The sequence below is a fragment of the Papaver somniferum genome, chromosome 9 (genome assembly GCF_003573695.1).
Source record: "Papaver somniferum cultivar HN1 chromosome 9, ASM357369v1, whole genome shotgun sequence".
In the NCBI taxonomy this organism is placed as follows: domain Eukaryota; kingdom Viridiplantae; phylum Streptophyta; class Magnoliopsida; order Ranunculales; family Papaveraceae; genus Papaver; species Papaver somniferum.
In genome coordinates this window covers 183,307,212-183,372,670 of record NC_039366.1, presented here as the reverse complement: position 1 = coordinate 183,372,670, position 65,459 = coordinate 183,307,212, and the positions used below count along the sequence as shown (strand labels likewise).

The following is a 65,459-nucleotide window of genomic DNA, read 5'->3' as shown; positions in this document are numbered from 1 at the left end:
GCTTCTTCCAAAGACTGCAGCTATGTTGTTATGTTTTTTTTTTTCTTTTCTGAATCATTTGTTATGTTGTTGGATACGAAAACATTTGCATAAACAACACTATTTTTTTTCAAAAAAAAAAGATATATATATATATATATTTTTTAGGGACGGGCATTCAGAAAGGGATTGGAGTGCAGCTTGTTACTCGGCTCCCATCTAATTTCTTGTGATTTTCTTCTTGTATCTTTTTTGTTTATGAATTAAAAAATAATAATTATTGTTATTATTTTAAACATTTATTACTGGATAAAGAATATAACATTAACTAGTTGGAAGATTAACAAGCTAAGCTCCAACAACATACTACTACATCAATTGAACAGGTTGCTGATCTACCAGCGAGCCTCATGGGTAACCTAGCCAAAGAAGCCGAAGCGGATGGGGGGTGAGATTGTGTCACAAGGGGGGAAACTAACTCTACCTTCCATGTTAAAATCTGCAATATTACGCCATTAGGGGCTCGAACCTGGGACCTCCTGGAACGCATGAAACTTTGGGGAACGGGGATGACCAGCTGAGCTAGATACCCGTTTTTGTTATTATTATTATTATTTTATTAATTATTTTTTATTTACACATATTATTATTATTATTATTATTATTATGTCACAAATTACATTGTAATTATCAAAAGAATCAAGGTACAAAATCGATGGAGGGAAACCTAGCAACAAGTTGGGCCCCATACACCTTTTTGAATAGCCATTCCCAACCTATGAAATAAAAAGTAACCGGTATCACAATTGGCGTTGTTGTTAGCAATACAATTCTTTAATCTATTCACGAAAGCCACCAAATCATCACCTAGTTCTCCTAAGGTATTATTATTTTTATTTTTATTTTTATTTTTAGTTATTATTATTATTATTATTATTATTATTATTATTATTTGAATGAGCCACTCAGGGCATTTTATTAGCAAGACGACAATGTGTATATTACAAGTCAGTAGAAGGCAACCGAGCAACAAGCTGGGCGCCAACACCTTTTTGAATAATAATACCTATCCTATGGAACAAAGAACTGCCTATTTTGTAATTAGCATCGTGACTGACTAGGCAGTAAATCAATATCGAAATCAACATTACAAGGGATGGTGGGCAACCTAGCAACAAGCTGGGCACCGACATCTTTTTGAATAACGATCCCTAACCTATGAAAAAGAGAATTGTCCATCTTGAAATTGGCATCATGTCGTGCCATGCAATTCCTTATTCTCTTCAAAAAAAAATTACAAAATCCGTACCAAGCTCACCAAAAGTGGAAAAGGCCAATACACCAAAGCCATAACCGAGTGAAGTGCAAACATCCAAGTATTTATTATTCTTGCGGGTGACAGCTGCAGAAATGGCATGACCTGGTATGAAGCTGCGAGTTCTAGCACTAGTGAATGGAGAGACTCCTGTGACATCAATACAAAATCCCTGCCATCTTCCCAATTATAAGCCATGATATCCGCAGGTCGAAGATCCTTGCCGTTGTTGACACCCAAAGAGACCTCTTTTCTAGCTACAACACCGGCCCTATAACACATATCTGCCAAGATATCTTTCACTAGATCATGTCTGAATTTAAGCCCGACCTCACTAGTGAAATGGATGGCATGATCACCAAAGATATCCATAAGCTTGCCACAACAGGAACACTTGCTGCCTTCATCAAAAAGGGGTATGGCCAAGCGGTACCGCAACACCGAGCTAAACTGCCTAGGCCCAACAGCCTGATTAAGGCCGGTTATCGGGATTGCCTTAAGGAAGTCCATGGCACGGTCAGACCTATTGCATTGACAAATATCAACCTCTCATGAAGATAAAGTGTAACTAGAGGGTACCTTTTTCCCGAACTGCACCAAAATAGATAGCCGCCAAAGACTTCATGTATTGGGGGCGGTATCGTTAATGTTGAAATCCGGGGAGGAAATACCACAAGCTTGCTTAAAACACTGTAAGGTGCTGTGAAACCCAGGACATAGGTCCGTTGTTGTAGGCGTCTTCAAAATAGAATGCTGCAAATGTCGGGTTTGTACCTGAGATGCAAGGTAGCAGTACTTCATAGTATCTGACATAGTGAGTACACCAAGGCCCTCATCCTTAATGGGAAGTGTAGCTAGTCGCTTCTGGACTAAGCCAAAACCAGCGCCATCTCCGACCACAAGACGACGGAGATATTGCATGAGATAAACCATCAAAGCGTTCAGCAACAGGTGATAACTCCTTGGGGAAGGTGGTGCGCAGAGAAAAATACAACCTCGATACCCCAGTACAACTACGTAAAAGTAAGAGTTCACATTGAGGATCATGCAGCTCTTGAATCTTGTCCATAATTTATTATTTCATTTATTTATTTATATACTTTTTTTTATATAAAGAAACTTATTATTGAGATGAAAGATCAAGGTTACAAGAAATGGTGGGCAGCCTAGCAACAAGCTGAGCGCCAACACCTTTTTGGATTGCCACTCCTACTCTATGAAATAAAAATCTTTTGATGCCACAATTTGCATCATTGTTCATAAGACAATTCTTGAGTCGCTTCAAAAACACTATTGTATCTTCACTTAACTCACTCAAAGTGGTGAAGGCTAAAACACCAAAGTTGTATTGTGATAAAGTAGGAGTTGAACAGCGTACTATTATGATAAAAATAATTACAAGAAACTAGTTGGAAAGCTGAACTCCAACAGTGTACTACTACATCAGTTAAACAGGTTGTCGTGCTACATCAGTTGGGGAACGAGGATGACCAGCTGAGCTAGGTACCCTTTTTATTATTATTATTATTATTGGCAGCCTAGCGACAATCTGGGATCCAACTCCTCTCTGGATAATAATACCTTGTCTATGGAAGAGTAAACTTCCAACTTTGTAGTTCACAACGTGACTAGCAAGGCGGTTGCCCAACCTCTTTAGAAAAACAATAAAGTCACCACTCAACTCTCCTAAAGTAGTGAAAGCCAAGACACCGAAACCACAACCATTACTAATGCACTTGTCAAGATATTTATTATTTTTGAGTGTGACATCAGCGGTAATGGCTTGTCCAGGGGTGAACAGTCGAGTACGTGCACTAGTGAAAGGTGAGACTCCTGTTACGTCAAAGCACACATCCTTCCCATCCTCCCAGCTGTGTACTAAGATATTTTCCGGCTTAAGATTATTGTCATTGTCAGAAAGAAATCCCAATGAAACCTCTTCCTGGGCAGGAATAGCAGTCTTGTAGCATATCTCCGAGGTCAAATCTCTTACCATATCATGTTTGTATTTAGGTCCTTATTATTATTATTATTATTTTTATTTTATTTTTTAAACTTATAATTTTGACAAAGAGTATTACATTAACTAGTTGGAAGCCTAACAAGTTAGGCTCCAACAACATACTACTACATGAATTGAACAGGTTGCCGTGCTAACCTACCAGCGAGCCTCATGGGTAACCTAGCCAAGGGAGCCGAAGCGGGAGGGGGGGATGAGATTGTGTCATAAGGGGAGCAAGCTAACTCTACCGTCCATGTTAATTCCTGCAATATTACGTCATTGGGGGCTCGAACCTGGGACCTCCTGGAGCGCATGAAACTTTGGAGAACGGGGATGACCAGCTGAGCTAGGGGCCATGTTATTATTATTATTATTATTATTATTATTATTATTTTATTTTATTATTATTATTATTCAATATCAAAATCAACATTACAAGGAATGGTGGGCAACCTAGCAACAAGCTGGGAGCCAACACCTTTTTGAATAACGATCCCTAACCGATGAAAAAGAGAATTGCACATTTTGAAATTGGCATCATGTCGTACCATACAATTCCTAATTCGCTTCAGAAAAACAAAAAAATCCGTACCAAGCTCACCAAAGGTGGAAAAGGCCAGCACCCCAAAGCCATACCCGAGTGAAGAGCAGACGTCCAAATATTTATTATTCTTGCGAGTGACAGCCGCTGAAATGGCATGACCCGGAGCGGAGCCGCGGGTTCTAGCACTAGTGAAAGGGGAAACACCGGTGACATCAAGACACACATCTCTACCATCTTCCCAATTATAAGCCATAATATCTGCAGGTCGAAGATCCTTGCCATTGATGACACCCACGGAAACCTCTTTCCTGACTACCACACCAGCTCTAAAGCACATATCAGCCAAGATGTCTTTCACCAGATCATGTCTGAATTTAAGCCCAACTTCACTAGCACAGTGGATGGCATGATCGCCGAAGATATCCATGGGCTTGCCACAACAAGAGCATTTGCTGCCTTCATCAAAAAGGGGTATGCCTAGACGATACTGCAATACCGAGCTAAACTGTCTAGGCCCAACAGCCTGATCAAGGTCGGGTATAGGTATAGCTTTAAGGAAGTCCATGGCATGGTCTCGCCTATTTCACTTCCAAACAGCAAACTCACGAGGAGATGGAGCAAAGCTGGAAGGAACATGGTCCCGAACTGCGCCAAAATAGATAGCCGCCAGAGACTTCATGTATTGGGGGGCGGTATCGTTGATGTTGAAGTTCGGGGATGAAATCCTACAGGCTTGCTCGAAATGCAGCAAAGCATTGAGAAAACCAGGGCAAAGGTCTGATGTTGCAGGGGTCTTCAGAATAGAGAGCTGTAGATGTCGCGTCTGTAGTTGAGAAGCTAGGAAGCAATAATGCATGGTATCGTCCATTGTGAGCACCCCAAGCCCCCCCCCCCCCCCCCCCCTCTCTTTGATCGGCAGTGTGTCCAGACGCTGTTGGACCTTACCAAAACCAGCATTATCCCCCACAACGAGACGCCGGAGATACTGCATGAGGTAACTGTCAAAACGCTCTGCAGCAGGCAACAAGGCCATCGGACAGGTAGTGCAAAGAGCAAAAAACAGTCTCGATAACCCAGTGCAACTACGAAGGAGTAGGAGTTCGCATTGAGGGTCACACAGCATTTGAATCTTGTCCATAAGTTGAATAGTTTTGTCAACTCTATGAGCCACAGTGCGGCAGCAAAAGCTTGGGTCTAAACTAACAGGGCCACCAAGCAGCTTCACCCCATCTGTATCCTTGCCAGTATTAACCGGAAAAGCAGACTCCCTCCTCGGATCAAAAGAGGGCCAGAACAATTCTGTCTTGGCAATGTTTAAATGCAACCCGTAGCTTGGACCAACATCCTGCAGAATCTTGAAGGCCTGGTAAACCTCCAACGTATCACCAGCTATGGTGCCATCATCCAGGTACCAGGCGTTAAAATCAAGAGTGCAATTGGACGCAATCTTCTCAATGAGTGGATGCAAAGCTAGTGCGAATAATAGGGGACCAAGAGGGTCTCCCTGCTGCACCCCCTGTGTTGAGGAGAGGATATGGTCCCGGTAATATAACCTGGCAGGCTTCATGTAGCAGAATTCAACCCAATATGCAATACTAGGACAGCGAGCACGTACCTCCCTTATGATGGTAGACCGATCAACGAGATTAAAGGCGTTGGTGAATTCGATCAGCAGCATTGTTTTGGAGGTATCAGAACCACAAAGCTCGATCAGTCTGTTGGCTGAATGCAGAATCCCTTCGCCTCCACACAGAATACCAACCCCGTATTGAAAATTTCCCAGGTAGGGGTTCATACTTTTACAAACGGAATTGGCAGCCAATTTAGAGCAGAGCCTGCGCCATATTGTACCCACAGCAATGGGTCTCAAACCACCTCCTGGTTTGAGCAGGGGCGTCAAAGGCGCGCTGTAAACAAACTCACCGAGAATTGAAGGACATTTACCTGCAAGCCAAAGATTCAAAACTCCAGTAATCGACTGCAGCAGGTCATCCTCAATAGCTGCGCTAGCACCACTCATAGCATCCAATAAATGATGTGCTCTGAGGCCATCTCTACCACAAGATGTCCCTTTTGGGAAACTCTTAAGAGCCAAAAGGACATCACTAGCCCCCATGGAGATAGCAGGTGCAGAAATGGCTTCTGTTGGAATGACAGGCTAAAGGGTGTTTCTGCTGGAGTTCGTAAAGAGTGTCTGGGGTTGGAGGAGCAACACCACTGGATGAGAGAATACGAATAGCAGCGGTATAGTGACCGTAACTCAACTTCTTTCTGCAGGCTACCAAATTTTTGCTGGACTTCTTTTTGCTGGCCACACGCTGCTTAGGAGGCTGTTTAGTCAGGTCTAGCAACTTTTGAACAAGGCTGTAACACCCAGAAGGCTCCTTCCAAGTCAACAGAGCGGAGTTGATCGCAGCTGCCTGTAATTTCCTCCTGTTACCAGATCGTTCCTCACTCGAGCTTTTAGGTTCATACAGATTAAGGGTGCAAATCAGCAAAAGGAGCAGACGTAACCAGACCACAAGGTTTGTGGGATTTGCGATAACAAAATCTAAAGCAGATTTCAATGTACGAGAGAAGTGAAGCCTGCAGTGCGGTGGAATACTTACCGTAGTAGTAATCTGGCGCTGCAACATTTGATTGAGTAACTCAACTGTTATCCCGGCTTCTTCCTCACAACCTGAGACATTGGGTGCGTCAACTACGGCCGTAGGCACAACCAGAGGTTTCTCTACACCATGTATTAGGAAATCTACACCAACTCCATTAAACGGCCCTGGTATAACATCTATAGCATGAGATTTGGATTTGCAAGGCATCTTCCAAGTATGGGTAGTCATGCATTTGGTGCAAAGCCAGCATTGCATATCTTGCAGAACACTTTCCCATGCAGTACAGCATAACCCTATATTCTAAATTCTCACCTTGCAGAGCGACCTGGAAGGTTCAGTAGGGAAATGCTGATCCTTAAGGTGCCGAATCAATCCACTCTTGGAATACCCTAATCCACCAGTACCCCCTTGACATCCATCAAAGTTAGCAAAGGGACAAGGGATCTTGTCCGACTGCGAAGAAGAAGAGGCATGTGAGTCAAGGTTTCCATGAATGATTTCTGAAGTGGTAGCAGATCGTAAACGCGGTCTGGGCATTGCGTTTTCCAACTGAAACTGGAGTTTCAAAAGAAAATCCTAAAAAGCAATGGCAGACAGGTGCATCAATATGCAGTTTAACAATAATCAGAGTGGAGAAAGGGAGATATAGCATTGAATCACGAACGAGAGATGGATTGATCCTGGTTTTCAATCACCAGAAGAACCCATTGCCGATCGCTGGAGCTTCTCTCTCCACCTATATTATTATTATTATTATTATTATTATTATTATTATTATCATCATTATTATTATTATTTTACTTTTCTTTTGGATAAATATTACTACATGAAACTAGTTGGAAGCCTAACAAGCTAAGCTCCAACGACATACTACTACATTAATTGAACATGTTATTATTATTATTATTATTCAATATCAAAATCAACATTACAAGGAATGGTGGGCAACCTAGCAACAAGCTGGGCGCCAACACCTTTTTGAATAACGATCCCTAACCGATGAAAAAGAGAATTGCACATTTTGAAATTGGCATCATGTCGTGCCATACAATTCCTAATTTGCTTCAGAAAAACAATAAAATCCGTACCAAGATGAGCACCAACACGAAGAATTTGTTAATATTATTACAATTAATATTTTTTACAAAGAATTTGTTGGTAGCCTAGCAACAAGATGAGCACCAACACCTTTCTGAATAGTAATACCAATACGATGAAAAAGAGAACCTCCTACTTTTGAATTAGCATCTTGACTAGCAAGACGATTCTTCAACCTACTCAAAAATATACAAGTATCTTCTCCCAATTCACCTAATGTTGAAAAAGCCAAAACACCAAACTCATATCCGTGTGTCAAGCATTCCTTATTATTATTATTATTATTATTTTTATTTATTTTTTAAAAAAATTTATTATATTATTGGATGAATATTATTACATGAAACTAGTTGGAAGCCTAACAAGCTAAGCTCCAACGACATACTAATACATTAATTGAACAGGTTGCTGTGCTAATCTACCCGCGAGCCTCATGGGTAACCTAGCCAAGGGAGACGAAACGGCGGGAGGGGGGCTGAGATTGTGTCACAAGGGGGGCAAACTAACACTACCTTCCATGTTAATTCCTGCAATATTACGCCATTGGGGACTCGAACCTGTGACCTCCTGGAGCGCATTAAACTTTTGGGGAACGGGGATGACCAGCTGAGCTAGGGGCCCGTTATTATTATTATTATTATTATTATTATAAGAGCCACACAGGGCGTTTTATTAGCAAGACGACAAAGTGTATATTACAAGTCGATAGAAGGCAACCGAGCGACAAGCTGGGCGTTTTATTATTATTATTATTATTATTTTATTATTATTATAATTTTTTTTTATTGAAACGTACCTCTGAGGGCTTTTATTGAAAATAGGGAAAAGAGTAATAGTTATTATTATTATTATTATTATTAATCAAAATCAATATTACAAGAGATGGTGGGTAGCCTAACAACAAGTTGGGCACCAACACCTTTTTGAATAACGATCCCTAACCTATGAAAAAGAGAATTGCCTATCTTGAAGTTGGCATCATGTCCTGCCATGCAATTCCTTAATCTCTTCAGGAAAGTTAAGAAATCCGTACTAAGCTCACCAAAAGTGGAGAAAGCCAAAACACCGAACCCATACCCGAGAGAAGTGCAAACATCTAAGTATTTAGTGTTCTTGCGAGTAATTGCTGCAGAAATGGCATGACCTGGTATGAAGTTGCGTGTTTTAGCACTGGTAAACGGAGAGACCCCAGTGACGTCGAGACAAACATCCTTCCCATCTACCCAATTATAAACCATGATGTCCGCTGGCCGAAAATCCTGATTATTGATGACGCCCAAAGAAACCTCTTTTCTAGCCACAACACCAGCTCTGTAACACATGTCTGCCAGAATATCTTTTACTAAATCATGTCTGAATTTAAGCCCGACCTCACTAGCACAGTGGATACCGTGATCGCCAAATATATCCATGAGTTTGCCGCAACAGGTACATTTATTACCTTCCTCAAAAAGGGGTATAGCTACACGATATTGTAAGACCGAGCTAAACTGCCTGGAACCAACTGCCTGGTTAATCCCAGGAATAGGTATTGCCTTAAGGAAATCCATAGCATGATCAGATCTATTACATTGCCAAACAGTAGCTTCACGTGCAGAAAAAGAAAAGGAGAAGGTACCTTTTCCCTGATAGCTCCAAAGTAGATAGCAGCCAATGACTTCGTGTAATGGGGGGCGGCATCATTAATGTTGAAATCAGGAAGGGGGATCCCACAAGCTTGTGTGAAGCTCTGCAAAGTATTATGGAAACCAGGGCATAAGTCGGTTGTTGCAGGCAGCCTCAAAATAGAATTCTGCAAATGCTGGGTCTGTGCCTGAGATGCAAGGTAACAGTAGTGCATAGTATCTGTCATAGTAAGAATACCCATACCACCATCTTTGATGGGAGAGTGGCTAGTCGTTGTTGGACTAAGCCAAAACCATCCCCATCTCCGACTATAAAACGACGAAGATACTGCATAAGATAATCATCAGAGCGCGTGGTAACATTTTGAATCGCCTGGGGGCAAGTAGTGCGTAGGGAAAAATATAACCTCGATACTCCAGTACAGTTGCGCAAAAGCAAAAGTTCACACTGAGGATCATGCAGCTCTTGAATCTTGTCTATGAGCTGAGAGGTTTTGTCAACCCTGTTCAACACCACATTACTACAGAAGTTCATATCTAGGCTGACTGGTCCACCAAGCAATTTAACACCATCTTTTGGATTACCAATATTCGCAGGAAAGGCAGTATCAGAATCCCTTCTCGGATCATAAGAAGGCCAAAATAATTCCGTCTTCGAAATATTCAGATGTAACCCGTAGCCTGATCCATCCTCTTGGAGAATCTTCAATGCCTTAGACACTTCCACAGTGTCACCTGCGATGGTGTCATCGTCTAAATACCAGGCATGGAAATCCAACGTACAAGTGGCTGCAATCTTCTCGATAAGAGGGTGCAAAGCTAAAGCAAAAAGAAGGGGACCAAGAGGGTCACCCTGCTGAACCCCTTGTGTCGAGGAGAGAATGTGCTCTTGATAATATAGCCTGGAAGGTTGCATATAGCATAATTCAACCCAACGAGAGATGCTAGGGCAGTGTGTTCTTACCTCACGGATAATAGTGGATCGATCAACCATGTTGAATGCATTCGAAAAATCTATTAATAACATAGATTTGGTGTTATCAGATTCATGCAGTTCGAGCAATCTATTCGCCGCGTGTAGAATACCCTCCCCGCCGCAAGGAATGCCAACTCCATATTGGTGATTGCCAAGATAGTTTTTCAAGTTTTTGCAAACCGAAGTAGCTGCTAACTTAGAACACAGCCTATGCCAGATGGTACCTACCGCAATTGGTCTTAAACCACCACCAGGTTTAAGTAGTGGGGTTAAGGGAGCACTGGCCACAAATTCACCAAGGGAAAGAGGACATTTACCTGCAAGCCACAGGTTCACGACACCAATAATCGACAGCAGCAACTCATCATAAATCGCAGCACCAGCTCCACTCATGGCGTCCAACAAGTGCTGAGCGCGGAGACCGTCTCTGCCACAAGATGTCCCCTTGGGGAAGCTCTTCAGGGCTGCAAGTACAGCCTTGGAATCAATAGTCAGGGAAGGTGTTGAAACAGCTTCTGTGGGTATAGTTGGAGGTGGAGCATGTGGATGTTTCTGCTGGACTTCGAACAAGGTGTCTGGGGTAGGTGGAGCAACGCCACTGGAAGAAAGAATGTGAATTGCTGCTGTGTAGTGGCCATAACTCAGCTTTTTTCGACAGGCTACTAGATGTTTCTTCGTCTTCTTTTTGCTGGGAGCACGCTGTTTAGAAGCTCTTTTGGTCAGGCCAAGCAATTGTTGTACCAAACTGATGCAGCCGGCAGGTTCCCTCCAAACCAACAAAGCTTTGTTTATAGCAGCAGTCTGCAACTTCTTTATCGTACCGGAGCGTTCCTCACTGGAACTCAGAGGTTCATACAAGTTTAGTGTACAAATTGGCAGCAGTAACAATCGTATCCAGGCCGCAATGTTCATGGGATTATCTAGAACAGAATCTAAAGCAGACTTGAGAGCACGCGAAAAATGTAGCCTGCAGTGTGGAGGAATACTAACAGTCGTAGGTATTTGTTGTTGCAGCATCAGGTTTAGTATCTCCACAGTAAGGCCTGCAAACTCTTCACCACCTGCAAGCTCTTCACCCACTGAAACACCTGCACCAGCGTTATCCACTGCACCAGGCGACGCATTGCTTGATTTCGCAACACCATAAATCAGGAAATCTGCACCAATTCCATTGAACGGCCCTGGAATGACATCTGCAGAATGCAACTTGTTTTTGCAGGCCATTTTCCATGTATGAGTAGTCATGCATTTGGAGCATAACCAGGATTCCAACTCCAACAGATTGCCTTCTCATGCTGTGAAGCAGCTCTCGATTGTCTGAATTCTTTCTCGCAAACCAGTCTGGCATTCTCTGTTGGAAAGTGATGGTCTTTCAGATGTCTTGTTAAACCACTCCTGGAGTACTCCAAACCACCAGGACCTCCTTGACAGCCATCAAAAGTTGCGAAAGGACAAGGAAGCTTATCACTCTGCGAAGATGAGGCCATGGAGGATTGGGATTCGGGGCTGCCATTCCTACGGATTCCTGAAGAAGCTGAAGAACGTGTTATGGGCATAGAATAATCTAAGGGAAAGCTGAGTCTGAGAATCAGAAAAACCCTAGAAGAACTATGTCTTGCATCCCTATATGCGATCAAACAATAAACAAAGAGGAAAAAGGGTGATGTATGCTTTGAATCACGGACAAAGGCAGGGATGATTTCTGGTTTTCAGTCGCCTGAAAATTTGCCCCACGATCGCCGGAGTTTCTCTTTCCTCTAGGCAGGGTTATTATTATTATTATTATTAGATAAAGAAATATTACATTAACTAGTTGAAAGCCTAACAAGCTAAGCGCCAACAACGTACTACTACATTAATTGAACAGGTTGCAGTGCTAGTCTACCAACGAGCCTCATGGGTAACCTAGCCAAGGGAGCCGAAGCGGACGGGGGGCTGAGATTGTGTCACAAGGGGGGCAAACTAACTCTACCTTCCATGTTAATTTCTGCAATATTATGCCATTGGGGGCTCGAACTTGGGACCTCCTGGACCGCATGAAACTTTGGGGAACGGGGATGACCAGCTGAGCTAGGTACCCGTTTTTGTTATTATTATTATTTTATTTTTTTTATTTTATTTTTTTTTATTTATTTTTATTATTATTATGATAAAAATAATTACAAGAAACTAGTTGGAAAGCTGAACTCCAACAGCGTACTACTACATCAGTCGAATAGGTTATCGTGCTAGTCTACCAGCGTGTCTCGTGAGGACCCATCTAAGGAAGACGAAGCGTATAGGGAATGATTATGTCGTAAGGGGGCAAACTAATTCTATCTTCTATCTCAAATTTCAGCAATATTGCGTAATCGGAGACTCGAACTAAGACCTCCTAAAACACTTCAAATCTTTGAAGATGCGATGACCAGCTGAGCTAGCCTCCCGTTTACCAATAGATTTTCATTTATTGGTTATTGTACAGCTGGGTAATATTCCTTAAACACTCTTTTTTCCAATAGATTTTCATTTTAGTGCCTAATTGTGCCCTAAAATGCTGGGGACTGAAGTTGAAAATAGGAATTCCACCCAATCCGTGTATCAATTTGCTGCTCATCTTTTTACTTTATTTCAAAGTCCTCAATTTATTTTAGTATGTCAGGATCGCTAAAAGCTTAAAATGTATGTTTAGCAACTTTCAGTTGTTCAGAGGATATTTTTGCATCAAAATGTTGACCTAATTAACTAAGTTTATTGTGATAGATACCAACTAAATGGAAATGTAACATCGCACTGAGCTCACCAAAGACCAATTCTTCTCAAAATTTCAATAGGTTCTGTCAGCGGCGGAGCTAGATACTAAGACTAAGGGGAAGCAAAACTCTATTAGGGATGGCAAGAAAACAAGATTAGGCTTGTAGGAAATTTTGGGCTTGGAAATTAAGGCTTGCAAGCCCAATGGGGAGGAGTAGCAACTGCACCCATATTGCATGTTGGATCCGCCACTGGGTTCTGTGCTGAAACCTCCACTCAAATGATTCTTGCGGTTCCGGACAATGCAGCTGCCTATGTGCCATAGTTGATTCTTGCGGTTACCCATATGCCGTAGTTAAGTAATGTTCGGCCACTGAATACAAAGATTTCAGCTCAAACAATTTTCTGGTAAGCTCGCCACATTAAATCCGATCAACTTCCCCCCTAGAGTGTGCCTGGTCATCTTGCCCGGGTAGATCTTGAACTCGACCAACTCCATACTGTATGTCTGTATGAACTCATCATAAAAATGAGAGTAGCATCATGCTGATACAATGAGATCGTCGCACATTGTTTTCAAAGTCGAAGATCAGAATGCCATAGGCTGACATTATGCCACATAAACCCAACAACTGCCCAATGTCTGACTTTTTCTATTAGTATACCGTCAATTAAATTAAGAGAGAGATAGAGATACGGGAATGGGGATGTCGTTTGGGTCAACTACTCTCTCTTTGTTTTTTCGATAAACTGTCAACTACCTCCTCTTTCTAGGGGTTTTCAACCTCTAACTCTATTTCCCGTTTAATAATGATATGAGTTTCAAAGAGTACGGAGTACTTATATCTTGTTAGGTTAACCTCAAGTCTAAGATGATGTGGTTGTAGAATAGAGTAGGTCTTTTTACACTTGTCTCACGGAGGTGGTGGACAGGAGGACACTACATGCTTCTGCTACTTTCAAGTTTCAAACCATAGTACAACAAGGTATCTTTCATCAGATCGTAAAAACTCATAAAGTCAAATGTACTGTAGATTCCCTGACACTTCGGTTTGAAGAAAACGAACTCGCAGGGTCATGCCTATTGACAAAAGGGTCCGACTTTGTTCACCCATTTCGAGCTATGAACTTTCTAAAAGCATTTCTAAGTACTTAAATTTACACTCTCGAATTAGTTGTGTTAATGTTGTTCAATTTGTCAGTACTTAGAAATGCTTTTGATGACTTAAAAGCTCATCAGCCTCACAAGCACTGTCTTTCAGCCTTCTCCACTAAAAATTGATCTAATTACGTCACTTCCGCTCTCGCTTCATCACAATTTTAGGAAGAATCACGTGTAAGGTATTTTGAAGCTATTGCATTCCATGGTTTTACGCATCTGTGCACCAAATAAAAGTCATGTTATAATGTATAATCATGGAACAATTTCAAGAAGATATAGATAGTCTCCATTATATCATTGAATCAAAAAGTGTGCAAAAGGCGGTAATGGAAGCAAACAAGGTTAGCTAGAAATACAGTGGAATCCTCGATACTACAGAATTTGGATGCAACATTGTCTGGTACAGTCCTCCTGAATAAACTACATTTAGGTTGCGACAATTTGAAGTGCTTCCTAGCTGAAATTATTGATCATCCCTTGGCAATTGATATTAGTTTTGGGAAGTCATTATTCAAACTCTCGCTGATCTCACACTAAGGACAACCCGAAGGACATGTTTTTTTGTTCTCTAAACCAAGATGTCAAAATAACAAATACCGACCAATTGAACAACATCAAAATAACTTAAATCATCTTGTGGCTGCAGGAGATTCGCATAGTACTGACAAATTGAACAACATTAACACAACTAATTCGAGAGTGTAAATTTAAGTACTTAGAAATGCTTTTCGGGATTGCTTTCCGAGAGGTCCCTCATTTCTGGAGTTCTTCAGCCCGAGCACGCTTAATTGTGGATTTCTTTCCAACTCTAGAAACAGTTATACTGAAAAGGCCACAGTGTTATTCGAACAACCACTGTCGACCATTGATGCGTGTCTTCACCACAGGGAATTAGTGACTATTTTTTCCACTTAATTAACAAGTAATATGGTGGTAGTTAAGTTCGTTCCCACGAGGAGTAAGAGGTTTTAGTTGTCTTATAGTGTCACAAAGGTGGATTTTTGTTTTACATTTTAAAAGCAAAATAAAATAAATAAAGCAACTAAAAATTTAAGTTGAAATCAATAAGAGTAGTAAGATCAAGGAATCGTTCTTCGTTATAAAATGATTCAAGTTATGTTTTCATCCACTTGTTATTAGTCACATATTATCACCACCAGACCTTATCCTCAGTTTCAATTTTGTTTCTTCTTGATTCATTCATCACCATTTATCAGCTTTAGCTCATTGAAACCAAATCAACAGCACGACCAACACAATTCCTCTGTGCTCAAATCCTTTGTACACGACTCACACAAAAAACCTATTCATTTTAATCCTTGTATCAGTAGAAGCATCAAAAGTTTCCATTTCATCAAACCTTTGTTCTTTTCCATGAAAAACTTTATCATATTCTCCTACTTGTTCTTCAGTTACAGATACAAATCTGAATCCTAATAAACTACAAAACCATTTTATAGCCCCTGTTGTCTTCCCTAATTGGGTAAGTTCAACTGATTTCCCCTTCACCTTGACTCGGCTCCTAACAGTGTTTTCCCGTGAAGTGAATATTTTGCAATTTTTGTTCAACTTTGGATGATTTCTTCTTCTTCTTCTTTCTGCATGACTCCAAAGTACCTAATAACTTTAAAAAAATATAAAGTACATAATTTACAAGAAAAATAGCAAAGAAAGGATAATCAATAGGTCATAAATAAATTGTTTTCCGCACCTATCAACTATGGACGTTACAATCTCTTGAGTCCATAATATATAAAGTGATATGATCCTGGAAAGTTTGAAATGCACTTCAAAATCCAATCCGAAGTAATAGTTTGGAAAATGGAATGATACCGAGATAAGTTTTTGGAGGAAAAAATCTAAGGATTAGTTTTACAATGAAATGGACCAAAACTCCAGCTATTTTTGTATTACAAAAAATATAAAACGGTGAAGGAACAAAATGATTATTTGCTGGCATCTGATCATGGCTCTTAGTATCGAGACAGGGATTCTCCAAAACCACTCGTCACCAGTCATTAAGTTAAGATCAATGTTATTTTTTTCCCTTCAAATAGTGATGGTTTTATTCAAAATATTTCTCATTATATTACTGATGCAGATGATGAAAAACTAAAGGAATTTTGTATGAAGAAGAAATTTATGAAGTTTTTATGTTCTTGAAAGCTTGGGCATCTTCAGGCTCAGTGGTTTGACGCTTGGATTCTATCATAATTGGTATAGAATGAAACTAAAAGACAACTAGATTTCTTCTTAAGAAGTTAAAAGACAAGATTATTTCTAATTCCTAGTACTAAAACTCAATATAAATCTAAGGATTTTTGACCTATTATTCTCTGCAATCCAAGATCATTGCAAGGAGAATAAAGAAGCATATTGTAAATATCATTTCACCAATGCAAGTTGCATATGTACCCAGTGGACTTATATCAGAAATCACAGTGGTTCAAGAACTAGTTCACAATGTGAAAAGAAAATAGGGTAAAGGTGGTTGTCTAGCTTTGAAAATAGACATGTTAAAATCTTTTAAAAGGATTAAATGGTCATTTGTCTCTGATGCGCTCAAGAAATTTGGGTTTTGTGAGAAATGAGGACAATTGATTCACTAGTGCACAAGTACAAATCTGAAAATTTTGATATTCGGGATGGCTCTCCATGCAAGGCTTTCAGTCTAACAAGATGACTCATACATGAAGTTTCGTTATATTCATATCTATTCACTCTTGCCATGAAATCATTTTCAAGAATATTGGCTACTTATGAAGACACCTAAAAGTTTATATGTATTTAAAAAGCCGGATCTACACCAAAATTTAATCATTTGCCATTTGCATACAATTCTCTTCTCTTTGTAAATGTTAAATCATTGTTCGATTGAACATACCAAACGTTGGTATGTCAAGTTTGGTTGTCAAATTTATTTTCAAAACTCGAGTTGCTTGAGTCGATTACTAAAGTCAACTTTGTTAGGTTAGACTAGGAACATAGAAATGTTGATACTGACTTTACTCATGAAGACCTGAAGACGTATCTAAGACAACGAGGACTTCATCCTTCAGTTCAAGGTTAGTAACTACAAACTTGACTTGTTCCATTTCTATCTTTTTTCTGTCAAGTCTTTATTCATTGAAAACATAACATGGGAAGTGAAGTTTGTTATAGTGACTTTAATATTGGTGACTTGGTCATTATACTATGACCAAAGTATTTTTTAAAATAATATATAATAGTTTTTCCAACAACTTAAGTGTATGAAGTTACGAAGTATAATTTATCTATGGACTTCGTGTTCTCGACACTACACTAGTTGGTCACTTTTTATTATTTAGTATATTGAACTTTTAGATGTCCATACGCTTAGTAATTATATTTGAAAGAAATTTCATAAACATAGTTTAAGGAAGTATACTTGTGAAACTTGTTTTCATAGTTAAAAGAGGATTCGGGACCGATCCTAGTAGAACCGATCGTTTGTGGCAAGTATTGATCCCAGAACCGATCCTGATTATATTTGATTCATATTATATTTTTGATTGGTATATTATCTTCAACTTCTATGGACATCAAGATGTGAACGAGTTAGACTGTGAATGTTCATAAGTGTCGACATAATGTTTGAACATGTGCTAAACTCTGATATCTTGTTTTTCAAGTATATTCCTTTGATACTCAAGGCAAGATCCCGGAAACCAATATTTCAATTCTAATTCTGGTATCGAATTATATGGTTACCAAATCCCAGAGGTTTGCATACCTCTAGCTAGTTGATATATTAGTCAAGTACATGGATGTATGCTAGCTAATCTTAATTGTCATGCTATGAACGAAATAGGTTATAAGTTGGAATATGATAGGTATTTGCTAATTTCATAAATATACGTTTATTGCATGCCTATGTAGATCTTGTTATTTACATATTTTCGAAAATTGTAGATCTCGTTTTCAGACAAGCCTTAGTCGTAACTCTATGAATAGGGAATCTGGAATCCTTACAAACTCATCAGTTTATTTTAGTAAGAACCTTGAGTTAGTGTTTGTCAAGATCCTGTTGGTATTCTCCAAGCAAATAAAATGGATCTCAATGAGAAGTATCTGGGTCCGCCATTTTTCATTTTTTTGGACTACAGCCAAGTTTGCAGCTGATAAGCACGTAAGTGTTATATTTTATACCCATATTTATATTAGCTAGGACCTGATATTTTGGCTAATGACATTCTTTCAGTGCTTTTGTAGAAAGTACAAACGAATTCAATTACGCGGAGAATAAATGATTAACTTGGAAGAATAATGGCTTTTGCGACAAATATCACTAATGCTGCGGTTCATAGCACCAACGTGGGATGCTTTGCTGTTTTGCTGGAGTTGGCCGCTGCCTCGGTCCGGTTGAGATGCAAAAGAAATTGATTTGTTTTATGAATGTTCACCTGCACTTGAACTCTACTAGTGAGCAGTGGACATATATATATTGTTGTGTTGGCAAAAGATGTTATAAAGAAAGCAGCAACAGACGCGTGCCCATCTACACCATATCCTAATAAGAACAAAAGGCAAGAATATTCATTTCTACTCAAGAGAAAAGGAGTTGTGTGTTGTTTGGATATGTTTTGGGGGTACTCAGTGCTACGTCCGCAGAGGTAGAAAGAAGTTTGCTGCCAGAGTTTCGACTTGCAAGTACAGACCAAACAGGCAGCTAGTAGTGCGAGTTTGAGATGGATATGGGTTGTATATCAAGATCGTTAGACCAGTGAAGACACAAAGATGGACTGGATGAAGGATGATGTTCATGGCTGCCGAAATTCCTTCTCCTAGCCAATTTGAGTTCACATCTTTCTACAATTGATGATTCAGTCACATGGGTGTGTGGAGTTGTAGCTGAGAGGAGAAGTTGGTTTTGTATGGGAGTTCACTGACGTTCTTGAGCTGGTATTCAAAGCAGCTGCAGTACAACTATGGTGCGAGATCGATAATCACAGATGGGGGTTTGAGAGAATAAAGACTACAGCAGCTTGAGTTCTTGAAGCGACTGAATATTCGTTCAAGATATCGATAGCACGGAGTAATGAATGGCAGTGATGGACTGAGGTTTTCAAACTGATATTGGCGGATCTTTACTGCCGGAATTGAGAAGATGATGCTTTCGTCCGTAGACATAAGTTGCAATTCTGTGAAGAAGAAAGGTGCTGTACAGGGGACTGGATCTGTAGCTAGGGTTAATGGCAGGTTCCAGTGGAGGTTATTGATGTTGTTCTTGAGAATATCTCGGCTGCATATGAACCGAAGTTGTGAAAACCAAACAGGGAATATGGAGAAGTTGGTATTGTTGTGATCGATCCTGGGAGCTTAGACGTGTGAGAAGAGAAGAGTCTTGTGTTGTTTGAGTCTGTTCTTGGGGTAACTAGTGTTGCTGCCATCGTTTCATGGCTGGGTGGTTTTGGATGCTCGAACTGGTAGCTGGCAGTGGTTGGAGTTGAACTGTTGATTCGGTTGAGAGATGGCAGCGATCATGAACTCCGGGGGGTTTGGCTGAAATCAAATGGTGGATGTATGAGGAGACCTGCAGGCGTGAATTTTGGCTCAGCTGGTAGTGATTTCGTCTGTATGAGAAGAACAAGGATAACTGATGCTGGCTAGTCAGGATTTGTATGGGATTCTTTGGTTAATCGATTTGCAGGCAGCAGTGGGTATTCTCTCGTACCTACAATGGGTTTGGTCTGAGCTTTCGATCGAAGACGAACTAGAGGATTGTGCATGGGATTTTGCATCGAGAAGATTTGGTTAGAATAGTGTAGGCAATGGCAGGACTTTGAAGATGCCGAGTAGCGAGTCTCTGTCCTGGTGATGTTCGACAACAGTAACAATGAGTATGATCTCCAATGTCGAAGATGGGTTTCGTGGTCAGTTGGTTGTAGCGGCTGTGTGCAGTCGTTGAGATGGATATTTGGAGGTTCAAATGAGTTGAATCTGCAGGTGGTGCTGGCTACATCAGTGATGGGAAAGAAGAGAATAAAAGGCAGTGGATATGGTGAACAGTTGGCACTCGAATGGAAGAAGGTGACAACAAAAGCTTGGACCGAAACTGGTGGTGCAGATGTCGAGCAGTGGTGTCGAGTTCATGGCCTTGGTTCTAATGGCTGAGTTCGTGCAACCAGTTGAGACGAGATAAAAGAGTACTGCTGCTGATGATGGAGGAAAGAAAGCTCGGAGGAAGAGACTTAAGAAATGGTGATGATCCATTTGCAATCCGTGGTGGTGATGGAATTCGTCTCAACCTCTGCATTCGTATTTGCATGGTGCTTCCTGTACTTCAAATGGGTACTGGGTTGTTTTGGTTTTGAGCTCGAAATGGTGGAGATAAAACAGCGACTAAAACTAAGATGGGTTTCGATTGATTGAAGGGTATGGAAGAACTGGTGATTAACTGCCACGGTGTTGGGATTTGTACGAGAAGGTTAGGCTACGATTTCGAAGACAAGAGGCTCATAAAGTTCAGCTGCGGTGAAGCTGTTGATAGCTCAGCTGATGGGTCTGAAAGTATCTCCCACCGTCAACAGCATCATGATAATCCGAGCAGTGCTGGTAGTGGTGTTTCTCTCGAGTTCCTTGCACAGCAACAAAGAAAAGAAGACGCGGATGTTAGTTAGGAAATTGGTCTTGTGGTCGGTCTGGGAAGGAGAGAATCAAAGGCACTGGACGGACTGAAATTGGTGGTAGTCCGATTTAGAAAGTGGAGCTGGGATCAGTTTCTGGATCGGTGTATGTATTGGACTGGGCCTTGGCAGATATGGCTAGGTCTTTTGGTGACTTTTGCCGAGCAATATAAAAAATCTGAACAGAGACAGAACGAGGGGGAGGCCGCCAGAGGCGAGAGAGCCGACGGAAGCTAGAGAAGCCGCAACTTGGAGAAGGAAGAAGAGCAGTGCGGTAACGGCCAGTTGCAGAGCTTAAGAACAAGGGACGACCACGAAGACTACGTTGGTTTGATCGTTTTTCATTTGTTATTATTTTTTATGGGTTTTGAGATATCCACAATCATGTGTTGCTAAGATTTTTGTAGATAGGGTTTATGTTGAAACTATTTAGGGTATTAGGCTATTTGATGTGATTAATTGAGCAAGGACCATTATGATTTGAATAGATTGATTTTCGAATATTGTTTATTGATTTATTGAAAAAATGAGTTGTTGTTCCACCGGTTTAGTAATAACCTTTGTGTGTAATTGGATAGTTTTACAGATTGGTCTCGTTATTTGATAGTTCATGCTTGGGTTGAATCCTTTGATGGGTTATGCTTAGAAGAGCCAGATACAATTTGTGAATCAATAATTTAGTTTCGTATAACTTTCTCGCTAACACAATTTGATGGTGCTTGTTTGGGGTGTCCCAGCGATATTTGCGATGCTTAGGGTGTCCCAGCGATATTTGCGAGTCTAATACATATAATAGGTGATGTCGATAGAACGAACAATAGACAAATATTCATGGATTATGTTTCATTTCAGTAATTGAATAGAAATAGTGGTGGATACTATAAACCCTGGTTACCAACTTTGTCATTGAGTTTGCTTTGTTAGTTTTATTTTATTATTCGTTTTCAATTTATAAAAATTCAAAAACATTATTGCTGGTTCATTTTATTAGAGATATTGATTACATTATTTCCACCGCTCTTCGTGGGAACGACCCGTACTTGCCTTTGTCTACTAGGTGGACACCGTGCGGTTGCGGTTATTATTATAAATAGGCAATCCCGAAATCCTATCAGTAGCGCCCCAAAATTAAGCTACTTATTAATCCAAGTGATTAACTGCCTAATGAGGCATTAAAGATCTCAATCACATACCTTAATGCCCAAATATAAAATCTTATAAATCCAAAACTAAACCCATCACTCGAAAAATTATAAATGAAAAATCTCTCAAGCTATATAAATTAAATAGTGTGTTTGTGATTACAAAAATAATGTACAAACCTATAATAATTCACAGACGGAAACGAAATATCTTCGCGTGCACCAAATCTTCTGGTAACGAAAAAACTGAAGAGGGAACGAGTGAGCACATCATCCCAAAAGGGGATCAGTGGATACCTTTATAACAATCAGGTAATCACTAACATACTTCACAGTTCTACTAAAGAGAAATGATTGCATATCTGATACACACAACACAAAGCAGAAGATTGCTCCAACTCTCCTCTTCAGATATTGTGTCCATGAACAATATCTATAAAAGATCCACCACTGGACGGATCTAAGGAGATGAAATACAGCAACCTAAACATATGTCATCATAACCTCGTCTCACTTAATGAAGGAGAAGATGCTAGAATAACTCTAGTCTCAAATGATAGCATGAATCCAGGTACCATATGATGTTTTCATGGAATGTGTACTCCTCAGAAATTCGGATGCCACCATCTAAGTCTAGAATATATAAGAAGGTTTGATTACTATGACTCGACCCCGCACAGCAGGTTCCCAATAGGTCTCATCCTACCAGGAACCTAGAATTTCTTCCTGAGTCGAGATCATAGTAACCCAGTCATACTACTAAGACTGAACAATCAAGCATAATATGCAAACGACCAATCTCCCCACATATATTCGATAGCTGGGGGCTTATTATTCTCCGCTACCCAGTGATACCCTGATGTGTCCCGCAGGTACCCTCAAGGCAGAGATTCATTCCCCCTATAATAAAATAGGTATAAAATAATAATATCAACCCATAGCTGTCACCAGACAACTTCTAGGGTCTATGTAATCTATAGGTTGCTTATCCTATAGTAATATTGGGTACCGATCTTCACTTATATACTAGTGCGTGGCCTTCCCCACCTATAAACGCTTATCTACGTGGAATGGACTACTCGAGCGTGTCATTCGGATACCGATCGAAGAAGATATCACCAGATTTTTCAGGCATCGCGAACCTAGACAGCGCAACTGCATTCTTTTAAATCCAATTTTGGTTGCCAATTTACGTATATGCCAAATCAATTGATTGTGTATGTTGCGAAAACAGTTACCAACGCTAATATTGGCATGCTCGTTTGGGACATCCCTTCAAAATTGATCATATACCTAATAGATCAATTGGTATATGTTGATTTGGCATACACAATTTATACGCTAATATTGGCATGCTCGTTTCCATTTATTGTGTTGATTTGTCAGGCATCCCTTCAAAATTGGCATGCTCGTTTGGGACATCCTATGCTGAAAACAGTCAAGGCTGTCATATCTCGTCATCATTTACCTCTTTCTAGTACTAGTTTCATGTTTTGTCAATCATGTTTAGAGAATAAAAGTCATAAACTTCATTTTCCCTCTAGCTCTACAGTTTATGAAAAACCTTTAGACTTAATAATATCTGAAGTTTGGGGTCCGTCTCCAATTCTATCTAAAGAAGGTTTTCGTTACTACATTATATTTGACGATGCTTTTAGTCGATTTACATGATTTTATCCGATGCATGCAAAATCCGACTCTGTTTCTATATTTCTATTATTCTCTAAGCATGTTGAAAACTTATTCAACACAAAAGTAAAAGTCTTTCAATTAGATAATGGTGGAGAGTATCGAAAATTTACCTCTATTTTTCGTGCTAATGGTACCCATCATCGTTTCACCTGCCCTCACACCTCTGCCCAAAACGGTCTTGTTGAAAGACGACATCGTCACATAGTTGAAACTGGTCTGACCCTTCTCTCTACGGCGTCAGTTCCTTTGTCATATTGGTATGATGCTTTTTTCACTTCATGTTATCTGATGAATCGAGTTCCCTCAGTTCCGATAGGTTCCAAATCACCATATGAGTTACTCTTCAAAAGAACACCTGAATACACATCCTTAAGAAATTTTGGATGCCTATGTTTTCCTCATCTCCGTCCTTATCGTTCCACTAAAATGGAGTCACGCTCTTCACCTTGTGTCTTCATGGGATATAGTGCTCAACATAAAGGATATAAATGTTTGTATATCCCTACAGGTCGTATTTATTGGTCTCGGCATGTTATATTTGTTGAGAGTGAGTTTCCATTTGCAAACACCCGTGTACTACCTTCACCGAAAACTTCCTCATAGGTATCCTCTTCCTTTTTTTACTCTTTAATTTCTCACACTACTACTTTAATTTCTAATACCTCAGAATAAGTTATTCCAACAATTTCAACTAATCCCGGGTCCGTAACGTCCATATAACCAGAAACGATTCCAAATCCCCACTAATCCCTCCCTTACCAGTAAACTCTACCCACTCAAATCCTATTAATTCACCCCTGAACCTAATTTTACTAGTATAGAATCTGAACCCCAACCTTCCAGTCCACCAGTTTCACCATCTCAACCAATTTTACCATTATTTCCGAGAGCTCCTCGATCACGTCTACCAACAATACCAAACCCACAACCTGGTTTGGTACCCTTTCAACCTCCACATGTTGTTAATGATCATGGTATGATTACAAGGAGTAAGGATGAAATTTTCAAACCAAAAGTATTAATAGCTTCGAAGCATGCCAAGTTAACTGATGACTTACTTGAACCAAGTTGTTATTCGCAGGCAAAATCTGATGCAAATTGGCGGCAGGCTATGAATGGTAAATATTACGCTTTAATAAAAAAATGGAACTTGGACTTTGGTTCCACTCAAACACAATATGAATTTAGTTGGTTGCAAGTGGGTTTTCCGGATCAAGAGAAAGTCAAATGGCACCATTGAGCGCTATAAAGCGAGACTTGTTGCGGGTTTTAATCAACAAGAGGGTATGGACTACAGTGAGACCTTTAGTCTCGCCATCAAACCATGCACTATTCGAGTTGTTTTAACTCTTGCTTTAACATATAACTGGCCGATTCGACAACTTGATATCCAAAATGCATTTCTCAATGACGTTCTCACGGAGGAGGTTTATATAAAACATCCCCCGGGGTATACAGATCTTAACTTTCCAAATCATGTGTGCAAGCTACATCGTTCGTTATATGGACTTAAGCAAGCACCGCGGGAGTGGTATAATCGTCTTAGTGTTTTCTTACAGCGTATTGGTTTCTTCATTTCATGTGCCGATACTTCTTTATTTATAAGACGACAAGATGATGGTATCGTTTATTTATTAGTTTACGTGGACGACATCATTCTAACAGGATCAACAATGGCCTGTCTAGATTCTCTAATGGCCGTTCTTCACAAAGAATTTGCTCTTAAAGACCTCGGTCAATTATCTTTTTTTTCTGGGCGTTGAAGCGACATATGTTCCACAGGGAATTTTTCTATCTCAGCAACGGTATATTGAAGATTTACTTAAGCGGGCTAATATGCAAGGTGTCAAACCCGTCTCTACACCGTTAAGTACCTCAACTGATCTAAATCCTACTGGTAGTAGTTTAGTGGGAGATCCTACATCCTATAGAAGTCTTGTGGGAGGATTTCAATACCTTCTCATTACACGACTAGAAATTGGATTTGCTGTCAACAAGGTTTGTCAGTTTATGCACTCTCCAACGGAAGCACATATGTTCATGGTTAAGAGAATTCTTCGTTATCTTCAATCCACAACATCATATGGTATCCTTCTTAAACCAGCTCCCACTTTGCGTATAAATTTTTCGGCATACACCGATGCAGATTGGGCTGGTGACCGTGTTGATCGACGATCTACAAGTGGTTATTGTGTCTTCTTGGGTTCTAACATTATCACATGGAGTTCACGAAAACAAAAAACGGTCTCAAGATCGAGCATGGAAGCTGAATACCGTGGTCTACCCATTGCTACAGTTGAACTAATATGGGTGGAGTCTCTTTTAAAAGAGTTACGTGTACCAATTTGCAAACCACCAGTTCTTTGGTGCGACAATCTTGGTGCAACCTATTTAACCATGAATCTAGTATTTCATGGAAGAACAAAGCACATTGAAATCGATTATCACTTTGTTCGTGAAAGAGTTCAACAAGGTTTACTTCAAGTCCATTTTGTCTCCTCCAAAGATCTAGTTGTTGATGTTTTCACCAAAAATTTGAGCAAGGATAGGTTCTGTAGTCTGCGATCTCAGTTGACTGTCATCGATCACCCACTTCGATCGAGGGGGAGTGTGAGAGATATTCACAATCAAAGATTGACGCAATCTCAGGAAGATAATATTTCGGTGATTTGATATTGTTTCCTTTCTACTGTGCAAGTATATTTCCATACTTATTTTGTATTTATTTTGATTGATATCAATCAGCTGAAATCATGTAAATAATTTATATCAATTAGCTAAAATCATGTAAAGAATTCTATATAAATATATCTTCTGATTTTGGCTTTCTCACCATTGAGAAAACAAGAAAATACTAAGTCTGACTAGCAGGTCGAGGATCTTGCCTTGTGGCAAGCTATTAACTGGGCAACCAATTTAGAGTTGGAGAACCTAAATTTTAAAACAGATACAAAGCTGCTTGTTAAAGATGTGGCGAGAAGACATTTTAATATTACTCGGAAAATTTTCCATTTTTTAAAACACATCGTCGTTATTTTTTCAGCGGCAAAAATCCTAAAAATGTTATTATATGCAACAGGAGAGAAATAAAGTACCCGAAATATTATCTAAAATAGCTTCAACCGAAAAACTTATTAGCGAATGGAAGGACAGTCGGCCGAATTACATTAGTGTTCAACTATCAAAAGAGGCAAGTAATATAGTTTTATCATACATCTGCCCTACATCTTTCTCTAGTGAACCTCTTTTTGAGCCCATTTTCCCCATGACCACCTATATATCCTTGGACCGAGTCCGTCCCTGCTGCCTCTAGGAAAGAGGCTGGCCTCATGTCATTTGTGGATAAGCCAAAATCTATAAGTCAATGTTGAGTATTTTTCACCCGCTGCACAACTTGATGTAGAAGATTCATCTTTTCATCATCCATGTGTCCTTCTCAGTCTTCGGGTACAGAGGGGGGAGGAGAATACGCGCTCTTGAAAGTACAGAAAACAGCTCCATATATTTGACTCTTCTCCAACAATCAGTTTGTCAGGTTCGCATATGAGTTACTGTCATCCCCAGTAGGAACCCACCAACCAACACTACACTCACCATTCAACATTACCAAAATTATTAATAAATATCTTAAATCCACATTTAATGCAACTTGGGTGACATTCTCTGATATAACTTATCTCTAAAACTTTCAATTTTCACGCGGCATTCTACAAACACTGCCCAAATTTGATGGGTATCTCAATTTGAGCTCCCATTCCCAGGCTGGACAATGTCGATCCTACATATGGTATTTGTTTTTGTTGCCAGATACGGATGGGGGTGAAAAAAATGCAGAAGAGCATCGTTTTTTCTTTTGTACATTAGAGAGTAGGAGTAATACTACATAGTGTAAGATTTTAGTAAATTGGAGTAGAGACCCTAGTTTAGAATTCGCCATTGTTATTGATTCTTTTAACATAATTGAAATCAGATACAGTGATTTTTGTTACTATCTACCAGGATGAGCCAACTCATATCGTGAACTTGTCGGATGCAATAGGTAATCTAGAAGATTGGTAAAAAAAGTCAATGCATGGGGATGATGGTGTTGATAATACAACTAATTAAATATGATCCACATACTCAATTCCCTAATTAGAATAGCCTAAGTAACCTGCTTTTGATGTCGCCTAATTTCATATTAAAAATAGCCATTAGTCCATCGTCATCCATAGATATGTGTAGATATGCCTCAAAGTTTCTGTATTTTAAGCTAATTTCGCAGTGTATATCAGTATTTGTTGACTTATATTAGCTTAGTTAAATATTAATTAGCACGCTATTCTGATCACTGCTAGCCAAATATTCCCCTTCTACATTGATATACGGTCAAGCTGTTTTCTTAGTGCCTCAAATCTTTTAGGCGTCTTAAGTCAATATTACAGATCATTGTTCTCGAGTTCATTAAAATACAATTGTTGAAATGGAAAAGAAAATATTCCCACAGTGTAACCCTTTTTGATAGTATGAAAAATCCCGTTTGTTCATGGAATCAGAGAAGCGGTAAATCTAAATCCAGTGGGCAAGAGTTTGATTAGGGCCCTGGGACCCTTGGCAAATGAAAAAGAGAAGAAGCAATATTGATCTTTGGCGTCACCACCAACCACTAAGTTCCCCTATTCAAAGTCGGATAAAATTTTGATTGAAGATCTTTTCATATGGACCTGACCTCTTTATAAGTTTCTTTTAATTGCTTCTCTTCAATTTCTTCTTCGACTCCCACTCATATCATCAATCTTCAAACTACATGCATCACTTTCATGTACTTAAAAGTACTACGACGTCGAAAATCGTTATTTGACCCGATTAAAATCTGCGAGCATCCAACTGAAAATTAATTGACAATAAGTGGATTGGTCCTTCCATATTATATTTTAAGTTTATTAAGGGGACATGAACAGTGTAGGACACTATTATCCTCAACACGCCCCCTCACGTGTAGCCTCGTTGGGTCTAACACATGGACCTGGGTTGTGCGGTGATCGTTGGTCCTACTCATACACTGGCCTAGTTTTGGTATCAAATTAAAATTTACGGACATCCAACTCAAAACCAATTGTCAATGAGTAGAGTGACTCTTTCATATTATATTTTAAATTTATTAAGGGGACATTAATGATCAACAAATTTCATAAAAATCAACACAACAAAACTGGATTTTCTAGGTTTTATCGTACACTCCATTTATAATGGATTTTCATCTCTAGCCCTTCCCAGCCTAAATTACCAAGAATGGAACTTCAAGGACGCGCTTATGCCTAAGCTGCAAAGCATCTGACGGTGCTTAATTATTGGTCGGCACTCGGCTCCTATTTCGAGTACAACATAAAATTGTTTCACATTGTAGTAGTATCAAAATTAGCAGCAATCTAACAAGCAATCAGTCATTTTTTTGACTTTTCACACCAAACCAGCCAAAAGAGCCATGTCATATCCCCTTCGACAATGTTAGAGGCATACCGTTAGATCCAATAGAATTACTAAAACATCAGACGAAAATTAGGAATTTTGATTTGACAAAAATGAAAGCTTGTATTAACAGAGAGACCGAAACTGATCCAGTACTACATACTACAAAAAGGAAAGTTACTACTAAAAGGACAACAAAAGATGAAGAATACAAACTACAAAGAGATTGAAACTCTTTTCAAGTCTTAACTAGTACTACTGCTAGATTACTCCAAAAGATTCAAGAGTAGGGAAACTCTGAGATTGAAAGTCGAAATCGAACCCTAAACCTAGACTGCTTTCCATCATTCTCATCTGAGATTGATTCTGGGACCCACCGGTTACCAGATGAGAAATCAAATTAGAATCATCATCATCATCATCAATTTGAAAAGCTTGTTGTTGCTGTTGCTGTTGCTGTTGTGTACGTTGACGTTGTTGGTTCAGCAAAAATGTTGATGTATCAAGAGTTGGCAAAGAGTAACTATTTAACAAGTCACTGTTACCATTACCGGCACCAAATCGTTTAGGCTCAGGTTTAATAACCGGCGCGTATAGATTAGCATGAAGAAAATTACCATTAGGAATACCAGTAAATTGTTGAACCTGTTCTCTGAAATTAGTAGGATCAGTGGTGATAAAAGTAACCGGTGATCTTTTAGTTGCTCTAGATTTTCTTTTACTGATCTTACCATTTGAAATTGCTAGATTATTTCTTCTCTTCGAAGTTGTTTCTGGATCTGAACCTGAGATTGCAGGTGAGAATTGAGTGAATTGATTGAATGAGTTGTTGTTTGAATCATTAGTAGTGGTTATTAAGGTCTCAGAATTAGTATCTCTGGAGAGTGATTGCTGAAGAGCTTTAGTTAATGCTTCTGTTTCAGCATCTAAAGTCCATGAATCTGTTAATGAAGTAGGGTTGAATGACCATGGTTGTAGACCCGCCATGTCTGAGTACGCCATTTCTGAATTCTTCTGTTTCTTGGAAAGAGAATGTGAAAATTGAATGAGAAAAAACAGAGGGAGAATGAATTAAGCCATTATCTTAATCTGATCAAGATGATTGGATAGTTCAGGTGAGGAAATGATAAAAGGTGGATTGAATTCAATGAACAGAAATGAAAAACCCTAGAAATTTGAAGAAATTGGGAAAGAACAGAGGCTTGAGGATAAAGAAAGATGAAGTTGCTAATGAAGGGGGAGAAGCCAAAGAGCTATAAATAAAGCGGTGGAGAAACCGCGTTGTTCGCGACACGTGTAATTTTATACTGTACGGCTTTAAAAAAACAAACTAGGGTTAAGTCAAGTTTGACTATACACTGTAGTTTACTTTATAAACTTCTTCTAGAGGGAGTGTGTGATGATTACAGTAGTGTTTAGTGAGGGGTTTGGTTAGGTTTAAGCGGAGTGAGAGAAAGAGGGAGGGGAATTATTTAACTTTGATGGGTAGTCAAAGGCCGTGTCTTAGGTTAGTCATCGCAACGCGTAAAACTCTGCCTTCCTGTCCGGCCGATACTATGTATGTTGTCGCTTTTTCACTCTTCTTACCTATTTTATCCATTCCTCTGCTACTCGTATTAGTGTGCATCACGGCTGGACATCGTTTCCTACTTTTAAAATACTCCCTTCCTTGTTTTTAGACCCGTTTCTATAAATAAATATTTCAAAAAAATAGATAAGTTTTCTAATTGGAAAAGTCAAATATTACTTTAATTTTTTATGATCACTTTTCTTTTAACTTCTTTTGATGATAAGTGTTACGTGGACCATTTCACTTATTTTTTTGTGTGAAAAGTGTCATGGGGACCATTTCACTTCACTTCTTTTATTGGCAAGTGTCTAGAGGACCACTTTTAATAATTAGTTCTCTTAATTTCCTTAATTTTCTCAAAAAAAGAAACTGACCTATTAAAAAGTAACGGAGGGAGTACGAATAAAGCCTTCGTTTCCGAGTTTAGGATCTAATACCTTTGAAATTGAAAGTGAACCGAGCTCTGCATCCTTTTGTCATTTTATCAATTTTGAGTTCACCATGAAGCGAATGTATGAGAACCGGATGAGCAAACTCTCAAATTTGAGGGTTTGTGCTAGGAGACTCATAATATTTGCGCGATAAATGGTTCATCGTGAGACTAATATTGTTTCACTAAGCGGAGATTTTGATTCACTCAACGGTCAGATTCAATAGCTCTTTTTAAATTTTAATTACTTATCGTTTTATACAATTTAAATTAATCACCATTAAAATTTCTTGCAGAATTGGTATCAAATTCGCAAGAAAGATTACTTCAAGCTTCCGGTGAAGTTCATGATCCATAATGTTTAGTGGACGAGGATGAATCTATTTGTAGAAATTATGTATATTTCACAACAGTCGTTGTCAATGGTGCACACTAACAAGCTAGCTACAACCTTTTCGTATGAAAAACATTTAGAAATTCAGTGAATAAACTAGGAACCTCAATCATCTTGACAGAGATGGAATGTCTCGCCGTTTTCATTATACCCACAAAGAAGTTGGTGAATAAGTATTTACGATCATGCAAATGAATTGATGCAAAAGAAGAGGTGAAACTGATGTATTAAGAACAATTCGATTTCTTTTTGAAATTAAAAAGAATATGTTATGTTGTTATTATCTTTAAATATTATTTATTATTCCTAAATTCGAGGAATGCAAAGAGAAACAACAGAGATCGCACAAAAATGATTTTCGATACGAAAGTTGTTTCAACATTATGAGGGAGCTGATACGATTTAACCCATACTTGTTACGTGGGGGTAATTAAGTACCATCCAGGTCTCCACATTCCCTATTTTACAATCTCACCCCAAGAGAAAGAAAATCAAAACCAGAATCGTTCAAATTTATATCTCAAAGTTACAAACATTTAAGAAAAGAAATGAAAAGGCAGGGGTCAAAAGAACTCAAAGGTAACGATATAAGAAGCCTAAGATGGTTCTTCATCAACATAGGTAACATGGTCGAATACGAGTGTCAGACATAACAAGCTAAAATAACACAATTTGGTTTTGTGGTAAGACAGCTTCGGAAAATTCGTGTTTCGCATAATAAACATCAACAATAATAAAATTCCTTTCATGAACACTTCAGCGCAATGAATTACCAACGACATGTTATGGAAAAGGGAATATGATAAGGTACTGAAATAATGAATAATAAGGAAGATGCCCCTGGAGAACATGCTTGCAACATTGATTGAATGTTTTTATTTCAAAGTAGTTGCTTTTTAAATGTTATATAGCTATTTTAAATTAATTTAAATTAAATGTAGTAGTTTGTTGTATATGAGTCCAAATTTATATACCTCTCTAAAATCGGGGTGCACCTTTCTCCCCCCCCCCCCCTATTAGAGGAATTGGTTGGTCCGAAACCAGTTTGGTTGTACTTTCTCATACTTTTCATTTAAAGTTTTCACGCTATACAGGAAAACGGTTTTTCAAAATAAATAAATAATTGATTCTCGTTTTGTTTTCAAAATAATTATCAGAAAAAATTGGTATACATCCAAAAGAAAAATCTACTCTGAGTTGTTTCGGATTTCTTTTTTAAAGATATGTTGGGTTTTCTTTTTACTTTTGGAAATAAAGACTTTATATCTATGGCATTTCTTAATTTACAAGAAATTTAACCGCTTGGGTATTCAATGATCATCAAAGTACAATCGTAGTTTGATATGCGGATGAAAGAAACATCAGTACCAAAAATCATCGAAGATCCATAATTTATAACGTCGGGTTCTTGATTGTGGCACCATTTAATAAAACGTTTCCTCTATTTCTTTTATCCACCATCAAATGTTATTCTGTTTGTTAACGATTTTTGACATCTTTGGTGACAATCAGTAAACTTCACGACTTCAATTTTGTTTTAAACAAACATAATGCCTTAAGAATCGATTAAACGGTTTGTTATTTTGATGAACAATAATAGTTTATGGAAAAACCATGATTCTTGATTGAAAATGCTTTTAACATGGATGGTGATTTTGTTGAGAGGAAAAAAAGATTTGTTGAGAAAAGTAGAAGAATGATAAAATTACTCTATTTTTAATATAATATTAAAAAAAATGAAAAATAAAAACCATTGATGTGTGATTTTAGCCAATAAGAAGGGTTGTAATATGCATCCCAATTTTTGAGCGGTGCGTAAATTTGGACTCGTTGTATTTAGGTTCAATTAAATGTAATAGTTGGTTTTAAGTTAGTTTGAACTTAATGTAATAGTTTGTTTTAAGTTAGTTTGAACTTAATGTAATAGTTTGTTTAAGTACGTAAATTTGTAAGTTATGCAAAATTTCGATAGTAGTTTGTTTTAATTTAGACCTGAATCTAAACGGTCTTTAGTTTTATTAAATCTTCTATCGAATTAAATAAACTAATTAGAATGGTTAAAGCAAAAACAAAACAACATTTGAAATACTAAAAATCATAGTAAACTTCAATTGGTCGCGCATTGAGCGGCACCTTTGGCTCCTTTTAGCTAAAAAATGCACAACCAGATCCGCTACTAAATGATGTTGGAGACCCTGATTTTATCTTATGTTAGTAGAAAGTCTATACTTTCTTGCAAGACGGCCACCAAACACTTCAACATCGTCTTTCAAAATTTTATTTTGGATAACTAGTCCAGGTGATATCACATTGGGTTTCCTAGATTACAATATTATGCTAATTATGCTAGTGAGTATAATTGTGTTAGTTTCTTGAAGATCATAAAATCGACATGGCTCACAAACAATGGCGAACTGTATTTTCGAAATTCCAAATACTCGTTCAACATCATTCCTCAACGACATTCGTTACGTGTTAAAATAGTTCTTATTCTTTTAATTGGGATCCTGACCATTTTGACAGTAGGCTTGGACTGAAGTTGTCCAGTGGATAGATATCTTCCGCCAGATAATACATGTGAGTGTATATAACCGCTGATTTGGGGAAATTACAATTAGAAGTGGCTCTTGCTTTTGATATTCAAACATTGGTGATTTATGCAATGCATTTATGTCATTTTGTGGACCCGGAAGTCCAGAAAAACATGTCAAATCCAACAATCATAAGTAGGTGAAGCTTCTAAAAGTACTATTATTTTTGGGTAATGACCGTTATAATACTTATAATACTGACCAGGTCAATTCTACACGACTTCCCTGCTACAACCAAAGCATAAAATACCCTGAAAAATCATTTTTGTGTTTCCCTTAAGAATTCTATCAAAATGTATCTGAGTAGGTGTCGTCGCCAATATGGAATAAAATGGTTGACTACTGTTTCATAAAACATTAAGAGATATATGAATGCAATTGTTTTCCCCATACATATATACTTATCAATGGACCCAGTTGGTATCCCGTAACATAATATTTGTAAGGCTGAACTGATTTTTTGTTCGAGACTAATTTTTCGTATATTTCGTTCATCATACTGATAGAAATAGAATTTGTACCTGGCAAAGCTCGGGAATAATGCTCACATGCGGAATCGACACTTAAAATCTTCACTAGAATACACATATCCAGGAACAAAATAATCATATATCAGCTTCTCGTGGTAGTGTCAACCTCGCCACGTCCATACTATTTAAAAAAATTCTTTTGATATTATCAGATACACAATATTATCAACTTGTTTTGGTTAGATCTAGATATTATCGCCAAAATTAATTGCAACATAGTGTTTCAACGTGAAAGGTACCATGTACATAACCAAGTTTTTTGTTTTTGATAGGAATATGAACCTGTGTAGTACTTTTAACTATCAAAAATGCGGAAAAGTAAAAAGAAGACACACACACAAGAATTTGTTAATGAGGAAACCGGAATAGAAGAAAAACCTTGAGACCCCGTCCAAATTTGAACATCAAACTGTATTATGCCGCTACAGACACTAGCATACTATCAGACTTGGACTGGAATGTAGTTGAGACGGAATCCATCCTCTAAGTGATTCAGTTACAGTCGCGCTCCTTACGTCCCTTGAACCTCGTGAGGATCTACACAATTTATTTCCTTAGCTGACGTACTTTACAGCCTAAGAGTTGCTTCAACCTAAGTGAAGACTTTTGATACCAATCTTCCTCTAACAGATAAGCCTATTTTATTTCCCTTTAGATCAAATATCAAGGCTTGGAAATATGTTTGCAATAGACAAAGCTAGCAAACTTCACAATCTGGAACATTACACTCAGTTGGTTGAGAATCTTGGATCTTTGACCACCTCTGAAGAATAAACTTGAACTAATCAATTAACAAAAGTTTTCAGATATCTATCTCGAGGAATCACAAAGTTTGAGATGAAGAGAACTTTGCGTTTTCTATATATCTTGCCTAAAAGAGACTACGAAAAACCTTGATAAAATAAGCAAGATCAGGATACACGAACTATGAAAATAAAAGATAGTCAGACCTGGCTTCATGAATCCCCAAAGCAAAGTCTTTTAGTCGTAGACCTAATTATGTTTCTTAAAGGAAACCTAGGTCAGTAGAGGACGACTCTAGCTATTAACTAGGACACAGAAGTGTCAGGGATCGAATTTCCCAGTTGAAAGAGCATCTCTATTTATAGATGTTCAAGACTAAGGGTTGCTTTGAATTCAAGCTAGGATAACTTGAGATTCAAGCAAACACTTTCTCTGTTTTGATGAAACTCTAATTAGGGTTTCAAGTACGCACGTGAGAATTAGTCATGAAATCACATAGAAGAATACACACAGTGGCCGGGTTACAGAACCGTGTATAATGACCGTTTTTTGACAAATATGCCTTATGAACTACAAGCAATTTGATGTTCATTTAAACACTTAAGAATTTAATCATGAGGCACATACACAAGTGTTTTAGGGATCAATGATGTCTTAGAGATGTTTATGAGTGTCGTAGCAATGGTAAACATATTTGAAAAAAATAAGTCTTTAAGCATCTGCTAAAATTTTACTAGGACCATTGGTGAAACGGTTCGTGAACTGTAAGGCATAGGTCACGAGTCAGGGTGCAACGGTTCGTGAACCGGGTTTGCCAACCCTTCTCGGCTCGAGAATTCAGATGGACATGGTTCGTGAATCGGGTTCGCCAAGTGTTAGCCTTTAAAACCAATATAAAATTTCAGATCATCACAGTTCGTGAATTGTCCCGTTCTGAACTTACGGTTTGCGAACTGGTTCGCCAACCTTCCTGTATTTCAGAAACTCATATATCTATGAATTGCGATATGGTTCGACAACCTAGCCTGAAATATCAAAAGTTCTGAATTTTTCTCTTTTGATGTTTGAAACATCCCCAAATGATAAAATCATTGCTTGGGAAATTTTCAATTGATCCACAAATTAATTCTTAAAAAATAAATTGTTTCGTACTAATATTATTAAGGACCTTTAAACATCCAATGCTTGAATCATATTTCGAGATGTTTGACAAGACCAGCTTGACTCGAAATTTCTTCTTTGCAATAAGTCTACTAGAAGTCATACGACATAGTCTCAAATAGATAGAATGGTAAGATAGTGAGTAAAATAAAATAGTTCAGTCTTCACATACCTTGTTGATGAAGTTCTCCAAATGTCTTCGTCGATCTTCAGTCTTCGAGGGTGATGCATGATACTTAACTACCAAATTTTAAACCTAGTCCAAGACTTGACTCCGTAGACTAGAAATCAAGATATATATAGTTTGTTCAACTAGAAATCAAGATATAGCTTGAGATATCAAAACTTGTGCGTTCAACCTAACAATGCTCTAACACAGCGTCTTCAAGCCACATCCGACTCTTCATTCAATTGTCACAGAATATCCAAACACTTTTCTTTCTCTTCCTCCTATAAATCCAGAACTTTTGTCGCTGGCGACTAATGATACGCCGCTCAGTTAGTTTTACCATAGTAAGGATTTTGATTTGTTCATTCGTCGGGCTTAACAATTAGCTGTGAGATTTTCCAAGACCCGTAGAAAGTTCTATTTCAGTTATACATTCATAAAACCAAAATAAGAATAATTATATAGGAGCAGTTGATGTATCCACGAAAAATAACAATTGCCAACGATTCTTCTAACAATTGCCAGCCGATTGCTCTTGCAAAGTTATATTGCATAATAAAGTGAGTATCATCTTCAACAGATGAACATCCCATATGACAAGAATTGTTTGTATGTCCAAAAACAATAGAAATTCTAAATTTTAAAGTATTTGTCAGACATTTCCAAAGAAACTGTTGAATTCTTGGAAGAAATAGGAACTTTCTTGTTATCTCTAAATCTTTTGTATTCTTTCATCAGCTACCTTAAATCTTTATTTATCATCATATAATTCCCTATATGCAAATTTAACAAAAAATTCTCCATTCTTTTCCAAACTCCAAACCATCCCGTCTTGATGATTTTTGTGAATTTACATGTTGCGGATTAAATTATGATCTTGAGTGGAAAAAGAAAAAAACTAAAGAGTGATATACTTGACATAACATTTATTTACATATGAAACACAATACAAGAGCTAGGGCAAGTGAAACACTAATACCAGATTAAATTAAACTAGGTCAGAGTTGATAGTCAACATCACACATAAAATAGTTTGAGAGAGAAAATTAGAATAGATTTTGTGGTCAACTAAGTCGGATCAACGCATTAGCATCTTCGTCATACCGATCATTGTCGAGAGTGGGCCCACTCAGTTCTTTTGAATCTCGTCAACCTTCGCGATATCAAGGCCCACAAACTTATCTGATCATTTCTCGACTGTCACATGCGTCCCTCCTTATTAACCTACCTAAATTTACTTAGGTTTGGAGGACATGAATTACTAACCCCAAATATCTTACGCAAACACTACAAGGAATGCTGAAAAAGGCCATGACAAATTTTCAGACAGCTTAGGGTAAAATATGTTAGTTGTAGAAAAGATTAGAATCAATCAACGGAGATTTTCTTTCTAATATAGCGACGACTAAGGTCTATAGAAGATGAAAAAGGCGTCGGAGTCATATTACTGAGTGATAGATTGAGGTCCTTTTCATTCTTCTATAGTAAAAAGTGCAAGTAAAATAGTTGTGGGGGAGATAAAGTGATATTATAAAGTAAACAAAGCAAAAGTTGCCCCTCGCTGGCAACCCGATTGAGGCGACGCCAGCATGACATATGTAGTGCGTAATCATACCCATTGGGCCATTGAACACTCGATGGAGCCATTCCTCTACGTTCCAGTGTTCCCCTGATTTGACTTACGGATTCATACTCAATAAATGCTCCCCCTCACTGTTGATGACGGATTTTAAACAACAACACGGAAGGAGACTTGTCATTGCACATACCAAAATCCTGTTTCTGGTCATCTCCGCTTGCTGTTCCATTGACTATAGTACAGTACTCTCCAAGTTCAATTCAAACTTTTAACACAATAAACGTTTAAACTTCAAAGACAGTAACGTAACAAGAAGAATCTCCAAGTCCAAACGTTTAATAACACGATTGGATACCAGAAGCTTAACTGTTTTTGCTTCTTTAGAAGCATAAGTCATTTCAGAAGTCAGAAATAAAGATATTTTACTTACAAAAGGTTAGCTTTTTTGTTGCTAAGAGTCTTTTTTCTTTTTCTTTTTGACTTCTACTTTTTGTGTACATCCAAATAATAAACTATTGAAATGTAGATTGAAAGGAGCATGAATTATATGTGCTGATACCGGTTCATATAGGACAAAAAAAATCCTGGTGATCCTGATCATTAGATCGATGGACTAGTATCACCCCTAATAGAGCTGGTATCAGCCCATATAAATCATGCAAATGAGCTATTAAACTTCAAAGCAATAAGTAATCCGAAGAATGAATTCATTTTCGATGGGTTGCCCATAAAAATCAAACGGAAAGAAAACAGAGCACATTGGCAGTGTAGTTTCTATCAGACACCAGTACGGAACATGAATAATAATAAGTTGGGTACATTACATTTATTGGCGCTGCACACCAAAAAGACGGCAACCAAAAATACACAAGAGACAGCATGACAAATTGACAAGTGTGTTTTATTATCTCATCTCCATCCCAGTCCCTCTACCACCCTATTTTGGTTTCTTGTTTCATCTCCTCAACAGCCAACCCCTCTCTATTTTCTTCTTCGCCTCTACAGTCTTTCTTTCTTATCCTGCGTCACAGCCCAAAGTTGTTGGATTTGCGAATATGCACCCGTGACGTGTCAAAATACTTTCACCCAACTTGTATTTTTCTCTAATTAAGAAAGAATTAGACAAGGAAATTTCAAAAGGGGGAGATAGAACTGTTAAGATAAAAAAGTGAAAGTGGAAATCTTAAATCTGTGTGTAAATGATTCTAAAAAAAAAGGGGGATGAAGATGGAGAGGATATCTTCTTATCTTGTGATTTACGTAAACAAAAGTAACCCTACGATGGGGAACACACTAATGAAAAAGTGAAACCCCCTATAGAAAGTATATAATGGGATCGAGAGAAAGGGAAAGAAAAAGAGAAAGGGAGAAAACAGAGTATAGGGTGAATGATCTTGAATCATGATAAGCTGATAACTCTAGTGATCGAGCAGCTTAAAGGAAAAGTCATGAACGTGCAAACCGGAAATGATATGAAAATAAAGGGGTTGTGGCACTGGATGTGTATTCACGTGCAATTATTTACAAGTAAAAAGTAAAGGCGACAATCAAAAACTCTTAACTGCACGAGGGAACCAGCAATTAGCAGGCCGCAGTACGGCTTTAGTGATTTCCAAACTAATAAGTCTGAAATGAGGAGCGAACTTGGGTAACAAAGAAAAAATAAAGGTAATAATCTGCCATTGTGGACTATGTATATTGCAATTGCACGTGCATGTTTGTCTGGTTTTAGAGACACCGAAAAAGAGCACACCGGAAATTGAAATGGAGATAGAGAGCGGGAAAACAGATGAGCCAGCTCCTTTTGTCAACCTTGTGTGACTAAAAAACCGTCAAAGAGTCCCCGAACGAGCCAGCTCCTTTGGAACCGAACTTTAAAAAGAAGAAAAACCAACTGAAATACTTGACGTGTAGAGCATCCCACAATGCCCAAACATGACTGCTTTGTACCCCAGGTCTGAGAGCAGGCATATTTGGCAATTGGTGGAGTTTATTACTTTAGAAAAAGGAATATGACTGCTTTGTACCCCAGGCCTGAGAGCAGGCATATTTGGCAGTTGGTGGAGTTTTTCACTTTCAAAACAGGATAATTAAGTAATCTTGAATACAAGGAGTAACTTGATCTTTTCTCTAACACTGGCTATCTCTACTCTCTAGCACTGGCCATCTCTTATCTAACCGCCCTGGATTGATATAACCGGGTGGTATCCAAATTGATTTTGGGTACTAACCCATACCAGGAGTCAGAACACGAGTGTTAAGGTAGACAGTTTCATATGATGGCCCAACTGAACTTGGGCCATTCAGTTTGACGGTGACATACTATAGTGACACTCCATTCTGGTTCAAGTTCTTAAACAACTAATGGAGATGAATTTATGTTGTATAAGAAAGATGCTATAAGAAATGGTGGTATTTATACATCGCTAAGAATCAATAACATGCTACCTACCGTGATCCATATGGACATCTAATATACGAGGTGATGATTCAAACCGTGCACTTCAAATCGTGTAAACTACATTATTCATTTTTATATCTGCAACATGAAGATTTTGTTTACAAGAACGAACCCTAGTAAGAAAAAAGCCAGGGTGCCCATCTTCTATGTTTACATTAACCACCTGATCAAATGCCCGTTTGGAAACGAAAATCTTTCTTGCCACGCAATGCCAAGATAGACAGCATATAACAGCAGTACTACCAGATGAGGCTTTAGAGTGGAATAGTTGATGAATAATCCAGCAGCATTTACTAGTTGCGGTCAAGAATCTTTAATTGGGGATCAGAAATAACTCACTTATCTCGCATATTACTGAGATTGTATTGTCCGCAAAAGCTCCATTAAATTGGCCAGGATATGTCGTGGTCCCAAACTCTCGACGCCTATAAAATTTAATATCTGCTCTAAATCCTGAAGAGAAGAAAAAATGGTTAACCCATAGCAAGAGCTAGGGATCTACTAGAATGGATCCGGGAACCAGCAGAGTGGATTCCAATACTGTATATCTAAAAGTAAATAAAAATACAAAGAAAGAAAAACACACCTTATTCAACAAGAATATGGCATAAGCTGCTCTGGTGGTGTCTTGTCCTTCTAGAAAAAGAGGAAACTCGGTAGGTTTTGAATTAGAAAGTAAGGCAGAGCCTGACGTTGAAGTAGATGTCAACAGCTCAACTGAAGGGGCGTAATCATGAATGTATGAATGTGAACCTCCAAGACGCAAAGGGTATCGCAGAGGAACCTCTAAATAAGAAGCTATAAGCGAAACAACCTAGAGAAATCAAGCAAGAATGGGTAAGAGGACAACGTAAAATGCACAGCCACTCCAATGAATGAAAATGAAATGAAAAGATTGTCAACATAAAGATAGATTCTGATGTCAGTTGAACAAAAAAATTTTGATATAATATCAACCAGATATAATTTATAACATTATATGATAATTTGAGATGATATGTAATTAGCTTACATGTGCAACATATCCTAGTGCAGTAGCAGACTTCTGAACTTCCTTCTTATCGACGAAAAAGCTCGTCTTCTTTAAAGATAGTCCACTCACTGCCAGACCTGAAATGGTCAAAGTCCGTGGCTTAAAAGATTTAGAGCCAACAGGATTCCCTGCAAAAATTTATTACTTTTTAATAGCCATGACCAGTAGAGAGGTAACATAGCATTTACAAACGTACTTAAATGGTGGAAAGATTTCTACTCAACCATGTACAACTTTGCTAGTAACAAGAAGTTTTAACACCAGTTTGATATAATCTTATGACCAGCTTCGAAGATGATATATACGTATACATAAAGATTAGCCAACTTTTACCTTTTGGCTAGATAAGTTTAGCACGTTTATGGTGTTCACTGGAGAGCCCAGATACATAATCTCCAGGACATACAATTCTACTATTTGCATGGAATAACCAGGATAAAATGATAACTACCTGTTGAACAATTTATAATCCGCAAGTCCAAAACGTTGAAAGCTAAAATACGCTTATTAGGTTATCGATTCAGACACTAGGTCTTGGTTTTGTATGACGAAAGAACTATAAAGGTCAAAATGATGAGTGGAGAGAAAAGATGTGTTTCTCCGTTTTAATAACCAGACTTCAAGATTTGAAAGATATTTAAGGACATGACCAAAAAAAAAAGTGCTACAGTCAAAAAGACACTTTTTTCTATTATTTGTTCAAATATTACAGCGAAAGATACCTCAGTTATTCATAGAGGAAAGCACTTTCATGTCATTTCCTATTTGACTACTAATAGGTACTAGTGGTATATTACCTATTTGACTACTCGTAGAAGATGAATCGAGCTTTTCCCCGTTGGTCAATGCAGCTGAGGCTTTTATTGGATATAGAAATGAAACTTGTGCAACCATATATTGTTGTCTCATCTGCAGCATCTTCTGCAGTTTTTTTAAACGGACATGACCCCTCTCTCCAGACAGTAATCTATATGCTTCCTGCAGTTAAAACACTATGAGTGAGCTTACCGAAATACATTAAAACTATCTTGACTGAATGAATGCCTAATCTATTTCTTAAAACTAAAAACTTCTGACAAAAATGTTAGGTTTTATCCTAAGAAAGACTAATCATCACATAAAATATGATGAACTTATACCGTCAAAGACCTCTCTACTTTAGGAAAAACAATGCATGCGTACAACATTAGAGCTAGTTAGTTGTGCTATTTACCCAAATTGGAAAACAAAATATTACCAGAGAATCCTAGAGTCCAAAATCCTAATCTCACAGATATCATTTATCTATAATGACTCTGCTTCGTTTCCGGGGGATATAATTCTATTCCTATAAGATACTTTAATTTGTTACGGAGCAAGTGTTCGTATTAATTTTTTGCATGACCTTCAAAATATAAGGGTTGCAAAAATCTCACCACTTTTAGAAATACAAAATTTCACCAACCTTTCACCTCTATAATGGAATGGTGTTCAAGGCGCAAATTCCTAACCAAAGCTTCAACAGATATTAACAGATACAGCGAACCGTTATAAATGACAGTTATGACATGAATATTGAATAAAAATGTCCATCATTTTAGGCTTTCTTTTTCAGTATTACTTGACAGCCTTAGGAAACTCTTGCTGAATTCAGTATAATTGCAAAGACTGTATCATCCCCATGAAAAAAAAACCATCTGAAAAGATAGAAAAGTTGAAGCTAAATACCTGCAACTGATTGCTAGATACAGAAAGACCTCTCCCAGCAACCAGTAATGATTTAATTGAAACAATAAGATGCTCTTTTTGACTTCTCACATCCTCAGCTATAACATTTGACCTAGTTAATGAATTTCCCATCACCAATCTTTTTGCCTCTAATTTTTGTTTCATCACTTCTAACTCATTCGACCTATTTAATTGTTCAGCCCTAACCTGATCACCATAACCAGCGAATAATCAACATAAAGACAAAACCCTAATTTGGATCTATTAATTAAACTATTGAAACAATTAGTACCTACCTGAATGAGTGATTCAAGCTTTTGCTGAAGCAAATCCTTCTTTTCTTTAGATTTTTTTAAAGCAGAAGAAAGACTCCATAATCTAGCTAGTTCTTGTTCGAAATCTCCCCATTCTATTACTTTGACGTCTCCATTTGAAGATACTAATACTTTCTTTTCTGATTCCATTGATCAATTTAAACTTCAGCAATGTAAGGTAATCAATCAAAGACCTCATCGTCTCTCTGAATCATAAATATTTAGGGTTTCTTGATCATCGGAATCGAAATTTTCTTTAAGAAAATGAATACTTTTGCAGAGGAATAGGGAAGAAGAATGGCAGGTCCCAACTTCCAGCAGAGGGGTATTGATGTGATTAGAATGAAAAGATTTGTTTCGGATCGTTTTGAAAACGCGGATGCTTTGGTTTTACCGTTTTATAGTTTCTCAAAGTTCATATATTTAGGGTTTTTTTTAGATTAACCCCTGTACCACTGTGTTCGTTATGAATAGCACCTCCTCCCCCTCTGGACTAACTTTTCTGTCAGAAAAACCGTCAATGCCAGTTTGCAACTCCTATGTGAGTGTTAGCGCATGATAATCAGATGAAGCTTAATCACAACCCTGCTTGCGCTCCATTCACATATCACATATATGTGGTATATCAAAAAAAATTTAATAGGAAAAGAAGATACATTGAGCACTTAGCATAAATAGAAGAAGCTTAATCAAAACCCTGCTTACGCCCATTCCCATATACATGGTATATCAAGTTTTTTTTTAATACGAGTAGGGTTTTTTTATTAGGAAAAGAAGATACATTAAGCACTTAAGTATTTCGTGAGATCTCCAAACTCGTGAATGGAGACTCGATCCCCTGACCTCCTACTTGAGAGTCAGACTCCTGGCCAACCGGGCTAACCCCTGATGGTTACATGGTATATTAAGTGATTTGTCACTTTTGCACTCATTATGGGTATGGTAAAGCGGCAAACATAAATGGCAAATATACCGCTTAGGCATATGTGATAGATTCCCTAGCGAGCAAGATAGAGAGTTCATCACCAGATAGTCTTAACAACGCTCAAGAAAGCCTTGTAATACAAAGAAGAATGTGCACAAACACAATTGTTGTTTTTAAACCTTGGACAAAGTTAGCCCACAAAAATAGCCTATATTAGACTTGTGAACAATCACGCAATATTTGGAGTTGAATTACTCTTAAAGAAAAAATCAGTTAGTGAATTGGCAAAAATAGTTTGTGAACAAATTTGTCATCTCGGAGTTCATGAACTTTTAAGATTTACAAATCAGTTCATGTACTTGAATTACAAAAGTCTACATAGAACTATTAAAATTAAACCAGTTCGCGAACTACACAAATCAGTTTATGTACCAGTGATACTAAAAGTATCCATTAGTGTCTCGAAATCGACCAGTTCGTGTACGCGGGTTAATTAGATTTATTCATAAGTATATTCAGTAAATCCATGTATTGACCAAATCAGTTCGTGAACCTCGGTATAATTTAACATCTCTTTTTTAAACATCCATCGTTTGAATTTATATTTTGAGAATTATGAAGTACTAGCTTGAACTCAAAATATTCTCCTTACAATTTAACATATACAGAGGTCATCGACTTTATTCGTTCCTCTTAACCTGTATACTTAAGAGTTTAAACAAAAATCAAGTTCGGTAAACATGAACCATCCTCAAGGTATATGGATCATTAGCCGCATTGGTTTATATATTATAAGCACTTCATATTTGATCTATTTTCTCTTAACTAATGGTGATCAATGATGTACCGGTGATCTGTATGATTATCATGTCTTGAGATTTCTACCGAAAACCTAAGTTTAAATATCAACACTATGATTGGATATATTATCTAGCGCATGTTATCCTTAGTTTATCATGTAAAAAACCCCCATGGATCATGTTCTCTTCTCTAACTAAGGACTCAAACAGGTGATGAGAGCCAAATATTGTATATATTTATCCCTTTTTGTTGGCATTTAACTCATCTTTTGTGCAGTAATTCTACATTTTATCCCATATTCTGTATTTTCATTGTTTTCAAGAATAAATATTTTTCTTACTTAATCTTGCATTTTTAGGTAATAAATAAAGTCTGGATGACTTGCGGAGCGGAAAAGAGCTGAAGAGTGGTGAAAAGCCGGAAGAAATTACGCAAGGAAGCCGCGAAGAATGGTGCGCACAAGACCAAAATGCTAGAAGTGGGATCAAACAGGAAGAATTGTGCTTAAAGAAGATATGGGCTTGGCATACCCAAGGCCCAAAACCCTTACCCAAACCCATTTTCTATATCCATACCCGCCTCCATTCTCAGCCGTTAGATGGGATTACATCGAAATCCAATGGTCTCTTCAGTAGAGTGGATCAAAATCCGAGGTTCTTGTCAAACACCATAGTGCTTAAATTCCAAGCCTTCAGATTAGATTGCATTTGAATCCTACGGTCGCTCCTATGCATGTTCATCAAATATCGATACTTCCGCTAAACACTACAGCACCTAACCTCGATCTTCGCCGTTAACTTCGTTATATCAAGGCATCCGACGGTCGCTACCAGTCTCTTCACTTGGAGCCATCCGATCAATCCATCATTTTCACATCCCACGGCCCATCTCACAAAACATCACCACTTGATGTCCCCGCTTCACACCGTAGAACCCGATACCCTATACCCAAACAAACACTTCCTTTCTCCCAAAACAGTCGAGCTTCTTCCCCTTCTCCCAAAATCAGTTGCAGAACCACCACCACCTCCATGCCCTGTCTCTGCAAACTGTCACTACCTCGCCTTCTCCACCACCATCACTTCTTCCCCGACCGTACCAGATACCACCATCACGTCCCCTTCTTCTCTAGCCATCTATTACATCAACTTCTCAACCCGACAACCCTAGTTTAGAAGTTGATGAAATAGGTGAGGTTAGAGACAGAAATTGAAGCAGCCGAGAAGAGCAGGAAGGTCAGAGGAAGCATGGGTCGAGACTACATGGAAGAAATTTCCTCGATTTGGGTGAGTATCACTAACCCTAATTTCTCTGTAATTTGGGGGTTTCTCTAGAAACCCTAATTCATGTTGGGACCGTACCAGGAGAGGATTAGAGTAGGGAAATGGGCTCAATTAGACCCATGACATTAGAAAAACAGTAAACCTAATTGTACTGTTTTATTTTGGGATTTTGGGAAAATGGGTGATAACCCTAATTTGATGTTTTGGGTATAAATAGAACTGGAGGGTGTGTGTGAGAGAATATGCTGGAATAGCCAGCGTCCAGAACTGTGTTCTGTTAATTTTTGTTCTGAATTTATGTATGTTCACTGTTTCTCCATCCATTCTGTTAGCATTGTTATCATGTGTGTTCTGTTTTAGTTTTGTTATTGTTCAAAACATATTCTGTTCTGTTCTTACTGTTCCTGTCCTGTTTAATGTGTATGTTCTGTTCTGTCTTGTAATGTTCTCATGTTGTTCATGTCATTCTTAGATGTGTGAATGTTAGGCTAAAGCCTTTGAAGCATTGGATTGATTGAGCAGTGGGGAGAAACTAGTGCTCACTAGTGACTGTGAGCAAACTGGTTCTCTTCCCACTCTAGTTGTATGCCTAGGCTCTCTTGTTTTGTCAACTGTTAGCTTCTCAAATGTTAGGATTAGTTTACTGTTGTGTGTCAATGCTAGGTTAGAGCCTTAGAGCATTGAGTTGATTGAGCAGTGGGGAGAAACTAGTGCTCACTAGTGACTGTGAGCAAGCTGGTTCTCTTCCCACTCTAGATGAATGCCTAAAGCCATTGCCTTGGCTTTGTTTTTTTCCTTCCTTTTTTTTTACTTCACTGTCTTCTTCACACCCCTGCCCTTGGCTTAGGCCTTGGTTCCATTGTTCTTGTTTAGTTTCATTGCACTGTCACTTTTCCTCATTCCTTCACTGCCACTGTTTTACTTTCACTTGTCCTTCATTTTGTTTGCTATTTTCTCCTGCTACTTCAACTTCTCCTGCTGCTGCTCCAGCTTGCTTCTCTTGCCCTGTGCTACAGCCACTGCTGCTGCTGCAACTGAGTTTGGCTCACAGCACAAGCCCAGCTCATCATTAGGTTACCAAGCCCAGTTCTCAGTCATTACAAAGGCCCAGGTCACTTTTAAAGTAAAAGCCTGATTCAATCAAAGCCTGAACTCAATTAAAGGCCCAGTCCAATTCAGGTTTAAGGCAAAAGCCTAATTCAGTCCACCAAAGGCCCAGTTCACTGTCAAGGGTACTCAAAGCCCATTGACATTCAAAGCCCAGTACACTTCAAGACCAACTGAGCCCAAGCTCAGTTCACTTCATTATCAAACAAGCCTATAATCCAAAGGTACCCTAAGCCCAAAGCCCAAAAGGCTTCATAGTTAACCAACAACAAATTAGAGCCCAAAACAGCTACACACTCCAAAACACACCCAGTCTCTGTGGATCGACCCGTACTTGCACGAGCTACAACTGACGACCGTGCACTTGCGGTATTACTGTAGGCCCGTTTCATTTCGCTTAATTTTCACACACTTCCGGGCCCACCAAGTTTTTGGCGCCGCTGCCGGGGATTGGTGCTGTGTTTTTCTTGTTGTTTTATTAGCTATTTTGTATTTCATTGCATAGCATTTGCATCTGCATCTGCTTCACTTCATTTGCTGTTGGACCTGCTGTTCTGAACCAGTTTTTCCTCTGCTGGGACGCCACCAAGGAAAAGAACCAAAACCCAACTGGGTTTTTGCAACAATATCAGAGCAGCTGGGCTGTGCTTAAAAGGTAACCCATTTAAGAGAACCCGAATTGTGGGCTTCCAATTTTTTAATTGTGGGCATGTAATATTAAAGCCAATTTTTGGGCTTCTCTTATTTTCTGTTGGGTTTGTAATAATTTATTTGTGGGCTTGTATTTAATTTTTGTGAGCTTGTTTAATTTGGACTTATATCTTGTATTCTGGGTTTTTAAACCCAGCTGAGCTTGTAACTGACCACGCTAGTTGAACTCGTTAGTGGGCCGAGTACCCAAATTCTAGGCCGAGATTTTGGACTCAGTTCCACCAAAAGTTTTCAACCAAGCGGAGCCAAAGCAAACACAAAAGCCTTGCACAGTGGGCTTGCTCCCATTCAAAAACCAAATTTTATTTTCTTTTTCAAAAAAAAAAAAAAAAAAATTCTTTTGCTCCCAATTTTTAAAACCAAATTTCTACTTTGCTCCCATTTTTAAACCAAATTTTCTTTTTCGTTTTCCCATCAAAACCAAAATTTGTCTTTTTCCCAACAAAACCAAATTTTTTCCAAAAAGTCCAATCCCATTAAAAAAACCAAATTTTCTTGTAGATAATGTGTTAGTAAAATTTCCTTTTGTATATATTTTCTGCTCATCCAATATGATCTCGGCTGAAATATGTTGGATTTTTGCCTTGAATAACGGAGTTTTAATTCTGCTTTCGCCGAAATCGGGTATTCTCTCTCCTTTTACTCTACTCAGCATGTCCCTTTCCATATGTTGCATTCTAATTCTTTCCATATTTTTAAACATTGAGGACAATGTTTAGTTTAGGTTTGGGGGTATAGAGTAGATACCATGATAATTTGCCATAATTGAAAACGAACTCCTTCTTCTTTTTGAAAAAATTGAAAAATTCCAAAAAAAAATTGAAAAATCAAAATTCAAAAAAAAAAAATTAAAAAATTGAAAAAAAATCATAAAATGGAGCTCATTTACCTTGAAATGTTGACTCTTGTGCAAATATGTATTTTTATTAGGAGTCTTAGTCTAGATATTTAGGCACCCTGATTCTAGCACAATTCACATAGTGATAAGAAATTTGCACGCGCACGATCTACCAATACATGTATGGCCTCGATCTTCAAGGTGTTTGATAGGAAGTTACGATTGCCAATCACTTTAGAATACTGAACGAAACTTGACTAGCTTGTTCTTTGGTTGGTTGGGATAGAAGGTGGAGGTTACATTAAGAAAGACAACCATCGAATTTAACTGGGTGCATCAAAAAGGGCTACCTCTTGCAAAGTGTCATGTAATCTTTTGTTTCCTTTTGTATATGTATCAAAAGTGTTTCCTTCTTCAAAAAAAAAAAAAAAAAAAAAAAAAAAAAAAAAAAAAAAAAAAAAAAAAAAAAAAAAAAAAAAAAAAAAAAAAAAAAAAAAAAAAAAAAAAAAAAAAAAAAAAAAAAAAAAAAAAAAAAAAAAAAAAATCAAGTATTTATCAATTCCATCATCTCTTGTTCCAAAAATAAAAAGAGAATAGTCAATGTAAATAAGAGTCATGTAAATAGTCATTTTGTTGTTTCATTGTAATAAGCAAGGAGGGTGTATGCCATTTATGTACAACGCGAGTAATTGTGAAATACCTCCAACTCATTCACAATTCTCGTAAAGTCCGGACAGCTAGCTAGATTTCGACCTTGGTTCTTAGCCTGAGAAACTATCTCTTGGTGATTAGTAGTCATAACTTCAGATCTTTCTTTACACATGTGTAGATACACTTTACACTCTTATCACATGTCTTTTTTTGTTATCAGTGCTAGGATTGTGCCTTTGATAGCTAGATTGACATCTCCATTTTGCTGTGAGCTTAACTGACTTGCACATGTCACATTTGATGGAATCTGAGCTTATATTTTGACCTATAACTTTGTAGGTACGTTCTAAGCAAACCTTCACGAGACTTCAACTCGTCCACTAGGGACACTTAGTGGTTTAAAAGTCTTAGTGCATACGCTAAATGCATTCGAGAGACCAGCGACAGTGGTATAGGTAGGATTTCCTTAGTTTTGTTTTACTTGAGGACAAGTAAAATTCAGGTTTGGGGGTATTTGATGAGTGCCAAATATTGTATATATTTATCCCTTTTTGTTGGCATTTAACTCATCTTTTGTGCATTAATTCTACATTTTATCCCATATTCTGTATTTTCATTGTTTTCAAGAATAAATATTTTTCTTACTTAATTTTGCATTTTTAGGTAATAAATAAAGTTTGGATGAATAGCAGAGCGGAAAAGAGCAGAAAAGTAGTGAAAAGCCGGGAGGAATTACACAAGGAAGCCGCGAAGAATGTTGTGCACAAGACCAAAAGGCTAGAAGTGGGCTTGAAGAAGAAGAATTGTCCTTAAAGAAGATATGGGCTTGGCATACCCAAGGCCCAAAACCCTTACTCAAACACATTTCCACTATCCAAGCCCGTCTCGGATTTCAGCCGTCAGATCGAAGCATCTCAGCATCCTACGGTCGCTCCATCATCGCACATCAAACTCCGAAGCCCCCGCTTTACATCGCAACGCCCATCTCCATCTTGGGTCGTCCGTTTTGCTACATCGCTTCATCCGACGGTCGCTCCACGCTTACCTCCGTATCGCCGTTGGATCCACCTACCATCTTCCCATCCATCGCTCCTTGTCGCAGAGCATCAAACCGCGCTATCCCCGCTTCACACCGTAGAACCCGATACCCTATACCCAAACAAACACTTCCTTTCTCCCAAAACAGTCGAGCTTCTTCCCCTTCTCCCAAAATCAGTTGCAGAACCACCACCACCTCCATGCCCTGTCTCTGCAAACTGTCACTACCTCGCCTTATCCACCACCATCACTTCTTCCCCGACCGTAGCAGATACCACCATCACGTCCCCTTCTTCTCTAGCCATCTATTACATCAACTTCTCAACCCGACAACCCTAGTTTAGAAGTTGATGAAATAGGTGAGGTTAGAGACAGAAATTGAAGCAGCCGAGAAGAGCAGGAAGGTCAGAGGAAGCATGGGTCGAGACTACATGGAAGAAATTTCCTCGATTTGGGTGAGTATCACTAACCCTAATTTCTCTGTAATTTGGGGGTTTCTCTAGAAACCCTAATTCATGTTGGGACCGTACCAGGAGAGGATTAGAGTAGGGAAATGGGCTCAATTAGACCCATGACATTAGAAAAACAGTAAACCTAATTGTACTGTTTTATTTTGGGATTTTGGGAAAATGGGTCATAACCCTAATTTGATGTTTTGGGTATAAATAGAACTGGAGGGTGTGTGTGAGAGAATATGCTGGAATAGCCAGCGTCCAGAACTGTGTTCTGTTAATTTTTGTTCTGAATTTATGTATGTTCACTGTTTCTCCATCCATTCTGTTAGCATTGTTATCATGTGTGTTCTGTTTTAGTTCTGTTATTGTTCAAAACATATTTTGTTATGTTCTTACTGTTCCTGTCCTGTTTAATGTGTATGTTCTGTTCTGTCTTGTAATGTTCTCATGTTGTTCATGTCATTCTTAGATGTGTGAATGTTAGGCTAAAGCCTTAGAGCATTGTGTTGATTGAGCAGTGGGGAGAAACTAGTGCTCACTAGTGACTGTGAGCAAACTGGTTCTCTTCCCACTCTAGTTGTATGCCTAGGCTCTCCTGTTTTGTCACTGTTTTGAATCTCTTGTTTTGTCAACTGTTAGCTTCTCAAATGTTAGGATTAGTTTACTGTTGTGTGTCAATGCTAGGTTAGATCCTTAGAGCATTGAGTTGATTGAGCAGTGGGGAGAAACTAGTGCTCACTAGTGACTGTGAGCAAGCTGGTTCTCTTCCCACTCTAGTTGAATGCCTAAAGCCATTGCCTTGGCTTTGCTTTTTTTTTTCCTTCCTTTTTTTTTACTTCACTGTCTTCTTCACACCCCTGCCCTTGGCTTAGGCCTTGGTTCCATTGTTCTTGTTTAGTTTCATTGCACTGTCACTTTTCCTCATTCCTTCACAGCCACTGTTTTACTTTCACTTGTCCTTCATTTTGTTTGCTATTTTCTCCTGCTACTTCAACTTCTCCTGCTGCTGCTCCAGCTTGCTTCTCTTGCCCTGTGCTACAGCCACTCCTGCTGCTGCTGCAACTGAGTTTGGCTCACAGCACAAGCCCAGCTCATCATTAGGTTACCAAGCCCAGTTCTCAGTCATTACAAAGGCCCAGGTCACTTTTAAAGTAAAAGCCTGATTCAATCAAAGCCTGAACTCAATTAAAGGCACAGTCCAATTCAGGTTTAAGGCAAAAGCCTAATTCAGTCCACCAAAGGCCCAGTTCACTGTCAAGGGTACTCAAAGCCCATTGACATTCAAAGCCCAGTACACTTCAAGACCAACTGAGCCCAATCTCAGTTCACTTCATTATCAAACAAGCCTATAATCCAAAGGTACCCTAAGCCCAAAGCCCAAAAGGCTTCATAGTTAACCAACAACAAATTAGAGCCCAAAACAGCTACACACTCCAAAACACACCCAGTCTCTGTGGATCGACCCGTACTTGCACGAGCTACAACTGACGACCGTGCACTTGCGGTATTACTGTAGGCCCGTTTCATTTCGCTTAATTTTCACACACTTCCGGGCCCACCAAGTTTTTGGCGCCGCTGCCGGGGATTGGTGATGTGTTTTTCTTGTAGTTTTATTAGCTATTTTTGCATTTCACTGCATAGCATTTGCATCTGCATCTGCTTCACTTCATTTGTTGTTGGACCTGCTGATCTGAACCAGTTTTTCCTCTGCTGGGACGCCACCAAGGAAAAGAACCAAAGCCCAACTGGGTTTTTGCAACAATATCAGAGCAGCTGGGCTGTGCTTAAAAGGTAACCCATTTAAGAGAACCCGAATTGTGGGCTTCCAATTTTTAATTGTGGGCTTGTAATATTAAAGCCAATTTTTGGGCTTTTTATTTTCTGTTGGGTTTGTAATTAATTTCTGTGGGCTTGTTTGTTTAATTTGTGGGCTTGTATTTAATTTTTGTGAGCTTGTTTAATTTGGACTGGTATTTTGTATTCTGGGTTTTTAAACCCAGCTGAGCTTGTAACCGATCACGCTAGGTTAACTCGTTAGTGGGCCGAGTACCCAAATTCTAGGCCGAGATTTTGGACTCAGTTTCACCAAACGTTTTCAAACCAGCTGAGCCAAAGCAAACACAAAGCCAACAGTGGGCTTGCTCCCATTCAAAAACCAAATTTTATTTTCTTTTAAAAAAAAAAAAAAAAAAACAAAATTTTGCTCCTAATTTCAAAAACCAAAACTTTTCTCCCATTCAAAAACCAAATTTTACTTGCTCCCATTTTAACAACCAAATTTTTTCTTCTTTATCCCATTAAAACCAAACTTGCTCCCAAATTTTAAAAAAACCAAAAAATGTCTCCCATTAAAACCAAATATTTTTCCCAGAAATCCAAACCCATTAAAACCAAATAGTGGGCTTTGTGTCTTTTCAATATGGGCCAACCTAGTGCTCTCCATGAATACATGTATCCCACAATAAAAATTCCATTATCATGATTGTATTACCTCAAACCAATACCCCTTTTAAAATAAATGCAAGCATGATACAAATACTTCCTATATTTCGAGGGTTCGATTCTGAGAACCCCTATACTCATGTAAGAGAGTTTGAACAAATTTGTCGGACTATGCAACCTGATCATATGTCCGAAGACTCTCTGAAATTGCGTTTGTTTACATTTTCTCTAAAGGAAAGGTCCAAAACATGGTTTTACGGTTTGAGACCACAATCAATCACCACTTGGGAACAACTCACTAATCAATTTTTCCAAAGATTTTTTCCACATCATAGGACCATCGCTATTCGTCAAAATATCAATTGTTTTGTCCAGTTGGATGAGGAAACTGTTTTTGACTATTTTGAACGTTTTAATGATTTGTTGAGCGAATGTCCACACCATGGATTTGAGAAGTGGAGACTTGTCGTCATCCTCTATGAGGGACTAGACTTTAAATCTCGAACCATGGTTGAGTCTATGTGTAATGGTAAATTTCTTGATAAATCTGTGGATGATGCATGGAAATTTTTAGCTGAGATTGCAGAGAAAACCCATCAATGGGAATCTGTTAGGGAAACAGGGACAACACCACATGGTATGAGTCACCCCCATGAGTTAGAGTCTTATTCTTGTCATAGCTCCGACCTTAGGATTGAAAATTATCCTAGATTGCAAAATCCCTATCATGATGATGATGATGATTATGATGTTATGTTAGAAGAACATGTCTATACTGAAAATGTTATGGAACCTTTGGGTTCAAATACATTAGGCTTCTCTGCCTCGACCTTCATGAATGATGTTTCTTCTAGTATTCCATATACATGTGATGTTGATACTGATTTTGAGCATGTGCATCTGTCCTATGAAGATGACTTAGGTAATATAGAATCTTCTGTTGACACTAATATGCATGAAAATATAATTGTTGTGTCTGATTCTCTACATGGGTCACGTTGTGATGTTTCCACTGATTTGTCGATGCATGAGTGGCAAATAATTCTTCTGATGATGTTGATGATGATTCTGATTTGTGTGAGCATGGTGAGCATGTTGTGACACTTGTAGAAGACTTAGGAGATGTTGATGTGATTAATAATGATGTGCCTATCTTCCTACATAAGTCACAATCTGATGGCCTTCCACCCAACCTAGATTTGGTTTGTACCAATATTGTAAAACCAATTTTTCTGAGAATGCCTAATCTAGGTTTGGAACTGTGTGCTTCCCAAGTCCTCTTGGACCATTTTGCATTTAAATATAATATCTTTGAGGAACCATAGTTGGAAATTGCATGTTTGCCCGTCCATAGCAAAGTACACTTTGAGTTAGATCTTGTGCATGATGAACCCCCAAAACTGCGCGATTTTGTTTTCAAAATTATATCTTCTGTAAAATCCAGGTTTGGGGGTAGCTCATTTGGTTTCACAGCTTCACGTGCTTTTCTTTCATGTGTGAAGTTGTTGAAACCGTTACACTTTGTCTTTTGGGTTGATCCTCAACTCTTTAGACTTTTGGTGTATGGTGAATTTTTTGTATATAATCCAGTAGATAAATTTTAAAACTTTTTGGTTTCTTTTGTATATATTTTTGCTAATCCAATATAATCTAAGTTGAAAATGTTGGATTCTAGCCGGTGAATAATGGAGTTCGGTTCGTGTTTTCGACGAATCGGGTATTCTCTCTCCTTTTACTCTACTTAGCATGTTCCTCTTCATATGTTGCATTATAATTTTGTTATCTTTTGAAAAATTGAGGACAATGTTTAGTTTAGGTTTGGGGGTATGGAATGGATACCATGATAATATGCTATAATTGAAAACGAACTCCTTCTTCTTTTGAAAAAATCGAAAAAATTCAAAAAAATTAAAAAATAAAAAATTGAAAAAAACATAAAAATGGAGCTCATTTACCTTGAAATGTTGACTCTTGTGCAAATATGTATTTTTTTTAGGAGTCTTAGTCTAGATATTTAGGCACCCTGATTCTAGCACAATTCACATAGTGATAAGAAATTTGCACGCGCACGATCTACCAATACATGTATGGCCTCGATCTTCAAGGTGTTTGATAGGAAGTCACGATTGCCAATCACTTTAGAATACTGAACGAAACTTGACTAGCTTGTTCTTTGGTTGGTTGGGATAGAAGGTGGAGGTTACATTAAGAAAGACAACCATCGAATTTAACTGGGTGCATCAAAAAGGGCTACCTCTTGCGAAGTGTCATGTAATTTTTTTGTTTCTTTTTATTATGTATCAAAAGAGCTACCATATGTAAAAATCAATTTCAAGTTCTAGCTACAAAAAAAAAAAAAAAAAATCAGAAAATACAAAAAAAAAAATCAAGTATTTATCAATTCCATCCTCTCTTGTTCCAAAAATAAAAGAGAGTAGTCAATGTAAATAAGAGTCATGTAAAGAGTCATCTTTTGTTTTATTGTAATAAGCAAGGAAGGGTGTATGCCATTGATGTACAACGCGAGTAATTGTGAAATACCTCCAACTCATTCACAATTCTCGTAAAGTCCGGACAGCTAGCTAGATTTCGACCTTGGTTCTTAGCCTGAGAAACTATCCCTTGGTGATTAGTAGTCATAACATCCGATCTTTCTTTACACATGTGTAGATACACTTTACACTCTTATCACATGTCTTTATTTGTTATCAGTGCTAGGATTGTGCCTTTGATAGCTAGATTGACATCTCCATTTTGCTGTGAGCTTAACTGACTTGCACATGTCACATTTGATGGAATCTGAGCTTATATTTTGACCTAGAACTTTGTAGGTACGTTCTAAGCAAACCTTCACGAGACTTCACTCGTCCACTAGGGACACTTAGTGGTTTAAAAGGCTTAGTGCATACGCTAAATGCATTCGAGAAACCAGCGACAGTGGTATAGGTAGGATTTCCTTAGTTTTGTTTTACTTGAGGACAAGTAAAATTCAGGTTTGGGGGTATTTGATGAGTGCTAAAAAGTGCATATTTTTATATATTTTTCTTGGCATTTAACTCATCTTTTGTGCATTAATTCTACATTTTATCCCATATTCTGTATTTTCATTGTTAAAACAGCCTTGGTTTGTTCCATTTCCTCCATTGTTTCCTTGTTACTTTTGTTTTCCTCCACTGTCATTGATGTTCTTTGTTTTGTTTTCTTTGCTATTTTGTTAGTCTTCTTTACTTCATTGTCTTTGCTTCTTTACATTTTATTTATTGCATTGTCTTTGCTCCTGCTACTTCAACTACTCCTTGTTGTGCTGCTGCTGTGCATTGCTTGTGCTGCTGCAGTGCACTGCTTTCTTTCCCCTGCTGTGCAGTACTGCTGCTGCTGCTGCTTTCCCTCCTCTTGCTACTGCTGCTGCTGCTTCCTCTCAAAAGCCCAGGTTCAAAGCCTAGCTCAAGCTAAAGGCTCAAGGCCCAGCTCATCATTAGGTTACCAAGCCCAGTTCTCAGTCATTACAAAGGCCCAGGTCACTTTTAAAGTAAAAGCCTGATTCAATCAAAGCCTGAACTCAATTAAAGGCCCAGTCCAATTCAGGTTTAAGGCAAAAGCCTAATTCAGTCCACCAAAGGCCCAGTTCACTGTCAAGGGTACTCAAAGCCCATTGACATTCAAAGCCCAGTGCACTTCAAGACCAACTGAGCCCAAGCTCAGTTCACTTCATTATCAAACAAGCCTATAATCCAAAGGTACCCTAAGCCCAAAGCCCAAAAGGCTTCATAGTTAACCAACAACAAATTAGAGCCCAAAATAGCTAGAGAACTCCAAACACACCCAGTCTCTGTGGATCGACCCGTACTTGCACGAGCTACAACCGACGACCGTGCACTTGCGGTATTACTGTAGGCCCGTTTCATTTCGCTTCAATTTTATACGCTTTCCCGGGCCCACCAAGTTTTTGGCGCCGCTGCCGGGGACTGGTGCTGTGTTTTTCTAGTAGTTTTATTAGCTATTTTTGCATTTCACTGCATAGCATTTGCATCTGCATCTGCTTCACTTCATTTGCTGTTGGACCTGCTGTTCTGAACCAATTTTTCCTCTGCTGGGACGCCACCAAGGAAAAGAACCAAAGCCCAACTGGGTTTTTGCAACAATATCAGAGCAGCTGGGCTGTGCTTAAAAGGTAACCCATTTAAGAGAACCCGAATTGTGGGCTTCCAATTTTTAATTGTGGGCTTGTAATATTAAAGCCAATTTTTGGCTTTTTATTTTCTGTTGGGTTTGTAATTAATTTTTGTGGGCTTGTTTGTTTAATTTGTGGGCTTGTATTTAATTTTTGTGAGCTTGTTTAATTTGGACTGGTATTTTGTATTCTGGGTTTTTAAACCCAGCTGAGCTTGTAACCGATCACGCTAGGTTAACTCGTTAGTGGGCCGAGTACCCAAATTCTAGGCCGAGATTTTGGACTCAGTTTCACCAAACGTTTTCAAACCAGCTGAGCCAAAGCAAATACAAAACCAACAGTGGGCTTGCTCCCATTCAAAAACCAAATTTTATTTTCTGTTAAAAAAAATAAAATAAATAAATAAACCAAAATTTTGCTCCTAATTTCAAAAACCAAAACTTTTCTCCCATTCAAAAACCAAATTTTACTTGCTCCCATTTTAACAACCAAATTTTTTCTTCTTTATCCCATTAAAACCAAACTTGCTCCCAAATTTTAAAAAAACCAAAAAATGTCTCCCATTAAAACCAAATATTTTTCCCAGAAATCCAAACCCATTAAAACCAAATAGTGGGCTTTGTGTCTTTTCAATATGGGCCAACCTAGTGCTCTCCATGAATACATGTATCCCACAATAAAAATTCCATTATCATGTATTGTATTACCTCAAACCAATACCCCTTTTAAAATAAATGCAAGCATGATACAAATACTTCCTATATTTCGAGGGTTCGATTCTGAGAACCCCTATACTCATGTAAGATAGTTTGAACAAATTTGTCGGACTATGCAACCTGATCATATGTCCAAAGACTCTCTGAAATTGCGTTTGTTTACATTTTCTCTAAAGGAAAGGGCCAAAACATGGTTTTACGGTTTGAGACCACAATCAATCACCACTTGGGAACAACTCACTAATTAATTTTTCCAAAGATTTTTTCCACATCATAGGACCATCGCTATTCGTCAAAATATCAATTGTTTTGTCCAGTTGGATGAGGAAACTGTTTTTGACTATTTTGAACGTTTTAATGATTTGTTGAGCGAATGTCCACACCATGGATTTGAGAAGTGGAGACTTGTCGCTATCCTCTATGAGGGACTAGACTTTAAATTTTGAGCCATGGTTGAGTGTATGTGTAATGGTGAATTTCTTGATAAAACCGTGGATGATGCATGGAAATTTTTAGCTGAGATTGCAGAGAAAACCCGTCACTGGGAGTCCATTAGGGAAACTGAGACACTGTCACATGATATTGGTGGTAATGAATTGAACTTTGGAAATAGCATGTCTAGTCCTTCTCATGTGTATGATATTGAATATGAACCTAATCTAGAGGAACATGAGTTGACTAATGACACCACAACTGCTAATAGGGACAAGTATGCATATTACTATGATGATGATGATGATGATGTTATGTTAGAAGAACATGTCTATGCTGAAAATGTTATGGAACCTTTGGGTTCAAATACATTAGGCTTCTCTGCCTCGACCTTCATGAATGATGTTTCTTCTAGTATTCCATATACATGTGATGTTGATACTGATTTTGAGCATGTGCATCTGTCCTATGAAGATGACTTAGGTAATATAGAATCTTCTGTTGACACTAATATGCATGAAAATATAATTGTTGTGTCTGATTCTCTACCTGGGTCACGTTGTGATGTTTCCACTGATTTGCTGATGCATGAGAATAATTCTTCTGATGATGTTGATGATTCTGATTTGTGTGAGCATGGTAAGCATATTGTGACACGTGTAGAAGAGTTAGGAGATGTTGATGCGATTAGTAATGATGTGCCTATCGTCCTACATAAGTCACAATCTGATGGCCTTCCACCCAACCTAGATTTGGTTTGTACCCATATTGTCAAACCGACTTTTCTGAGAGTCCCTAATCTAGGCCTGGAACTGTGTGCCTCTCAAGTCCTCTTGGACTATTTTGCATCTAAGTATAATATCTTTGAGGAACCACAGTTGGAATTAGCATGTGTACCCGTCCCTAGCACAGTTCACTTTGAGTTAGACCTTGTGCATGATGAACCCCCGAAACTGCGCGATTTTGTTTTCAAAATTATATCTTCTGTAAAATCCAGGTTTGGGGGTAGCTCATTTTGTTTCACAGCTTCACTTGCATGCCTATCATATTATTATTGTGTGAAGCTGTTGAAACCTCTACACTTTGTCTTTTGGGTTGATCCTCAACTCTTTAGATTGTTAGTGTATGGTGAATTTTTGTATATAATCCAGTAGATAAAATTTCTTAAAAACCTTTTTGTTCCTTTTGTATAAATTTTGCTAATCCAATATGATCTCGGCTGACATATGTTGGATTCTTTCCTTGAATAACGGAGTTCTAATATTGCTTTCGCCGAAATCGGGTATTCTCTTTCCTTTTTCTCTACTCAACATGATCCTCTTCATATGTTGTATTATAATTTTGTTCATATTTTGAAACATTGAGGACAATGTTTAGTTTAGGTTTGGGTGTGAAAAGTAGATACTTTGATATATGCCATAGTTGAAAACAAGAACTCCTTCTTTTTGAAAAAAAAAATGAAAAATGAAAAAAAAAATTAAAAATTAAAAATTGAAAAAAAAAACATAAAAAATGGAGCTCATTTACCTTGAAATGTTGACTCTTGTGCAAATATGTAATTTTTAGGAGTCTTAGTCTAGATATTTAGGCACCCTGATTCTAGCACAATTCACATAGTGATAAGAAATTTGCACGCGCACGATCTACCAATACATGTATGGCCTCGATCTTCAAGGTGTTTGATAGGAAGTCACGATTGCCAATCACTTTAGAATACTGAACGAAACTTGACTAGCTTGTTCTTTGGTTGGTTGGGATAGAAGGTGGAGGTTACATTAAGAAAGACAACCATCGAATTTAACTGGGTGCATCAAAAAGGGCTACCTCTTGCAAAGTGTCATGTAATTTTTTGTTTCTTTTTGTTATGTATCAAAAGAGCTACCATATGTAAAAATCAATTTCAAGTTCTTGTGAAAAAAAAAAAAATCAGAAAAATACAAAAAAATCAAGTATTTATCAATTCCATCCTCTCTTGTTCCAAAAATAAAAGAGAGTAGTCAATGTAAATAAGAGTCATGTAAAGAGTCATTTTGTTGTTTCATTGTAATAAGCAAGGAGGGTGTATGCCATTGATGTACAACGCGAGTAATTGTGAAATACCTCCAACTCATTCACAATTCTCGTAAAGTCCGGACAGCTAGCTAGATTTCGACCTTGGTTCTTAGCCTGAGAAACTATCTCTTGGTGATTAGTAGTCATAACTTCAGATCTTTCTTTACACATGTGTAGATACACTTTACACTCTTATCACATGTCCTTATTTGTTATCAGTGCTAGGATTGTGCCTTGATAGCTAGATTGACATCTCCATTTTGCTGTGAGCTTAACTGTTTTGCACATGTCACGTTTGATGGAATATGAGCTTATATTTTGTCCTTAGGTTTTGTAGGCACACCTCTGGTAAACCTTCACGAGACTTCAACTCGTCCACTAGGGACACTTAGTGGTTTAAAAGGCTTAGTGCATACGCTAAATGCATTCGAGAGACCAGCGACAGTGGTATAGTTAGGATTTCCTTAGTTTTGTTTTACTTGAGGACAAGTAAAATTCAGGTTTGGGGGTATTTGATGAGTGCCAAATATTGTATATATTTTACCCCTTTTTGTTGGCATTTAACTCATCTTGTATGCATTAATTCTACATATTATCCCATATTCTGTATTTTCAGTGTTTTCAAGAATAAATATTTTTATTAATTAATTTTGCATTTTTAGGTAATAAATAAAGTTCGGATGAGTCGCGGAGCGAAAAGAGCAGAAAAGTAGTGAAAAGCCGGGAGAAATTACGCAAGGAAACCGCGAAGAATGGTGCGCACAACCTCATTTTCTACACACAAAAGCGCCTCCTTTCTCAGCCATCAGATCATTTCTCAGAAGCATCCGACGGTCGCTCCTTCATAGAGCATCAAAATCTGAAGTCTATGCCGAGCACCACAGCGCTGAAATTCCAAGCCTTCAGATTAGATGGTAGTTGAATCCAACGGTCGCTCCCTTGCTGTTCATCAACGTTTGATATCTCCGCCTTACACTACAACACCTAACCCCATCTAGAGCCGTTAACTTCGTTGTATCAAAAAATCTGACGGTCGATACCAACCTCATCAGGAGGAACCATCCGATCCACCTTCCAGCTTCGCATCCAGTGACTCAGCGTCGCAGAACATCAAACTCGATACGCCCGCCTAACACCCAAATACCTAATACCCTCCTTCCCAAAACAGTCGACCTCTCCTCCCTCACTTCTCCACAGCAGAGAACCACCATCACCTTCCCCTGCAACCGTACCACCACCTTCTTCACCTTCACTGCCACCACCACACCTCCACCATCATCACCCTATCACCCAACAACCAAAACCCATCTCCCCCCTAGCCCTCTAGTTCCCTATTTTCTCATTTTTTCACGCTTCTCTGCCTGAAACCCTAGGCGTGAAAAAATTGATAAATTAGGTAACCTAGAGTTGCAATTAGAGCATGGGAATGGAGTAGGAGCAATTACAAAGCATGGGTCGAGTTCAATTTGATGTTGCTACATCAAATTAGGTGAGTAATCACCAACCCTAGCCTACTGTTATTTTGGGAAAATTGGGTAGAACCATAATTGTCTGTGGGTATAAATATGTATTGTGGGATTGTTGTAAAAACTATGTTTGGATTAGCCTGCATCCAGAACTTTCAAGTTCTGTTAAATGTTAAATTTGCAAGCTCAGTTAAATTTCAGTTTTGGTTCAAAAAAAAAAAAAAAAAATTCTTTTGCTCCCAATTTTAAACCAAATTTCTTTTATATCCCACCAAAACCAAATTTTTCCCAAAAATCCAAACCCATCAAAAACCAAATTTTTTTAAAACCCATTAAAACCAAATAGTGGGCTTTGTGTCATTTCAAAATGGGCCAACCTCGTGCTCTCCATGAATACATGTATCCATCAATACAAATTCCATTATCATGTATTGTCTTACCTCAAACCAATAACCCTTTTAAAATAAATGCAAACATGATACAAATACTTCCTATATTTCGAGGGTTCGATTCTGAGAACCCCTATACTCATGTGAGGGAGTTTGAACAAATTTGTCGGACTATGCAACCTGATCATATGTCCGAAGACTCTCTGAAATTGCGTTTGTTTACATTTTCTTTAAAGGAAAGGGCCAAAACATGGTTTTACGGTTTGAGACCACAATCAATCACCACTTGGGAACAACTCACTAATCAATTTTTCCAAAGATTTTTTCCACATCATAGGACCATCGCTATTCGTCAAAATATCAATTGTTTTGTCCAGTTGGATGAGGAAACTGTTTTTCACTATTTTGAACGTTTTAATGAATTGTTGAGTGAATGTCCGCACCATGGATTTGAGAAGTGGAGACTTGTCGTCATCCTCTATGAGGGACTAGACTTTAAATCTCAAACCATGGTTGATTCAATGTGTAATGGTGAGTTTATTGATAAATCTGTGGATGATGCATGGAATTTTTTAGCCGAGATTGCAGAGAAAACCCATCAATGGGAATCCGTTAGGGAAACAGGAACAACACCACATGATATGAGTCACCCCCATGAATTAGAGTTTTATTCTTGTAATAGCTCCGACCTTAGGATTGAAAATTATCCTAGATTGCAAAATCCCTATCATGATGATGATGATGACTATGATGTTATGTTAGAAGAACATGTCTATACTGAAAATGTTATGGAACCTTTGGGTTCAAATACATTAGGCTTCTCTGCCTCGACCTTCATGAATGATGTTTCTTCTAGTATTCCATATACATGTGATGTTGATACTGATTTTGAGCATGTGCATCTGTCCTATGAAGATGACTTAGGTAATATAGAATCTTCTGTTGACACTAATATGCATGAAAATATAATTGTTGTGTCTGATTCTCTACCTGGGTCACGTTGTGATGTTTCCACTGATTTGCCGATGCATGAGAATAATTCTTCTGATGATGTTGATGATTCTGATTTGTGTGAGCATGGTGAGCATGTTGTGACACGTGTAGAAGACTTAGGAGATGTTGATGTGATTAGTAATGATGTGCCTATCGTCCTACATAAGTCACACTCTGATGGCCTTCCACCCAACCTAGATTTGGTTTGTACCCATATTGTCAAACCGACTTTTCTGAGAGTCCCTAATCTAGGATTGGAACTGTGTGCTTCCCAAGTCCTCTTGGACTATTTTGCTTCTAAGTATAATATATTTGAGGAGCCACAGTTGGAATTAGCATGTTTGCCCGTCCCTAGCACAGTTCATTTCGAGCTAGACCTTGTGCATGATGAACCCCCGAAACTGCGCGATTTTGTTTTCAAAATTATATCTTCTGTAAAATCCAGGTTTGGGGGTAGCTCATTTTGTTTCACAGCTTCACTTGCATGCCTACCATATTATTATTGTGTGAAGCTGTTCAAACCTCTACACTTTGTCTTTTGGGTTGATCCTCAACTCTTTAGATTGTTAGTGTATGGTGAATTTTTTTTGTATATAATCAAGTAGATAAAATTTTAAAACCCTTTTTGTTCCTTTTGTATATATTTTTCTAATCCACTATGATCTCGGCTGACATACGTTGGATTTTTTTTGCCTTGAATAACGGAGTTCTAATATTGCTTTCGCCGAAATCGGGTATTCTCTTTCCTTTTTCTCTACTCAACATGATCCTCTTCATATATTGTTTTATAATTCTTTCCATATTTTGAAACATTGAGGACAATGTTTAGTTTAGGTTTGGGGGTGAAAAGTAGATACTTTGATATTTGCCATAATTGAAAACAAAACTCCATCTTTTTGAAAAAATTGAAAAATTCCAAAAAAAATTGAAAAATCAAAATAAAAAAATTAAAAAATCATAAAAATGGAGCTCATTTACCTTGAAATGTTGACTCTTGTGCAAATATGTAATTTTTAGGAGTCTTAGTCTAGATATTTAGGCACCCTGATTCTAGCACAATTCACATAGTGATAAGAAATTTGCACGCGCACGATCTACCAATACATGTATGGCCTCGATCTTCAAGGTGTTTGATAGGAAGTCACGATTGCCAATCACTTTAGAATACTGAACGAAACTTGACTAGCTTGTTCTTTGGTTGGTTGGGATAGAAGGTGGAGGTTACATTAAGAAAGACAACCATCGAATTTAACTGGGTGCATCAAAAAGGGCTACCTCTTGCAAAGTGTCATGTAATTTTTTGTTTCTTTTTGTTATGTATCAAAAGAGCT

General features: G+C 38.1%; 3 protein-coding genes and 2 non-coding genes across 6 annotated transcripts; all 5 read right to left on the bottom strand.

The window, feature by feature from the left end:
• Window positions 1–4,423: 4,423 nt before the first annotated feature.
• Window positions 4,424–5,860, bottom strand: LOC113312957. The gene has a single exon (XM_026561689.1). It carries the CDS (start codon window positions 5,858–5,860, stop codon window positions 4,424–4,426), a length of 1,437 nt encoding a protein of 478 aa, XP_026417474.1.
• Window positions 5,861–29,054: 23,194 nt separating this feature from the next.
• Window positions 29,055–30,213, bottom strand: LOC113308081 (calmodulin-binding protein 25-like). The gene has a single exon (XM_026556550.1). It carries the CDS (start codon window positions 29,975–29,977, stop codon window positions 29,237–29,239), a length of 741 nt encoding a protein of 246 aa, XP_026412335.1. The 5' UTR covers window positions 29,978–30,213; the 3' UTR covers window positions 29,055–29,236.
• A 10,413-nt stretch (window positions 30,214–40,626) lies between these two features.
• LOC113308215 (UV radiation resistance-associated gene protein-like) lies at window positions 40,627–44,036 on the bottom strand. 2 transcript variants are annotated; one of them, XM_026556694.1, is made up of 6 exons: window positions 43,641–44,036; window positions 43,345–43,551; window positions 42,435–42,615; window positions 41,617–41,765; window positions 41,191–41,418; window positions 40,627–41,057 (listed from the first exon to the last, which is right to left on the bottom strand). In XM_026556694.1, the coding sequence occupies exons 1-6, from the start codon at window positions 43,806–43,808 to the stop codon at window positions 40,956–40,958; spliced, it is 1,035 nt and encodes a 344-aa protein (XP_026412479.1). In that variant the 5' UTR covers window positions 43,809–44,036; the 3' UTR covers window positions 40,627–40,955. The 2 variants fall into 2 exon arrangements, with proteins under 2 accessions (XP_026412479.1, XP_026412480.1); XM_026556695.1 differs by having other exon boundaries at window positions 41,617–41,714.
• A 10,218-nt stretch (window positions 44,037–54,254) lies between these two features.
• LOC113314590 lies at window positions 54,255–54,358 on the bottom strand. The gene has a single exon (XR_003342478.1). It is a non-coding gene; the product is annotated as a small nucleolar RNA R71 (small nucleolar RNA).
• Window positions 54,359–59,083: 4,725 nt separating this feature from the next.
• On the bottom strand, window positions 59,084–59,187 carry LOC113314589. Its single transcript, XR_003342477.1, has one exon. It is a non-coding gene; the product is annotated as a small nucleolar RNA R71 (small nucleolar RNA).
• Window positions 59,188–65,459: the final 6,272 nt, after the last annotated feature.

Bases quoted from the DNA above. Each gene is read 5' to 3' on its own strand.
- LOC113308215 (XM_026556694.1), bottom strand. From the start codon at position 43,808: ATGGAATCAGAAAAGAAAGTATTAGTATCTTCAAATGGAGACGTCAAA. The intron at 42,616-43,344 runs GTATTTAGCTTC...TTTTAACTGCAG, and splicing joins TATCTAGCAATCAGTTGCAG to GAAGCATATAGATTACTGTC. The intron at 41,419-41,616 runs GTAAGCTAATTA...TGATTTCTCTAG, and splicing joins CACTAGGATATGTTGCACAT to GTTGTTTCGCTTATAGCTTC.
- LOC113312957 (XM_026561689.1), bottom strand. From the start codon at position 5,860: ATGAGTGGTGCTAGCGCAGCTATTGAGGATGACCTGCTGCAGTCGATT.
- LOC113308081 (XM_026556550.1), bottom strand. From the start codon at position 29,977: ATGGCGTACTCAGACATGGCGGGTCTACAACCATGGTCATTCAACCCT.